General features: G+C 32.2%; 2 protein-coding genes across 3 annotated transcripts in view; both read right to left on the bottom strand.

Moving 5' to 3' along the window:
* LOC131846952 (methylcytosine dioxygenase TET-like) overlaps window positions 1–5,846 on the bottom strand; it is an 8,816-nt gene extending 2,970 nt beyond the window's left edge. The window contains exon 1 of the mRNA XM_059196369.1: window positions 4,707–5,846. Coding sequence (XP_059052352.1) covers window positions 4,707–5,846 — 1,140 coding nt within the window. The remainder of the gene's footprint in view (window positions 1–4,706) is intronic.
* Window positions 5,847–27,429: 21,583 nt separating this feature from the next.
* On the bottom strand, window positions 27,430–68,585 carry LOC131847019 (protein spaetzle 5). 2 transcript variants are annotated; one of them, XM_059196457.1, is made up of 8 exons: window positions 68,413–68,585; window positions 56,953–57,029; window positions 33,193–33,338; window positions 31,430–31,644; window positions 30,039–30,372; window positions 29,419–29,589; window positions 28,705–28,878; window positions 27,430–28,316 (listed from the first exon to the last, which is right to left on the bottom strand). In XM_059196457.1, the coding sequence occupies exons 2-8, from the start codon at window positions 57,001–57,003 to the stop codon at window positions 28,145–28,147; spliced, it is 1,263 nt and encodes a 420-aa protein (XP_059052440.1). In that variant the 5' UTR covers window positions 57,004–57,029; window positions 68,413–68,585; the 3' UTR covers window positions 27,430–28,144. The 2 variants fall into 2 exon arrangements, with proteins under 2 accessions (XP_059052440.1, XP_059052441.1); XM_059196458.1 differs by having other exon boundaries at window positions 28,225–28,316; window positions 28,705–28,873.
* Window positions 68,586–72,089: the final 3,504 nt, after the last annotated feature.

Genomic DNA, 72,089 nt, shown 5'->3' with positions numbered 1-72,089 from the left:
TATAATGAATGTAAATAATATTGAATTCTAATTAAAAAGGATACAATTATGTATGTATATATTTCAATACAACTTTTTTATTACAATTCTATTTAAATACATAATTGAACTGTTATATCGTATACATAACACGAATCCTAACGTACCCAGTGCCGCGTAAAAAAGGGTTTATTACATGCAAGCTTTTATATTTATGCATTATTTCATGGAATTCGAATTAGTTTCCGACTGCAAAAAGTGTAACAGCTGTGACGCAGCAAGAGAAGTGTTGTACCGCCATTTTCTGGTATAATTTCATTCGTGCATGGCTCGGTTATCTTCGGTTGCAATCGGAACCAACCGATTGTATTCCCGGCCAACAGCTGACGAAAATTTAAAAACAGAACATAAACCTTTTTTGTTTAGAAAAAAAGGATAGAAACATTTTTTTAACGTTGGACTTGTTTTTTTTTGTGTACGCTAGCCTATTGACTCTAATGAACATCGTATACGTTTAACATGAGCTGGTGTTAATGTTAGATATTTAATCTGCGTCTTTTAACTACTACGTATCGTGTTTGTAAATGAAACGTTTAACTAAAAGTATAATATTAAAATAGTTATATTATGTAGTTATTTATTGTATATTACATTAGTTTTTGTTCGATTTCTTACACTGTTATTTTTTTTAATTTCACAGTTCGCACCGCTTTAGATTCCTGTGTTTACGCCGTGGCGTGAAAAACTATTTATTAGACTTTTCTTTGTTTTTTTAAATGTATTGTTTTTTAATATAAAAAAATATTTATATTTTTTTATTTAATTTTAATTTAATTATGGTAAATGGGACGACTCAAGATATCCGTAGTTAAGACTGCACAGTAAAGAACCTCCTGACAATACAATATTATCAATTGTTATTAAATCATTATTGACGGCCTCGTTGATAAAGCGGTTTGCTAAAATTGTTTTGCTACCGATGGTCGCGGGTTTGATACCTCGCACGAAACAAACAGTTGTAATTATGAGTATGATTGTTTGTATTGGTGGTAGGTGTTTTCTATATATATTATGTACTTTTCAAAAGAGAGTATATTAATGTTTCTTAAAGGCCGGCAATGCGCACATGACACCACTGGTGTTTCAGGCATACATAGGCTACTGTAACCGTTTGTCATCAGATTGGCCGTAAGCTTGTTTGGTACCCTTGTAGTATAAAAAAAAATCTCTAAGCCTCGCAGATGTCGTTAATTACTACTACTGACTGTACAACTAATGAGAATGACATTATAACAGTTATTAAATAGAACACTTGATAACCTAGCTTTCTGTAAAGGTGTATTCCTAGCATCTGTACAGTTTATTCAATAAACATAATGAAGGAATGAATCAATTAGACTAAAAATAGTATTATCGTCGCATTTCCTGATAAGTAGATAATAATAATAAAAATCTTCATCAACATAATTTCTTTTATAGTTGTCATTGTTTGGTGATTTTCACCCGTAATGACAAATCTATTACCCCATCAAAGGAAAATATATAAAGAACAATAATACTAATCTCAGGACAATTCATACAACGTCTTCTAGACGCAAGTTAAGCTAGCTAAAGCTTTTGTTATGGGTGGTAGATAACTGATACAAAGACATGAATATTTTTTTTCGTAAATACATATACATTATATATGCACAGGGAATACCCAGACCGATACAAACATTCATACTCATGAATACAAATGTTTATGCCGTGCAAGGAATCGAACCCGCGACGAAGTAAGGTGGTGTGCTAAACCGCTTGACCACCGAGGCCGTCAATAAATCGATAATAATTATGTAAAAAAAATGTACAATAAAATGTAAAAAAAAACTCGTGATGAAGACTGGGCGATAGGGGTGGAGCAGATTGCCGTTGTCAGTGCCGTGGCCACAGAGACAATTTATATTTATGTTATTAATTCATATGTATTTTAGCCTATAAGGTATTTATAATATGGACCATTAGCAGCTTAAATAAATGAAATCATACATTTAGGTAAACATTTAAAAGTGGTAAACAGAGGCAAAGCTCGTAATAACTTTTTACAACCACCAAAATGTGGATGTCTAACATTTTAGTGCGGCTAAAATATTTGTCTACTGAACTATGTTTAATCCACTTTCCCTTGTTACATTGTTCTAGGAATTTCCATGGTTTTCCCAAACGCTGACTCATTCGTATGAGTAGCTAGTATTATTATGACCATTAATCAATGACAATCAGCATAGCTTAAACTTCAATGACTATTACGTAAGATGTAAAAGGAATGAATAATTACCGTTTTACCAAAGTAATTACCAAATAAAATACACGCCACCACCCTGATAGAAATCCAAGTATCCTACTAATATTATAAACGCAAAAGTTATTGAGTATGGATGGATGTTTGTTACTTTTTCACGCAAAAAATGCTGAACGGATTTTAATGAAACTTTACAGTAATATAGGTTATATATCAGAATAATATATAGGCTATGAGTTAAAGAAATATAATGTAAATTAGGCGAATTATAATAAGAAATGTGATGCAGACGAAGTTGCTCGGGGCAGCTAGTATTTCTATGATAGTTAAAAAGTACTCTGGGAATAATTTTATTTTACAATGATTTTCTCTGTGTAGTTAATGGATTAAGATGGTTCTTTTTGCAATTGATATATATGATTATTGATGATAGGTTTTCTTATGTCTGTGTATGTTTCCTCACTATGGACATCATGTTATCACGTGTATATCAATATCACTCATATTTTAATTCCAGAGGACTAAGATGTCATGCTTCTATATGTATGTGTACAAAACAAAAGCAAAGTTCAACTTGCTTTTCACATTAAATCCTTTTATAATTTATATAAAAGATACTTATAACTATAAAACTTATTAAACAGTTATTATATATTCAGGGTCGCAACAATTATTCCATATTGAAATAATTACTCCATTTTCCGTGCAGTAATATGCATTAAAAGCTATAAATAATCATCTATTTATTATTTAATTATCTTTGATGAGTTATAAGATCAGTCAATTGACTGAATTGGAGAATAATAATACAGTTTATAAAACTATAACGGTTTTTGTTAAAAATATAATGGAAGAAAATTATTATTTAATTAAATCGATTGGCAATTAATGAGGATTGATTATGAACCCTATGATTTCAGGAGTAAATAACTTTTTTATCTTGATTATTTTCTATTTAATTTCACTTGGGTATAGAAAGTTTGTTTAGTAATCTGAGTACTTACTACAATTATAACAATGACAGATCGTTTTAAGTTTCTCTAATACATATTCATTATTACTCATATTTAGGGATCTTTTATCAATAATCTATGAAATATTTTATATATGTAACTGCATGACACCAAAAACATAAACTTTAATTGTGATTGTAAACGACGCTGTACTGTTAAAAACTTAAAAGTTATTGAGATGTGAAATTACAGTTACATAACATATAACATATTTGAATATTACTTTACTTGACATGTCCTTGACTTGTGGCCTTAACTTTTGCTCTTTTATAACTAGCTGCTAAAGGTCTGTATCTAAACAATAGTAAAAATAACGTTGAACTACGATAATTAGAGAGGCGCGCATAGACACATCGCGAACAGCTTGCCAGCTGCCCGCAAAGGTGTTCGTTCGTGTTATTAGACTAGGAAACGTTGACATTTATTGTGCAAGAATGCTGTCCCAGTATGGACCTTTCCCGGTCTTAGATGGCTTTTTTATCACAACTCGCTTGCAATTATAAAGAATAGCATGATAAACGCCACAAATAAACAACTTGGCTGCGCAAAATAGAGTATTAAAGTTTAACCTTGTTTTTATAATTTAGTTTCAATACAATAACTGGAATAGAAAAGTAAAAAATAACACCGGTAAATTATATTTTAATACTGAAGAATATGTTCATTAATTAAATGGGAATAAACGATAATGTTGAAGACTTCAAAACTGCCGCCTAATTGCACTCGCTGTTAAATTTGAATGAAAGTCATAAAATTTTCTAAGCAGGACACGCGTAAATCGCCCGACTTTAATTTGTGTTTTAAACGAGAGAGGAAGTTAATTTATTGGTGGAGCAAGAGAATCGGCTAACTATTAAATTTATAGCCGCGAAGACAGAGAGTTCGGCCATTTCGAAACTCGGGAGCGGGAATAAAAACTGCTCCCCGAATAATAAAAGGTGGAATTACGGCGAAAGTTTCTCTTTTTCGGGATTTCTCGTATATCCACTTTCTACGGGCTGTAGTCGGATGAAATTCTGAGAATTCTCATATCTTTCGTCGAATATTCAGTCAGCTTTTCACGATTCCCCGGAGTCTTGTTTACGCAATTCGCCAATTCGCAGAAAGGGAGATTAGTTGTTGTGTCTGATTTTATTGTGTTGCTTTTGAACGTGCTCCATTATATCCTATTTTATTTCAAAGTTAATTTCATTTACGAAGTTATAGTACAACATTTAAATGGACACATCGGTGGACAAGAAAATCATTTACATGATTCATCGCTAGAAGTCGAGTCGAATTAGTAAAATGCAAAATATTTAGATGTTACTGAACATTTCGACAATAATTCAATTTGAAAATTTTAAATACGATACTGGCTTAAATTTTGTTTACTGTTCAATGATATCTAAATATTTTACCACAATTGTTTAGATAAAATAGAGAAATCTCACCTGTTTTTCACTGGATATGTCGTCGAGTTCCATGGGGCCGGTTGTCATGGGTGGTGCTCCGTGCATTGGCGATTTGAACCCTGCAGTTGATGATATCGCCGCTACTTGCCCACTACTTTCCGAACCTACTTCCATATTTGACCCATCTGACTCAGAACTATTTGCACGCATTTTCCGTCGTTCTTTCTTCCTAAAGTCGGATCTCGTCGGCGAAGACCCACTGCCGAAACCATTTTTCTTTTCATATCCATTATCTATTAACATTGGATTCTGGAAATTGCTATGATGTAGCCCATTAGGAGTATACTTATCTTGTAGAGCTTTAACATCAAACGGTTCATTTTTCAACACGTGCACAACGGTTGGACTTTGTATATTTTGTAATAAACTTCCGTTTTGATGAATAATTGTACCGTTTTGGTGTAAAATACCATTTTGCGTTGGAAAAGCGTTTATTGTAGCGATATTTGGCTGGTAGAGTTGTATATGTCTATCATCGATGTACGTCTGACCGGCTGGTGCTAGTTCCCTCGCTTGTAGTGGCGCGGGAACGATTGGATAAGTTCTAGCATTTACAGCGGTTAGAGTATGGAATGTGGTTGCGTTGACAGGTGATAAAGTTGTGAGTGTTGTTGACAAAGGCGTTACTTGAGCCAACGTTGTCAGATGGGCTGGTGACGCCGGCGTCGTTAGTTGCGTGAGTTGGGTTAACTGACTAGGACTCGCGCTGGGCGTCGGACTGGCTGTAACTGGTACTGGGGTTACGCTTGGCAAACCCGTTTCAGGGATCACAGTTGTTTCTGGAAATGTTTGGAATTGGCTTTGGAAGGACGGCAGCTTATTGGGTATCGGCTGCAATGTGACCGGTTGGTAGTCGAGTGACGCGGAGAATCCAGCTCTTAGGATAGCGTCTTTTGAGTTGACGGTTAGTGGCATCGACTCCCAAGGTCTATATTGTGGTTGGCTCGCTATAACGGAGACAGTGTCGCCTGTCCGCTCGTAGTACTCCCAGCCGGGATCGAGGAGGCGGCCATCGGCCGTGAGTATGCGTTGTTCGTTGTCTGCCATCTCGCCGAATGTAGAAAACGGCGGCAGGTGAGCGCTATCCGCGCCCGCCTCACTGCTGAGCGCTTCGCTCATGACGTTTTTCCGCGACGATGCCTCATCGCGGTCATCTCTTATTATCCTTATACAAAAATAAGCTCTACTAAGTCTATTGTTGTATTGAACACTCGGAACTGCACGGGAACTTATTAATTTGTACTATGATCTGGCTCCGATAATTTGTTATAGTCCTCGATACTCTATTATAGCACTTAATATATGATTATACGGCACACTGGTTTACACTACACTAATCACAATATCTTCGTTTACTCACTAAGAAATAAATAATGTAAAAAATCCTTTATAACAGGCAGTTAAACTTACACAAGTCTCACAAATTACAGGTTTATAAAAATCTTTGGCTGACTTTTTACAAAACTCTCGAGGAATTGTCTCGTTATCAATTTATATAACGATCGATAAAATATATTGTGCACTCGTTTAACGATATCTATTATTTTGGAACGTTTAAATACTGGTCGTTGATAGTTTTCTTAATCTTTTGCTTTCTTGAAGGCTTCTTTTTATTGTAAATACCGATCACTCAGACTTAAATTAATTTGTACTGTTTGGGAGTAGCGTATACTATTTAGTTTTAGCTTTATTATCGTTAAAAGGTTAAAAAAATAGTGCTTATATTTAGATTTTTGAAACAAAAGATATGACTGGAGGCTTTGGTTTGAGGATTTTGTGGCTTTTGGTTTCTTGTTTTCTTCTTCAGTTGCGATGACTTTTGTGAAGGTCTCAGTGGATGTTATCCGTATGGCCTGGACCAATCTGCAAAAGAAAAGTTTAATAAGTAAACGTATTATGGTGTGCTGCAAATCATCAATAGGAGATATCATCGCTTAGATTAATACTAAGAAATATTTATAACAAATATGGTTACAGACACAGTACTAGCTGTTACCAACGTTTTAGTCTGTTTTTTTGTGATAAAAGATAGCTATGTTCGTTCTTGCGATACAATCAATCTTAATATACAATTTCATTTTCAAATTTATAGTATTAGTATGGAAAACAATTAAAGATAACAAATATACTTTTAATTTCATTACTATATACGCAATGTTATATATGTATCTATAAACATACATTCTCTTAAGAATTCAATGTGTATTTATTTCCTTAAGCTGTAGTATAGTTTCTGTTAAGAAGAAAGGTGGAAGGGAAAGTGTAAGGAAATTGCAGAGTTATGGGTAAGCTTGGACATGTTTACGGCGGCGCGGGCGGCGCATGCGTGCGCCAGTGTTTTGAATCGAGCCGAATCGATGGCGCGAATAATCGACCATTACGAATTATTCACATTGTTTGTTATTGTTTGTATTCACATCGTTTTCTATATTCAAATTACAATTATAATGATAATCCTGAACAATTCAAACAGTGCCATCTAGTTCCAAGCAAAACAGAGCTTTCGTTACAGTAACTAAACAACTGATAGAAATACTTTTTTATTAAATACATAATATAATCAGATCAGTACAAACAATCATACTCGTAAAAAAAAATGTTTGCACCCTGCAAAGAATCGAACCCACGTGCTAAACCACCAGAATACAATATTGTACAAAAATACTTGCATTATTGCATATAAATTTCTCATTAGTAACGTGCAACAAAAATACAAACAAGTACCTAATATAAAAGTGAATTACACAAATCAAATCATGCAAAAAAGAAATATTTGTGTCACTTTATTTTAAAATATTTTTTTCTTCATATAAGATTTTCTAGTAAGTATATTTACTACATATTTATCAGTAGACTGATATACTTAAAAATACTAAACTTATTTCCTAAGTTATTATTATTATGTATATATAATTATTACAAAAATATTTCCTCTCTTTGCTCTCAAAACCTATATTTACTGTTAAAATGAAACGAACAGAGTTTCTGAAAATCATTGTGGTTTCAAAATACATTATCGCTTGATGCGACATCCAATGCCAGTCGAGTAGGCAATCGCAAATCGTTCGTGTCATTACAGGCAGTAGATAAAAAAATGCAGACGATAATCACGTTGTTCATAATGTTGTGACGTCACGGCCTATCTCGACCTGACCCGATTATCCCGTGCGTAGCCTGTCTAGTCGGTTGGTTGCTTAAACTTGCTTTTATGCTTCTGTAGATTGTGATAAAGTGCTTATACCCTTATTTGAATAAGATATTTATAGTATAAACGTAAAGGTATTGTAACATTAGGGTACAACCACAAATTTATAAAAGCAGGATTTGAATTTGGAGAAACCAGAATAATTTAAATTTTGTAGTAAAAATAGGTGAAATAAATTTCATGAAATTAAAATAATCATATTTTTTAATAAATTATTCTAAAAATATAATATATTTATTGTGTAATGTAGGTGCCAGTAGTTCTTTCAACTACCGTCACAAGATTATACAACGAAAGATCGCAACACACAACACTCGCAATATCCAAGGCAAAGTTGGTTTTCTATCCACCCGCTTAATTGAGTAACATAAGTGAGTTATACATTTTCTCACAGATTATTAGTATCTTAATCCTAATTTCCAATAATGAGATTTCCTTATATGCCGCGTATATCTTATCTTCTGGATACAATGAAACACTACAATGACAAGGAGATTCACTGCTAGGGATGAGGGAACGCTTTCAGTTTGTAATAAAACGAATTAAGCCAAAAAAATTACAAACTACATACTGTATAATGGTCAGAAAGAAAATGTTTTAAAATCTTATGGGAAACTGAAAAACTTGGCTTTTAAAAATTACACACGCATAAAAAAATATTATACTACTTGGTCTTTGTTAATACACCTGCGCGAAACCAGGAAGGGTATGCGACATGTTGTAGTTATATACGCAATATACAATACAATAACTTCTTCAACACAAATAGAGCACTGATGATTTATTAAACCCAAATTACATATAAACCAGCCAAATTTAAAAGTTCCAAGGTTTAATAGCTTTTCTAGAGTTCCGAGTACATTGTAACTTGGTAGCTAGCGGATCATACACGAGAGTAAACAAGCTCTATTATTAGAAAGGTACGCTAATAGTAAAGCTACGCTCTATTTCGGTTGTACTATTTTAAGGGTAACTATTTTTGAAATGTTTCAATTTGAAACTGTGTCTTTTCCCATTGATTGATATGCGATAAGACAGTCATTATTTATAGCTGTATTATATAATAAATATTCTATAGGTAAGTATTGTTTTGCGTCGTTTTATTTTTTAATAAGCACCTAACAATCTATAAAAATGTAATTTGTCATAAATTATATAATATTCTATTAATTCTTGATAATGTATCAACAGCTAAGAAATTATTATTTAAGCAAAACTTTGATAATCAGTTTACTGTCCATGTGTTTTATTTTTATTAGAAGAGACTCGTAAAAATAAAACTCTATGAAAGTACAAACTAAATCTTTAGCCGGAAGTTAAGATATAAATTAGGAATTACTAGGTTTTTTTAAGAACACAATGTATGATACTAGTCCAATGTAAATAGAATTTATCAAAAATGTAAAATAGCAACTGTGAAATTTTTACTTGATTTCTGAATATATGATATTTAGAGAAAACAATAGCAGATATACTAGACGTATATAATATGTAAAAAACATATAAGAATAATTAAATGAAAAATACTGATTACGGAACAGAGTATTCCGAGTTTATGTCTAAGTAAAGTAGATACAGCAATTGTTCGTTTTTTTATTATTAGATTACGTTTAAAGACAATCACTGTCTACTTAAATGGGGGAACAAAACGTCAAAGGAAGAAAAAATATTCTATATTTAAATATTATTCATGAATGAACCACGTGTTTCTAGAAATCTAAATACGATGCCATTATTGAATTGACAGTTTGTACCTGTCGTGTTCCAGTCACGTTTTTAACTATAATTATAAATGTTTTATTTATATCTAATCTGCTTATATCGTCTGCAGGACTCGTGACGTCAAGACAGCTTTATTAATAAATGCTTTGTAATATTTTCTTTATGTAATTGGTATGGCAAACACGTGATAGAAGTGAAATAGAAACATTGATGAAAAAATTTTACCTATCTATGATAGAACATTTTGTTAGTGTATTTGTTACTAAATAGATAAGAACTTTACTGACATTAGTTTAGAAAGAAAATATACTAACAAATGGGCTATTGATGTCATAATAAATATATTATCGTCATTATAAAATATATTGTAAAATGGAGTAAACTTAATAAACCTAACCTAAGCAATATATAATGTACAACTGAATATAAATATGCCTACTTTAATTATCGTTTACACAAGTCGACTTTTAAATTTTCTGCATCGATACCTCTGTCTATCTATCTATCTATTATAGCCGCAAAGCAGCCGTTGTAAGTACAGTGTGTTTCAGTTTAAGACAAAAAATTATACAACAAGAGGCATCACATTCTAGTCCTTCGGAATGGGAACGTATGAGTGGTATCGCGAATATCACATGATAAAGTGATGTAGTGCTGTTTATGTATATTGACGACAGTTGCCATTTAACATTCGATTCCTCGTACAGCACAAACATTTGTATTCATGAGTGTATCATTTTTTGTATCAGTCTAGGTGTTTTCTATGTATAATATATTTACAAAAAAATCTGTGTATTTGTATCAGTAATTTAGTACCCATAAGACAAGCTTTAGCTAGATTAATTTGGGTCTACATGGTGTGTGAATTGTCCTGAGACTATTCAGATATTATATTATTCGAATTACAAGAAGAAAATCTAAAATTTATGTTAAAGTAGATAGTTATTTTATATTCCAGTGATACAATATATGCTATACAAGCATACGGCCCATCTGATATTAAATGGTTACTGTAGTGTATATATAAATAAATACATGAAGAAAGATATAAAAAATCTTTATTCATATCATCTGAGATGCATGGGTTCATTTGGCAAGTTTAAGGTTGTATAGCATAGTCTTTATTGATATAGGTACACCGTCTGGCTCCACATCAAAAGCCGCCTTTTGTTTGGAGTACAAGCAGGGACTAAATTGCTACACACTTGTTTCGTGTTTTTCCTTTCCCCTTGAGTACTTGTGCAGATTTTCGGGAGGGAAACGTATAAGAATGATGAAGTCTCTCTTCAATTTATATATGTGATGGTTCTTATTAGAAAACTATTTGGTATTTAAGTATAATAACTTTGGAATAAACTATAGTGGTGTAAATATAAATTTATACTAATTAGTTACATCTGGCGCATATGCAATTGCGCAAATTTAAGGATGGTGTTACATATGAATGTGGATGGTTATAAGAGCAGAGAAAGGCCGAAAAAGAGATGGATGGACTGTGGGAAATATGATATGGTAAGAAAGTAAATAACGAGATGAATGGAAGAGAAAAACAACAATTGAGCAAATTTTACACTATTTCCAAGCAACTATAATATATATATAGGGAATATGTAATTGTATAAACTATTATTATTTATATTAAAGTTAAAATAAATAGTATTTACTGCTATTACACTGAATATCTTCATCAATACAAATTATTATTGTAAAAAAAAATTTTTTTGTCTCATGTAGTCTGTAATATTCCAAGTAGATTTTCCTGTATAGCTAGTATTATAAATACGGACAGGGACGAATATATGAGTAGGGACAGAGAGAACGTGGAGTTCTGATACATCGTCATAAAATAATAACTTGGAAGATATTTATTTTAAGCTTTCTGAATTATTAAAGTATTCAACTTTGTTCATACGATAATTATACTATTTTGCTAAATTGAGAAATTACGTTATTCTTTATAATAAAACATATATAAACTTCACATCTTACAATCACGGCGTAAAGCTCTTTGTAGCGTCGCACAAAGAACGCTGGTAAAAAAAAATTAAAAAGCTCCGGAACGCAACGCAACTTTGGTTCGTGTGAGTGTGGCCCTACTTAGCGCTTTGCGTGCATGCAATGCAAGGATTCGTCTGAGCTGTCTATGTGTTGGTGCAGTTGCAGCTGTGTGCGGGGAACGCGATAGTATCTGGGTCTCGGTTGTCAAGGGCAACCGTACAACCGCTGCAGCGAAAGCATTGCGCTTTCAGCTCTGCGCTGTAATTATACGGCTTATTTTTAGAATCGGATGTTGTCGCTTTTTTGTGCAGAGACGCGCTGCTGTGCGTTCTGTTTAGATGACGTTTGGAAATCCTTGAATTTTGTAAACTTGAATGAGTTTACTGAATTCAGTTAACTTTCATTATTTTATTAATTGGAATAGAAACCGAAATAATAGTAATATAAAGACTTAAACTTAATGAAATTCTAGTAAACTTAATATCGAATTGTATTCATTTTAATTTTATGACCGATATGGATTGAAAATTCAGTTAAAAAAAATAAAGAAAAAACTTTTCTTAAGCTTTTTAACAATAGTTGTTCAACTTTATATTTTTAAGATTATGTGTGTATGCAAAGGCAAAAAAATGTATGTGTGTATGTGTGTGGCATATAGTAAGTAGGTACGAATTTATTAAAGTAAATAAAAATATAGTTTTTAATACAAGTATATACTAGTATAAGATGAGAGGTTTGTTTTAGTTTTTTTTGTAATTGGAACAGCTATCAAGCTGATGATGCTGCTACACATCACGTTTTCATATGACTCCCGCGATACGATACCACTTTAGTGTTGCCATTACGGAGTACTAAGATGTCAAGTTTTTTATCCTGTAATCTTATAATGTCTAATATAACTCTTCAACAGAATACCTTACAAATCAAGCTGCTTGGAGCGTGAAATATTTTTTACAAAGTCTATTCTATCTGTTTGAAATAATACATACTTTGTAGTTAACTTTAAAAATCGTATAAAAATATTATACTATACTGGATAATTAGGTTATAGAATAAGTACTTACTTAACAATAAAATATGTATAGACAATCCATACAGATCCACCTAGTTCCAAGCTAAGCAAATCATTACGGGTACGTACTAGACAACTAATATAAATATTTATTGTAAAAAAATACATTATATACATAGAAAATATTGAGACCGATACAAACAATCATGCTCATGAATACAAATGTTTGTAGCCTGCGAGGAATCAAACCTGCGACCATCGGATTAAGGCTGTGTGCTATACCGCTAGGCCAGTGAGGCCGTCTATTAGTATATTCAGGTTTATTGCTGTTCGATTATCTTTTTACTAGCTACAAGTATCACATCCGGCGTCCGGGTACAATACCTGCCGGAAGCTTGTATCTTTGTGTTGGTGATCATGCTGATAACAATCACTGATAAGGTATCGATCGCAATACGTTCAGAAGCTTTGGAGCATGACTTAATTTTTTTTTTCATATCAACAATGATAATATTTAAGATACACATAATATTTAAGATATACATTATCTGCATATATCTGTTGCCGTACGACGAATCAAACCCGCGACCATCAGAAGTAAGGTGGTGTACTAACCCGCTAGACCACCGAGGCCGTTAAGTATATGTCTATTTATTTTTTACACAACTAAACTGAGCAGATCTTAATAAAATTTGGCTGTTATAAGGAGAACAAACATAGGCTAATTTTATGACAATAATAATAGGGGAAGAGGGGATGTCAGTTTGTGGAGACCAAATGGTGGGTAACAGCAAGTAGTGTTAAATAAGCATTGTTTTGCATGAACAGTAAATACTCACGTATTACTAGTTAATACTAAATTATGGGATATTCAAATAAAATATATCATGAGGAGGAGGAAAAAGTCAGTACAATTTATATTAAATAATATAAATTGTACTGACTTTTTCCAGTATTCACTCAAATGAGGCAAATCATCTCGATCAAATAAATTCCAGACATGGTCAATAAGTTTGTATAGTTAACATTAATAAATCATCTAAATTATTAAAACACCTTTTTCATCTAAATTTATTCTAGAGATTTATTTTTAGTGTTACTAGATATGTCAGCTCCATTAATCACATAAAAATAAAAACCTAAACTAAAATTCTATTTGTGATCGGTACGAATTACACAGACTGAAAATTTTCCCTAATTTGATGTCAATATAGCAACATTAAATACAATGTACTTTTATTATTAAACACTTCGTCTTAAATATTCAATGTAGTATGAAATATATAAATATAAATTATAGTTTAAATGAAGTTCGTTTACCAAAACTTTATTCCACGAGTCAATTTCAATTGAAGAATTCGTTAACGATAATAATGTTTTTAAAGAAAAATTTTAAATCCATAGCACTGACAATATTATCTGATTACACTAATAATGAGTGCGTAGCGATTTCTATGTTGATTATTGCATGCCTCTTACTTGTTATACTGTAATTATTTATATAAAAAACATCTATTAAAAAGAGCAACACACAAGTTACTTGCTCATTCTTCTTGTGATGTTCTTCATTCCGAATGAGTGGTAGAATCAAAATATGACTATTCAAAAGTGCTTGTAATGAGTTTATTTGAATAAAGATTATTTCTATTTCTTTGGCAAATCTAGTACCTAATGCAAGGTACTAGTACTAGTAGATAAACTCAGGAGGAACTTGTCTTTTAGAAATATGCTCAATAGCGGACTGTATGGCTGTAATATTTGCTTATACATTTTCAAATCCTTCATTTTTTAAAATACGATATGCACTTCCACCGATCGATCAGTTTCTTCGCTCATTGTAAACTTAACCCGTGAACTCAAAACAGATTATCTGTAGGTTTCTACGGATTATAATATTATCACTTCCGATTAAAGTTTATATTATGATAGTTAAACATCTACTATCATGACCATTCTCGAGCTAGCTAGATTTCAATGTATTTATTTGTATACGAATGAATACTGTATAAACTTGTATTTATCAAATAGTACACACAACGTTTCTCACAGTAGTACGTTCTAGATGACTATAATGTTCAATTTAATGATAACGTGCACAGGATACGTGCATCAGCGTGATTGCCGGTAAAGCTACTGATGCCGGTTCAATTCCATGGCTATTATTTCATACACTGTCGGCCAATTGTTATATTATGTCGGTTATTTGTATTTCTGTGAAATTGCAGGATTTATTTCTTTTTTGTTTTTCAATACATCGAATTTTATTTTTATTTTTTAAGGTTAACAAACAAGAACACATTGTCATAAGGCTTAAAGCTATTTTATTATATTTTTTTTTTATTAAATGTGTCACCTACTACGTTTTCCACTAATTAATATAATATAATGTTGCTTAAGGTGCATTATAAAATTTCAAATAAGAAACACTACATTTGAAATAAAAATTTTAAATTAAAAAATGTAAAGAAAAAGGGTAAATGCATTTAATGATATCTAAAAGAAGGAAAGTAATAGGTTTCATAATTATAAGTTTTGAATATCTCACACTTGAAATTAAGAAAAATTGGACGAACCTAATATCAATCTACATTAGAATGATAAGGCCTCGCAAGTATCCCGATATAGAGTTACGTCCCATCCCATTCAAGCACTCGAACCGAGTTGAATAGCGCCGCAGATGTGGCGTTTTTTACAACCATCTTTCCCACACTACCACTTTTTCTGATGCCTTAATACCTCGGCACAGATTACGTTACACTTTCTCGAAAGAGTTGCTAGACAATTTTATAACTTATACCTTTGTTATAAGACATCTCTGTGTGGAGTTTAAGAGCAAGTTTAATGTGGTCGATACAGTTTTGTAAAGATTTTTTTTGTGTACACGTCTGCCTGTGCTATCGGATGCGACATCGGAAATTGAATATTTTTTCTACTTGCACCTATGAGATAGAATTGTTTGAAGGAAGTCACATGTGTATGTAGCTGATTGTATGATTTACTATTGTTTCCTCTTTCAATTGTCCCTTTGCTTAACCATCAATTTCACAGCACTCGAGTGCATCATTTATTCATTGACTTTCATTTCTTGAAGTGGGCACTATATGTATCATAATTGAGTATTATACATAACATACGCCATATTGTAGAACTGTTCTGTATACCGTGGATTAATAATATTTGTTATTGACAATAAAACATTTTTATATTTAATCCTCAGATAACTTTGGTATTAGAGATGAAATCAATCGATCGATTTTTTTAAGATATATATAAGATTCGAATATGTCCAAAGTAATTCTAAGTAGGAGGTGCATTGAAAAGCGTGCATTCACCGGCGCGACTGCGTTGAACTCAAATAAAGTATTCCCCACAATTGGATTTCTAGCAAACTTTATTCTTCTACAGTGTAGGTATTTACTTGACATTGCTTTAAACTTTTACCTAGACGAAAGTAAGAGTTTACACATACAGCTATTGACGTTATGAAAACTGTAAGCGTCTTTCGAGTTTGCTTTGAAGCAATAAGAACCGGATTATCCCACACAGAAAGTATGAATCAACTTAAGATATTACTGCGGCAATAATGGGGATATTAGGGAGTACAGACGGATTAAACGTTTGATCTCCAGTTTTAGAATCTGGCTACATAGAAAATAAAACACAGATAAAAGTAGAATTGGATTTAAAAACTAATCTAACTTCTTGAATATCTGGTACCTGCTCATAATTCGCAAAAAGTTTCACAAGCCAATTTAAAATTCTCGAATCCTGTCAAGAGTAAATTTCTATAACCAAATGAATAAAAATTGATTATTTAATTTAGTTGTGGCAAACAAATATAGTAATAGAATATATTTAAATTGTTACAGTAAGAGGAAACATAACTGGTGTGTTCAACTAAAAAGGAAGCGTATGCTATTGCACAATCCGTAGCGGTGCTCTCGTTATGTACCAGCAGTTAGCTGGGATGAAATTGGCCAATTTGTTTATTTGTTTTCATTGGCCTCACTGAACTTGACTCCCCATTATCGCATTCACGGGAGGAAGGCGTATTATTTATTCGATTATTCCGTGGGACCGCGCCGGCTCATCTTCGTCATCAACTTGTCGAGTGTTGATGTCAAATATTTGATTTCTGTCGACTTAGGGAAATAGGATATTGTGATAATTCATTATTTGAAAGTATATCCATATTTTCGTATAATAGAAAAGTTTTAACCTAAATAAAGTAACATTTAAGCACTTTTTAATAGTCATTTTACAAAAAGAACGAGAAATAAACTTGCGTATTGCTCTTTTAAATAATGTAGTTGTAAATTTATAATATTATTAGCTTCAAATTTATGTTATATGTAATAGCAAATATAGTTTAAATTACACTCCAATTATGTAATTACACTGCACATAATATACACGGCAGATCAGTCAAAACTATATATGAATAATAATGCAGGTATCTACTAAGTATTTTCACCTACGAATAATTTCTATAGACTAGCTACTAAAAAACAAAACTCACTTGTTAATTTGTTGTTTTTATTACAAAATTAACAATAACGATGCAAAATAATGACATACTTTTGATTCGCTTGCTTATATTAATACCAGACCATAATAAAGAAATCTATACAATTGTCTAGATTTCTTTATACTTACACAAGGCCATTTGCAAGATGGCTGAAGAATTAGCATAATGAATATGAAAGCTTCTTGACATGGATAAAGTTGAGTTTAGAGACTGTCGACGGGAAAATAAAATTATGATTAAAAGTGCCTATTTCTAATTATATTATATTGTACTCAATTATATGATCTAATTAACCTACGTGAGTATTTAGTATTTTTTCTAGATTAATAGCTCAATATTAATCTATATCTATCTACTAGTTTATGATAGACATATATAAGTACATTAAAATTGAGCTGTATAATCTTGAAAAAATAATGTTTTGTGGAATAAAATAATTTAATGTAAAATAATATCTATTTTACATTATATTATTTTATTCTTCGTAACATTGTTATACAATGCAATGGTTGCTTTTGAGGTATTATTTCTTTTTGTAAGTAATGTTACACAGATATATTCCTATATTATGAGTGTACAAACTTCTTGTAACATATAGTTTCAAGAAGTTTGTTCTTACAAGAGAAAACGGACTTAGTTATTCTAGTTATGTTTTGAATTATATGGTTGTACCCAGATCATATTGCCACAATATGTTCTCTATTGCATCCATATATAATGTAATATGTAGACTATAACATATTATAATGTATTACTGAGTATTTGATTGACATCGAAACTACTTGGTTATTTTTATATATAAGCGAAATGGCAAACAAGCTGATGGTCCACCTCATGGTAAGCGGTAACTTTATCATGTAATACCCGTGATACCACTCATGAACTGCTATTCTAAAGAAGAAGACCTTAACCTCTTATCCTACATCGTAATAAGTAAGTAAGTAACTTGATTGAGCAGTGAAATGCTTATCAAACAGCTTGGCGAGACTTAAGTATTCCTAAACGACTTGCAGTCTACCTCTGGTGATAGTCAGCTTACTAACTTCACCGTTTCAACTATGTTAATTGGGCACATGTAATACCAGGGTTGCCAAACTTAATACACTAAGCCTCGTAAAAAGAAATAAACAATCTAATAGAATTTCTGAATATTAGCTGAATTTGGCTCCCTTAAGTTGTACATTTGAGCGATTTTTAGGTCACATTTATTTATTTGCAATTACAAAATATAATTTAATAGCAAACAAAATTTAATTAATATTAATATGTCTGTGTCATATACTCATTAATTACATAAAATGGTATATTATCAGAAATATACTTTTAATGTTCTTTTAAATTTCTGAAGTTATTAGTTATTGGGTCGGCTATTTCTTTTGATAGTTGTCTAAAAACTTGTATTATAAACTTATACGATGATGAAAAGGTCCTAGTACCAAAACCCAAAAATCTCATACTTGTACGAGGATCCTAATACGCTTGGCATCCCTGTGTAATACAATGTTTATGACAAAACTGTACAGATGTTTACAAGCAGTATCAGTTTTTATAGAGGCAACACTATTTAGTTCAGTACGAATTCATATTCAGTAGTGATTCATAGTAATGAGAGAGACAATAATTTATACAATACAAGTACCTATAAACATGGCCTATAGAGGCACCGTCTACAGTATAATAAAGTCAATCAAAGTTTCAATAAAAAAAACACGGAAAGAAGCATAAAATAGGTATAAATACGATAATAACTTCGTTCTTCCCGCTCTAAAGTCTCTCATATAATTAATATGTTAAATTACGTGACATCATGCACATCAGCGTGTCAATAGCAGGCCGCTGCGTCATCGCAAAATACCATTTCTTTGACGCTATCCCCTATTTCCCGCTCCACTTTGACAGACTGAAACACAGTGTCATCATCAAGAACAACATTTGTAAACCGCGATCCCCTACTAGTAACTCTCGAACTATTTCCTGTAACAGTTTCGTAAGCTTATATATTTCATACTCTGCACATATATGTATGTATATGGACTCATTGTCAACACGAAGTAGTTGTCAAATGCGTAGCAGGAAAACGGGGATCGATTCGCGAAAGCTGCACACAACGAAAGCTCTAGCGGAAGCACGCGAACACACCGGACTCGCTTCACGGTCTACTGCCATCGCTCTATATACCTCTAACAAAACAATCCACAAAAACCAGAAGCTCCCACTATAACTGCACACTTCCACTGTCGAAAGCTCGCACGAAACTTTTGAATTGAGTCGCGAACTTGTACCTTCTCTGGTTGCTCGATCCATCCGCGCCTCCTTTTTTTCTTCGTCTCGCTGCCTCGGAAACACAAAACGGTTCGAAGGACGCAAGCGAAAAATAAACAAAAAGGGAATAAGAGTTCGCGATCGCGTCAAATGTGCGCGTGTCGCGTCGCGCAATTCTAAAAGCGCGCGCGTAAATACGCGACGGCGGTCGGCGGCTGACTGGCGCGCGCGTCGGCGACGCAGCTGCTGCGGGAACCAATGGCGGCCGGTCACGTGACGCTCCCCGCGCCCCGCCACCCGCGCCCCGCGCCCCGCGCCCGCACACGCTTGTTTACAAATAATAATAATAGAGCCGGTGCGCGGTGGCGCCGCCTCTACACCGCGGCCGGCCGCCGCGCGGCTACGCGCTACGAGCTACGCACAGCTGTCGTTGCATTTGGCGGGATTCGATTCGAAGCACATTCGCTCAAAGCTTCGATCTGTTTTTGGAGCTTTCGCGTCGGCGTTCTGTCGATCGACACGCAAACCTTGCAGCCGTCCGTTAGATTCTTTCGCTTTTATTATAATTATCGTAAGCGTAATTGAATTCCTCTTTCCCATCTTCCCTCATAATTTTGTCTTTTCATGTAACATTTATTTAGAATTAACTAAACTTGAATATTAGGTGTTGCTAATTACTTTGAAAGTAAATTAACCTTTGGGTTGTTAATAAACAATAACTAAATTATTTCCCAATTTTTGCGGAGGGTGCGACATTCCCCATTTGGCGACAGGTTGATGTTTCCGATTGTTTTGCGTTCAGGATGTAAGGTGTAAGAGGGTTTGAACCCCAGTGCATGTAGTACACCATAGCACACTCCCCTCGTCCTAAATCTGTGATCTGAGGAGCCCCGTGGACTCAATATAGGCCGGGACACTTGACAGTCAACTTTAATTGATCCCTTTACCTATTAACTGCACACCTGAATATTACCCTACTTACAAGAAAGGTTAACTACGGGAAGATGCATTATTTGACGACATTAGAGTGTCCATATGTTTTAGGTACTGTCGTAAACTGTTTTTGAGTGAATTCTTAATTACTTCAATTACTGGCTAAGCAGTTTCCGAATTTGCGAGACGTGTTTATGCTCAGTTTTATAATTCGTGATTCTGCTCTTGTTTTGTAATTTCTGAGTAGAATTACTCATTAGTGGTAAACGTAAAAAACACTTCAATACGCGAGGCAAAATGTAAGCAAATAGAGCCGAGTAGTTGGCTATATTTCGCCGATGGCATTTCAACACAAAACAGCAGGGGCAAGGGTATTAAAGGTGTAAATAATATTTAAGAACGTTGTTGACCATCATAACTTAATGGTTGTTATTTATCTTAACAACAGATATTATTATAATTTATCTTAAGAACAGATTCTTATACCAAAAGTGTTCGTAATTTAAATATAATTTATTGTATGACATAATTTATTTTTAGTCTTTGCCTAATATTTGTTTCTTCTGTTTTTCAACTGATTTAATTTCCGTCTACATTCAATGGTCTTTTAAACTTAATCTGCTCAATTATTCTCTCATTTTATTTATATATATACATATTTATAAATATAATTCTATAATACCTGCTCTACTTTTCTCTATCATTATATTTTCAAAGGATCAAACATATTCCTTCATTTTGTACTAGTGTTTACGCCTCAAAGATATACTAACCTATCTTTGAATCTATGCTTCTAATGAGTTGTTTACAAGAGTGCTTTGCCTGATCGTACCAACCACTTTTGTAAGTTAATTTATATACTAATCTATGTCTTCCTAGTCTTTGGTTGTTTTTACAACCAAAGACTAGGAACTTTAGGACTTTTTTTAGTTTTGTTGAGTTCTCGATATTTCGGCAGTGTTTCAACGGCCATGATCACGGGTAAACTGAACTCGACAAAAATAAAACGTGGTAAGATCCCGTGATTTACTAATTATACTTATAAATAATGACCGCATCAAACTTAAAACAGTATATAATATGTGTCTACATATTTACAAAAAATATTCATATCAGTTGCCTAGTACCTGTGCTTACCGTGGGACTAGATGTCGCTGCATTAATTGTCCAAGGTACTCGTATATAATATATTTGTCTGTTTGTGTATTCTTGCGAATCTCTGGATAAGATCCCGTGATTTACTAATTATACTTATATGTATATATTATCCATAGAAAACAACCAAAGCTATCAAACAAACCTACGCATGATTACAACTGATTGCATCGAACCCGCGATCATCGGAAGCAAAGGTGTGCTAAACCGCTAGACCACTAAGGTTGTCTATCTTATATAAAATATAGATATTATAAATGCAACATTTAGGCCGACTGCCAAGATAATATTATTATTGTTAGAGCGAGACCGATGCGCGAATGTGAAATAGAATGCTTCGCGGTTTTGTGAAATAGAAAAACCAATTCTGAGAAAAACGAATATTTCATCCCGATCGTACCCCTTACCACTGTGACTCATCAAAATTTCACCGCCAACACCCAGATATTACTCACTTTCTGTTCAGTTGTAACGTCATTATTTATCAAATTCATTACAACCGACCATCTGGCCTCCACTACTATTATTATATTAATTATACTTTCAAACCTAAACAACGATTTATTATAATTATTTAAAGTTATTAGTGTGTTAATAATTTATCGATTGTATATGATAATAATAATCTAGCCAATTCACGCAACGACTTATAGTCCCATACTTAGGAGAGCAAAATAATTTATAATATTTGTATATAAATAAACAATATATAACGCATAGATAACATCATGTTACAGAAAAATAAACAGACAGACCAATTAAAATAATCATATATAATTATAATTGTTTCTATCGTATGAGAATTGAATCGCGATCAACGGAAATAAGGTAGTATGCTAAATCGACCACATAAAGAATCAAATGAAATAATTTCATTACGCGATAAACACAGGACATATATTTTATATATAAAATATAATATCCCATTAGATTTTGTCCTTAAAATTATTTAAAAATTAATTCATTCCAAAACATATCTTGTCAGATCATAGATACATTATCGCATTATTAGGTACTTAAAATTTCGTTTAAGAAGTGGAATCATTTGTGTAACCAATTATTTATATTTATTCATAAATTAGCTTCGAGAAACCTCCTTTACATCGTCAGGTATTTCATATAAAAAATTTATTATATATATAACAAAATTAAATATATATATATATTTAATTTTGTTCCATGTAAGTACAATTTCTTTCCTAATCTTCGACTTCTTTAACTCATTATTATTTTTAGGAAATATATTTGGATTCTGAGTTACAAATATCACTTACCTACTATACTTATATATTATATTTTTTAAGATTTTTAATTTTTGGTTTCTTTGTTGTATAATTAAGTTACTTATGTATATTTATGTATACATTAACAGATTCTTACATTATATTTAATGTACATAAATACATAAGAAAAAAATTCTTTGAGACATTAAGAATGAAAAAGATTGCAGTGCGTGCAAAACTGCAAAAAGCGTTCTTGCATCGTACCGCGCCAATTTCATTGCTACAAAAGTGCGTAATATCGATTACTGACTCCCTTACCCCATCCTCCGTCTCGCTCGCGCGACGCACACTGCCATCGCGGAAATGAGAAAAGCGTAAACGGGAACGAACCGCGGATGTTACGACTTTACGCGGGAACACTAGACGCCATTTTAATGTTTTAGTTCGACATAGGCCATTTCGGTCGCGGCGCGCGCGACCCCCGCTGTCGTCGTCATGACAACCGATCTGTCACACGCACAGAACATAAAACGCAAGCATTGATTTTTTCCCTGTTTCCTCTTTTACTTTTACGCGTGTCGAGCGACTTTTGCCTCAATTTTTATTTTTAAAGGCGCGAGTTTCGACGCTTCGCCGTAAGTGCTCTCTCCTTTTTATTGACGACACTTTCAATTGACAAAATGGATTTTTTTTATTTATTAAATAGTGATGTACTATTAAACATTTGTTACTGTTATTTTTATTAGGTATAATTGTTCTGAGAAAGAACTATGTTATTAATAAACTGTCAGGTATAATTAGATAGCAGTTAATTTAAGTTTTCTTTAAGTCGTTAAATTTCAGTAGATATTATTATTTTTATAAATATCAGTAAATTTGAAATATATTTAGAATATTAAAAAATTGAATATGTTTAATTACATTATATATTTTTAATTTAGTTATTTAAAAGAAAAAAACAATAATAGTATAAATATTGGTTAACGCGGAAAAGATCAAGTTTCAAGCCTAAGGGAAAATTTGTTAAGGTAGGCCCAGTAACCCCAAGGGTGCGAGCCTAAGGGTTGAATTTTCTATCCCTCACAGATGTGGCGATTTTCACCCTCTCACTCTCTCGTTAACTCAATAAGATGAAAATATGTTGTCTCGGAGGGCGCGATCGAGACAAATCGCAATTTAACCAAGATTTATACCTTTTCTTAAAAATTACATCAATTATTTACCTAATTGTGTACAGAAACACTTATTTAAATTAAAATTAAATTTCTAATTATATTCGTGGTAATTTACTCATTTATATACCTATACGTATAATTATAAAAAAGATGACACTGATCGCTCTCTGCATGTAACATGGAAATTTTTACCTTTTTGGGGATAATAGAACTTAAAAATACAGTTAATTTGTCTGTGTGTTTGTACGCACTGTTCTCCTAAACGTCTTAAGCTGATTTCGTTGTGGTTTTCATTACTGTATCGTGATAAGCTTCATTAAAAATTTTACGTTTGTTTCGCTCTAATCTTTATAATAACTGTGTTGTTATTCTATAAGTTATAAACTTACTACCATTTCTCACCCTACATCCGAAACAGCGTACAATCAAGCTGCTTGACGGCTGACTGCAATGGGCGATACAGAGGTACCCGAGCAAACGACTTTGTACAAATCTCTATCCTAACCTGTACCTCTACCTCTGATATATACCAATATATTAAATATTTACTAAAAATATATCTTAGAACTGTTAAAAATAAAACGATTATTCGACGTCTATAATTTATTATTTAAAATCTAATATACACATATCAACTTATATTGAGAACATACTTTATTATATAAATTATAAAAAATTACAAAGGAATACAATAATTTTCTTCAATACATTATTTTGAGGTAAAATGTAGGTACCTCACAGTAAGATTATAGATTGGAAATTATTAAAAGTTAAGTAAATTTAAATATTGCAAATTTTTATATAATATTTTGAGGAGAAATATATTGGTATCTAATTATGAATATGTATGAGACTTTTTTCATTTACCATTTAATATCTTATATACCTACTTTTATAAGAAAATATAGTGTAAATTACACAAATAAAAAAGACAATAATTACCTTTACTACATTAATTTTAAATGAAATGTATTCACAGCGAGAATTAGATTGCAAATTATAAATTTTATGTCAGATAAAAATAATATATCAGCATTAGTTTTCTTCAATTCAATATTTAAAATAGCTTTATTTTATAAAAATCAAATCTTTGAATGTATCGGATTGTTCTATACTATAACACGCGTGTATTGTACATATAAACCTTCCTCTTGAATCACTCTATTTCCGAAAACTATATTAATTTTTTTTGCGTAATTTAAAAGCAAAGAAACAGCAGCAACGACTTGTTTTATACTATGTAAAAATAAAAATAAAAACGAGTACAGTGGTTTTATTCAACAGATTATTTTTAGGTATATATATACTTACAGTAAGAACATAGCTATGAAATATAAAAAAAAAACTACATCCCTTTAATATGTTACGAGGTCAATTATCCTTACATAGACAATATAGTGTCAAATATACTTCAAAGTATTACATTTACAGTACATTGGTATAATAAATAACTCTGAAAAATAATTATGGTTACTAGACAAATAACATAAATACTTAGATACTTATTTTTGTCAATACATACCTACATAGTAAACATAGAAAACACCCAAATCGATACGAACAATCATACTCATGAATATAAATGTTTGCACCGAGCGAGAAATCGAACCCGCGAACATCGGAAGTAAAGCGGTGTGCTAAACCGCTAGACCACCGACGCTGTCGAAATGACGATATGACCATAGAGTTCAAGCTCTATGTAAGAAGATAACTGTAAAAAGATATATGAATACAATAGTTTTTTTTCTATTTATTATATTAGGAATAACCGTTACAAATATTATTAAATAACTAATAACCACTTGTAACTAATATTTACAATGTTGTAACTATTCTAGTATTAATACTTGGTTAAATGTTTAATGCCGATATTAAATTGTAAAAATATAATACTCTGCCTTAGGATAATTGCGTTTAGCCTAATTAAAAAGAAATTAATGGAGACACAGTGTCATCACTGTTTCTTAATAAAATCATACAATAGTGACATAAATGTATTATTATTATGTATGACAACGTGTCTCTAACCTCGTTAGACAAACATATAATAATTCTTTTGATTCGTCTAATTTGCATTCTAGGTCTCAAATAAAGAATTGATACCACAGAATAAACTTCTTATTTTGTTGAAATTATATGACTCGCTATATTTTTTTGTTAATAGCGAAGGCAAAGAAACTATTCCAATGCAGCTATTCTTGTTGCTATGCTATGTTATGAAAATGACCAAATCATTTTCGTTTTTCTTAATATTCGCTATTTTTTTTGTTAATAGCGAAAGCAAAGAAACTAGGCCCGTACAGCTCTTCCTGTTGCTGTTTTTGGACATTTTCTTCTTTTTGTTAAGTAGCAAAAAACATTCTTTTATTTCGTAATGATTACTAAATAGCCATGTGTAATGAAATTTACAACGGTAGGCTATTCGGTACTCAATTAATAATATGACATTTGTCAGATCAGTAAAAAATATATACATTTATATTTTTATATAATTTCAATGACCGTTTAATTTCAAAATAAAATACATTGCACTCTGAATAACAAACTGTATGTTAAAAAATTTGAAAGATTAATATTAAAATTTTAAGGTCTAAAAACTTTTTCGGAGAAATCTGTTTATTATTTACATATTCATGTTGCAAGCATAACAATGTGGCTATATGATAATTTTCTAATAAAGAACAATGATTTAATAAGCACGAAATGTCACCACAAATGTTAATAATTAAACAATAATATTACTCCATCACGACTATAATCGCAGTTGGGATAATCAGAGATACGTACTACAAAACATTACGCAGTGTTAAACTATTTAAGCGTCTAAATTATATTATTAAATGTACTATTATAGCCTATACCTAGAGTGAGTGAACGATGTGAGCGATCTTAGTCCAAAATACGAGATCTTTGTAAATTCTTAGCCTCGGTATAGGTAAACTGTTTACAATGGGATTAGGACTATAAACCTTAAAAGGTAGGCATAAGGTGGAGAATCCAAAAGATAAACACTTAATAGGTAAACAATAAAATGTCTAAAACTATAATGAATAGAATAGAATGATGATTTTTCTACTTAATGTAATTGGATTTGTTCATTCATCAGATATATAAATAGACTCAAAATCTTACTAATGTTGTAAGCGAAAGTATGTTAGTGAGTATGGATGGATTTAAAAAAAAAATGTATGGTTGTCTGTTACTATTTCACGCAAATACTACTAAAAGGATTTCGATGAAACTTTATTGTAATATCGCTTATACATCAGAATAACATATAGGCTATAAATTTCATACGGGTGAAACCGCGGAACCAGCTGTGTTTATAATTTTTGTTAAGTATGAATTTCTTGGTTTGACTATCCCACTTGTACTGTACAGTTTATGAAGTTGAATGATGAATATAAAATCTTATTTTGACTAAGCATAAGATTTTAGGATATATAAAATTATAAAATGTATTGTATATATTAGTGAACCACTGTCGTAACATACAGTAGCGCCATCTCTTGTTATAAAATGGTATTATTTTGAAGATCATCCAAATAGTCGGCATTTTCTTTTAAGAATAAGATTATATATTTAAGTAGATGTAATATCTATAAATGTGAAAATTGCACCCACTTCGGTATTAATTAAACCACATATTCTAAATTATAATAATAATATAATATTTATAAAATTACGTGTATTGTTCACTTTCAAATCCTTCTTAATCGTCTCCATTTTGTATAGTTTGTATCCACTTCAAGAAGAAAGAATTGTCAAAAGCGGACCGGTCAGTTAAAAGTTCGTATATATGGGTACTGATGGATGTATGGATCTTCATTGTTAGACTTTTTTAGCATTTAGACTAAAGATAACAATATAATACAGCAATAACTAACTGTTACATATCGACAATAAAATGAAAGAATTTAATTTGTAGAGTCATAAGCCTCTGCAAATTAGACAAAAGAAAATTATGCAATAAATAATTAGAAGAAAAAGTGTGACTTCATGACAATAGTATTATCTTAGAACTAATAAGGCAGTGTTACAGGGGATAATGCTGGCAAAATACAGTAGATATGTTTTTAATATCGAGTAGTCAGTTTTTGTAAAATATAGTGCCATCTAGTGTACAATAGCACAAATAAATGTAGTTTCATTATCTTTTAATACCATAGAATTCTATCACATATTGAACTATATTTATTCGTATCTAGTTATTGGCTATAATAGTACATTGGCAACAACTGGGTATCCAAAATATATCAGTATAGAGATTTTGTCCGCTTGCTTCTAACGCTACCAAACGTTTTTGAATATACTTTTGCTCGCACCTAGAACTGTATCCGGAAGGTAGCGAGCATAATCCACTGCATTCTGTTGATCTGAAAAAATATTTTAAAAAATTGGATTGATTTTAAAACAAAATAAAAAATTCAAACAAACAAATTAATTGTTCATAGTACTACTATTTGCCGCTAGATGGCGCAAAACACATAGAATAGTTTTGTATTGTTTCTTTTTTTGTTTTTGTTTGTTTTCAATTTCTTCTTCGGTTTATTCTAATGCTGTTGGCCACAGCTGGCCTTTACAGATTCACGCGAGGGGCGAGCACAGATGGTACTCCAACCCCGCAGAAGAAGTTATGGAACTGCTGAAAGCCAACTTCTGCCTGACGGATACAACTTTAGTCCGAAGACACCGTTAATCCCCGTTTGAATTGGCCGGGAGATGGACGGGACGGGAATTCTAATATAAAAAAATATTGCTTACGTGCAGATCTCTGCCCGCACCAGTTGTGTCATGTTATCAGGCATGTTGACGACGTATCGCCAGTTTCCCTTGTTGTTGAGCGCTGCCCGTGGAGTGATGTATTCGGTCCTCACTCGACACAGGTCTTGTGTATTCGCCGCTTGTCGCCGGGGGCGCTCTGCTGTTGTCTCTGCACTAATGTAAGTTGGTAATGGACATTTCAACGAAGTTACAACTTGTGAAAGCTGAAACTTATAGTATATCAGCATTCATGGATAATTATGTACTATTTCTTATATATAATGTTTCTGGATGAGAATTACATAAGTTTTTTTAATGATTCGAATTTCTAAGGATTTCGTTTCAACAGTACCTAGTTTGAGATACACCAAATCCACAATTGCATTAATAAAAATAAGGCATAGTTACTACAGTTTTGTTTATATAAATATAATAAAGTAAAATATAATAAATCTTTGTAAATAATTAACCTTAAACAACGGCAATGTCACAAGGATCACTCTGTTACGTTAAGACTAAATTTAATTACGCCTGAGACTAAAGCGTTCCCTAGGCAACATTATCAACCAATGATTTAGCATAATTTTGATACATTTCAAAAATAATTATGAATATCACGTTTTCTGTTAAATAAGATTTAAAAATGCCTAACTTGCTTAGGTTCGAGATAGCCTTTTATAAGATAATAAAAAATATGAGAATTGTACAATATACCTAGCTAAACCCAAAGCTATTCTGAGTGCTTCGGCGCCGCTGAGAGTTCTCTTCGCAGACTCGCTGACCAGCTCCGCGTTGCGTCGCCGTCGTGAGCGGTGGACGGTTGAACGCGTCGGGAACGTCACGGAACGTTGTACTGTCACGTCGGAGCGGGATGGAGATATGTATCTGTATGGAAACAGGACAAAAATGAAATTTATGTTATCAATACGTAAAACAAAAACTTTGTACTCCAGTTAGCGAAAATTGCGCGGATGGAGGAGTACAAGGTACATTAATCCAGATTGAGATAGACTATATTATATATTTATTGCTCTATTTTAAATTTTCGTACAATTGGAGACCTTAAGCCGATATTGCAAGCTCTACCAAAAACAGAAAGCGGTTGAAGGGCAATGATGAGAAAAGGCACAATTTTGATATTTACTTCACTTAGGTAAATATGTCAATATTAATATGCATACAGAAGAATAATATATACGTACTTAAATACTTACTATAATGAATACTATATATATATGTACATAATATAAAAAGCTCATGAAGTTGTGAGCACGAGTGCAGCCGAGGCGGGCCATAGTTTTGCATAAATCCAAATTAAATAACCAAGTACTTACTTCCACCATTCGCTAGGATTATAGTGCGTAACACCGCTAGAAGCCTGTCGAAACCAATCTGTCGAGTCGTAATTCGGGTATACATTATTATTTGGTGTATTATAATTGTTTTGATTATATCCGAAATGGCCGTTAATACCCGTCTGTCTATACACTTTCTTATCGTAGTTGTTCTCGAACTGGTTGCGTGCTGGGTTCCAGAAACCTGGCGAAGAGGTATGGTAACCATGGAAGCCGAATTTGGTGAAGTTCGATGATTGGAAAGTGTTGATGTTGTATGGTGACGGATCTGCCGCTGAGGGTGGTTGCAGAGGTGTTTTCTGTGAGAAAATATCTGAAAAAATACATAAAACATACTAAGATTATAAATATAAATACTTTCAGGAGTAATTGCATAAACTAGAACGTAAATAAAGGTTGCACTAGCCGTGGTCACAAACTGATTCGTGTTGTGTTAAGACCCGACTATCTTATAGTATAATGAAAATACCAATGTTTCTCTAAACAATCAGAGGATTACTTCAGTTTTATATTCTTTTTACATTATCTGACTCTCCGCAGACATATAAAACAACCTTTTGTGGTTGAAATGTCAGGGTAGTTTTTACTACCCTATAATAACCTACCAATGTTTTCATTACTAGGCTGCAGGTGCTACAGGGCTCTTATTCTGATTACAAATATTATAAATGAGAATTTGCGTAAATTAATTTTATTGTATTAATTATTTAAACACTGACTTTTTAAATGATAACGGGATCTCTATGGGTAAAAGATAATTATTGTTCACATTTTTCTCAATTTTATATCTTTATATGACTTTATTGTTTATAATTTAAAAGTACATATAGCGGACTTAATAGCTATAGACATTATCTACCAGTCAACTATGCAGATAATTGCCGGATATCTGTTATATCCGGAGTACTTCCGTCGCCTTCCGGTTGCTTCATTACATCAATTGGACAAATCAACAGTTTATACAACATTCCAGTAGTTTAAAGAAAAACTTCAATAGTCGTAATAATCAAAATAAATTTCTTAATTACTTTTTATTAATAAAATTATCTCATTGCATACTAGAAAACCAAATATTCCGATGGCCTCGGTAGTCTAGCGGTTTAACAAAGGCCTTACTTCCGACGGTCGCGGGTTGGACTCTCGAACGGCAGAAACATTTTTTATTATTCATTACTATAATTGTTTGTGTCGGTCTGAGTGTGTTCTATGTATGTATGTATGTTTTTATAAAAAAAATCGATTTATTTGCATCAATTATCTAGCACCCGTTACACATGCTTCAGCTAGCTTTACTTGAGTCTAGATGGTGCTGTGTAAATTGTCCTGAGATTATTCTTATTATTATTAAATAGTAAATTAGATGTCTTTACCGTGATTAAATCTTGTATGGTATTTAGTGTTGAAATTCTTCTGGAATATTCCATCGTTGACCAATGAGATCTGGTCCACATGAGGGAGCGAATTCGGTCCGTAGCCATATGGATAATCAACTTTTTTATTGGAGTTGAAATCATCACGACTCTCATCTGATAGAAGAGTGCGGATGTCGTATTGTCCTGCTTCTATTAGTTGCCGGATCACGTGCCTGAAATATATATGAAATTGCACGTGTTAAAAAAACCTCTCCGATCGGTCCCCCATTCACTTCAAACGGGGATCGAAATTACGACGGCCTGAGCCCAGGTTCCAATTCCTAGCGGTGCCCTCAGACTAAAGTCGTATCCGTCAGGCGGAAGTTGAACTTCAGCCGTTCCATAAGTCCTTCCGCGGGTTTGGAGTGCCATCTGCACTCGCCCCCTATCGTTCGGTGAAACAGTAAAGGCCAGCTGTGGCCAACAGCCTTAGAGTAGTGAGAAAAAAAAAGTAAAAAAATAAATATTAAGAATTGGTATACATCTAGATATTGCTAAAGTAGACTACAAATACAATCATAGAAGAATCCTTGGCGCCCTTCAGGACTGAAGGAGACATTTATACATGTTTATACTACTTTTTAACCTACGACAATAATACGATATAAATTATCCAGTATGAGGTTAGAGAGATGTGGAGAGAGTACCTACGAGATTTTATCAGATTTTTATATCCTCGTACGAGCTTTAAGTGTTTCAAAGTAGACAAACATGCTAAGCAGTTTGCATTGCAAGTAATCCAGTTCGAAAATTGAGATAAGACAGTGAAATTACAGGATATGTCCGGTAAAACCGACGATGCTAGTTCTGTGGACGATCTTTAGAGGTTTTCTATAAATTAGGTTTCAGGAAACCTAACTTTGCAGCCCAGTAGTAGGAAAAGTCGATTGGTTAAAGACAATTTCAAATACACAAATTTATATATTACATATATACGGTTTAGCACCCCGCTTTACTTCCGAGGGTCGCGGGTTAGATTCCTCGCACGGTACGGCACATTTGTATTCATGAGTATTATTGTTTATATCAATCAGTTATTATTGTTTGTATTAATCAGGGTATTAGTTGTGTATATTATGAATATACCTATTTATAAAAAAGTATATCTATGCATTTATATCAGTTGTCTAGTACCCACAACACAATCTCGGTTTAGATTGGGACTAGATGGCGCTGTGTGAATTGTCCTGAGATATAATTGTTATTATTATTATTGCAAAATACAGGATGATTGGAAATTACGCGGAATAAACATAGTAAGCTAGCCAAGATTATATTTACTCGAGATAAAAACTTCATGTGAAATTTCATCATTCGTTTTGAAGGACACACTTTTATATTTCGTATCCGTAACACACTTTTGTATTTATAATATTACAGCTTTACACGGGTGTATTACTCGGCTTTTCTATATCATAATGCGCATATATTATACATATACAAGAACATAGGTTTCATCAAATATATACAGGTAAGCTTATTTGAAAAGAATACAAGCTTAGATTCTTGTACTGATGGTAGATTTGATATATCATAAGAGACTGTAATAAACATGAATAAATATATTTTTTATTTTGATATACACTTTTCTCTTGAATGACTCTATCTTTTGTTGTAAGTCGCATTAAAATCAGTTGTGTAATTCAAAAGTCTAAGCGTACAATTTTGACGGACGACTTTGTTTTGTCCTATGTAAATATAAAAAAATAAGTATAACTTACTCTGGATACGGGTCAGGATATAAGCAGTATGTGAGTCCTGGTTGCGCGCACGCGGGGGCCCGCCCTGGTGGTGCAGGTTCAAATCCACAATTCTGTCCGTATGGGCAGCTGTATCCGTCTCCACCACGGGCACTCGTCCATATTAACTGTAAATAAAATACCATAATTGTTATTAATGCATATTTTATGTAAACAATATTAGTAATATTTAGTACGTCATAAATAATGTAATGGGTTTAGGATATTGTTGTGGCTCTCTCAGATCTGTAACGCATTAGAGATCTCTGTAGTCGCGCGAATGCCATGATATCATGAAGTCGTCTAGACTTTCAAGTCATAATACAGAACAGAACTTCATCACAGATGTGTAGAATTCAGGGGGACCCAAACAGCCTCCAACCTCGTCGGTCGTACTTTCGAACATCATTGGACTCAGTGCCAGATGCGGACTAAGATATTTTGTTTCCATACACCCAATTTTACTATCATTAAGCATTTACCACTCACCATTACCCACCCACCCTGACACTATTATCTGACTGCATAAAGAATGAGTGCGTAGTGGTGTCTATTGATAGTTGATTGCATACCTCCTTCTTGTCAATGGTGTATATATATAAATCGAAATTTCCTTAAAAGGGAACACGTAAGTTTCTTGCTCATTCTTCTTGTAACTAATCTGCGTTCCGAATGAGTGGTAGAAAAAAAAAATAGGACTATACAAAAGTGCTTACGAAGTTTATTTGAGTAAAGAATATTTCTATTTCGATTTCGCACTGTTTGCAAAGCAAGCTGTCAGTCGGCTGAAATAGGCGACAGTTAATCTCGCAATTACCAATCGTATTTTATTTAAATTTATTAAGATGGGAACTAGTGATGTGATAACTCTTAAGAAACATGACTCGAGTTAACTTGAGTTGAAATTCAGGTAACTCGAGTTATCTCGGGTTAACTCGCGTTGACACATCTCTAGTGGTAACAGTTTATCTAGCATTTACCAATCTTATTTTATTCAAATCCATTTCGAAATAAGTACCAAGCTACTTAGATTCTCTATATTTATTGCAGGACAAAATGCATTAAGATGTTAAATGTTGCTACATCTAATGAATAGTAGGATTTATAACCATTCATTCACACTGTAACTGTGTTACTTAACATCAAGTTTAGCATCAGGCTTAATTTGTATAGTGGTAACACTTATGTGAGAATTTACTGGTGACATAGTTTGAACTCTAAATTTGTGATCCACAAGAGACCACCCTAAAAATAGCATGAAATCAATATTCAAGCAATGTCTCATACACAATAACATAAAAATTGATATCTGTCAGGTATGAGTTGGCTTTCAGCCGCTTCATAACTCCTTTCGAATGCTAGGAGTGACCCACACCAATCCCCATATCGTTCGACGAAGCTGGAAAGACCAGTTGTGAACAGTATTATAGAATAGTTCAGAATTATAATAGAATTTGTGAACTTTATTGTCGTCATTATCGCTATATAATAGAAATCTCTTATACTATAATATATATATATATAATGTACTATATATATAATGGAAAGAAAAAATATATAAAAAAATATACATACATATATACAAATAGTATTTAATTAAAATATTGGTAGGTGTAAAATATAAAGAAAAAAATATAAAAACTTAATATATATCACAATGCAATCTAGTCCCAAACTAAAGCAATCTTGCATTATGGGTGCTAAACTATTCATAGAATAAAATTTTTAACGCATTCATAACGTACATATATGTCATACATCCAGATGTAAAGTCATATTTACAAATATTGGGATTATCCCAGACTCGAACTTGTGAACTCGACCATCGGAAATTGAAGCAGTGTGTTAATCCGCTACACCAAGGTCGACAGATAACAACCTTCTAAATGAAGATCTTGACACGAAATCATGTAATGTCGAGTATTAGTGATCATTGTGCTCATAATCACTTGTATATCAAAGTAACAGGCCTCTGCGAATTGTCAATGTGTCAATTGTGACTAGTCAACACCTCCTCATCAACTATCATTGCTCTGACCTTGCACCATATTGATCTGACACAGATTGACGATGGCCTAACTCAATTGAGAACCTTCATTGTTTTGAAGATGATCAGCTGATTGATCAAGTATATTTAGAGTACCAGTCTAAACTTAATGATTTTAAAAGAGTTATAGTATACTTTATATAACTTTAATAATAATAACATTATTTTTCATAGCGCCATCTAGTCACAAGCTATGTCCATGTCCCTAAAAAGCGTTGTGGTTATTTCCTGCCGAAGCCGCCACGACTTGCTGACAGGCCTGACTATATCTTCATCTTATCATCCTGTGCGAGTGCTACTTATGGGGACTTGTCTGTTCGGATTACGAACACTGATTGTCTAATCAGTTCGTAACCCGAATATACCGTATTTTTATAGCTTTTGACAAAATTGTTATATCATATGCATGGTCACTGCATTCTCTCAAATTTGAATTTAAATATCAATCTTTATTATTGTAAACATGTACAACCATATTTGGAAAAAATATGAGCTGAGTTTCTTGTCAGTTTTTCTCATCTCAAAGCATTCCGAACTGACGGAAGATTTGACATATTATAAGAGTCTGTAACAGACCTACATGTATAAATATGTTTTGATTTGATTTGTACTGGAATCCCGTAATCGAATACCCTAATCGTGAGCATACCCATATCATAATAAGCCAAAAACAATTCCTTGAGGTGCTGTAAAGATTTCAATGAAAATTGGTACACTGATAGATCTAATTAAATTAATACAAAATACAATCAATGATAACAAGTCAGAGAATACTTTATAATAAAATAAAGTTATCAAAATAACGTTTCCGTCATTTTTATAAATGTTTACTATGTCTTATATCTTTGTTTTATTGTTACGTAAAGAGATAATCGTATAACATCCAAGTCATAGGTCAGATGAATCTAACCGCTTCACTTGTACGCAGAGCACGTAATGGAAAGTAGCGCGGACGTTAATCTGAATCACTCGTAGAATTGAATACTCAGTGAGTACAGTGGGAACATTGTTTCTTCTCATATTATGTAATGGAAGGAAGTTTAGAATGGAATTGTTGGACGAAAAGGAACGGAAATGTATGTCTCTTCTAAATAGAAATAATCTTTAATCAAATATACTTAACATAAACATTTTTGAAACATTATTTGAAGAATGAACAAACTTTGTGTTTTGTACTTTTAAACAGATGTCTTTTGTACTTTAAACAATATGTTGTTAAGATTTTGTGTGAATATAAACTACTAAACTTAAGTATGCAAGTAATTTCAGTAATAAATGAGTCTCAACTTACATAGAGCAATTGTTTTTGTACTGCAATAACTAATATATTGTATACATAGTTGGATAACAAAAATATGATATAATACCATCTACCATCGCAGCATAAAATACGTGAAAACTGCAAAAGATTACACCTATCACAATTTCAAATCGAATTTGTACTTAACTCGCAAATGTTTACCGAGCGATGATCAGAACTACTTAGGTATATATAATAGTAGAAACCATATATTATAACGAGAAAGTCAATTAATAGTAACGAACAAAAAAGATTTAACATTTCCACATTGCGTCACATCTCGTAACGACAACGCAACCACTTACTCAGTACTTCCGATTTTTTCGAATGATTTGATAATAATCTTGTTCCTTGCATTGTAATTGTCTATTGTAAAGGGTATTACATTATCAAATATTGGATGCAATCCACGGGTAATGTTGTTATATTAACCATAGAGTATATGCTTAACTTTGGCGATAAAGCCTTGCTCATGTACCACTTTTTTCCCTCTAAATTGTTCTCTATTATCCATTCCATGTCCCTTTTCTTTATTCGCCGAAATTACATAACTATAATAAAAATATGCAGTCCCTATCTTTCCTATGTACTTTTCTTACTTCGCTGAAAGTACTTATCAATAAAAAATGCAGAACGTAATTCGCAATATATTCGTATTCGAAACATAACAATGATGTCATACAAAAATAATTTTGAATGGTATTTAAATTTTATTAAACGTTACCCATTTGTTTATTTTCTCAAACAGAACGATTTTCCTATGTCATTACCAGGACTTTGAACAAAGTCATTGGCGTGGGTAACTCTGCTTCATCTCATTCTATGTTCCTATTTGAAAGCGGAGAACTATAGGCAGTAAAATAACAAGCTAGGGGAGCTATAATACCTATAATAAAATTGATATGAAAAATAACTTTATTACTCGGTTTGAACGCTTGAGAGATACTGTCTGTCTGTCTGTTAGCTTGTTATTTTTTATACTACAATGGTGGCACACTAGCATACAGCCCATTTAATGGTAAACAGTTACCGTAACCTACGGACACCTGAAACATCAGGAGTGTCAAGAGCGCGTTGCCGCCCCTTAAGAAACCTTATTGAAAATCCCCATGCTGTAGTCTCTAGACTAATGAAATTGGATGGCATTTTAAACCACGAAGAAGAAAATAGGTTATCTTCTATTCCATTTAAAAAACAGAAGATCCCGCATGGGTAAGGTTGAAAGTGAATAATAATGTAATAATAATAATATACATTTATAACAACTCAGATGACAATTGTTTTAATAATTAAATAATATATCATATAATATTTATATATTTTGCAGGCCTAATGAGGCAAAACATAATGGGACATTATATTACAGTAACAAATAATCTAATTTGATTCGATTTGATTTGAATGATAAGAGACTTTTATCTAATTTCAACAACTGGTTGGATAGTTCATTTGGCATTCCAGATACATAAGAAAAAGAGTCCTTTATTAAATAGCTACACAAATTGTAGTATATAATAGAAAAAGTTAAAATTAAATTATCATTACACAATGATGCCACCTTCATGATAAGAGACTTTTATCTAATTTCAACAACTGGTTGGATAGTTCTTTTGGCATTCCAGATACATAAGAAAAAGAGTCCTTTATTAAATAGCTACACAAATTGTAGTATATAATAGAAAAAGTTAAAATTAAATTATCATTACACAATGATGCCATTCTTCATTACATAGAATGAGTGAGACAGCATGGCGAAATATGTAATTGTTTAGAGAAGCGAAACACTCATATTATGTGGTTCAAGGGTACCGTGCAACTATTCTTTTTGTTGTTATATAACAGTTAAGTCTGTCTGTCCGCTCTAGTTTTGTTTGATCGACGCCCGTTAAGAAAATACAGCACTTGTCTCGTCTTCATACACTTACATTTTCTACGACCTCGGTGGTTTAGCGGTTTAGCATACCGCTTTACTTCCAATGGGTCGCGGGTTCGATCTTCGCACGGTACAGATATTTGTATTCACATTTCATTCGCTGTAGGTACAGTGAACAGAATATTTTTTTTTTATTCAATGTACCATGTCTTTCTTACGAGATATATTTACAATTATAAGGACAGAAACGAATTAAAATAAAATAAATAGACACATTAAAATTATATAAAAGATCTGTCCCTGCAAAAGTTGTTTTGCCATATAAATTAATATAGCTATTAAAAAATAAGGGTTGATGGTAGAAGCATGAAAATTTTGCGTTCAAATGCTAATCATAAGAAGATAAAAATAAAAAATGTTGACAAAAGTAAAGGAAAAAATAAGGGTGGGTCACCCTTATCATGGGGTATGAAAAACAGATGTTGACCGATTCTCAGACCTACCTGATATGCAGATAAACTTTCATAAATATCGGTAACGCCGTTTCGGAGGAGTTTGGTAACAATCACCGCGACACAAGAATTTTATATATTAGATAAAAGTATGTTTAAAAAAATGCAGAGAAAATATTATGTCACTATTTATCACCCGGAGTTCATTCCACATTCAACGAGTAACAACTTTTTCACTATTTCCTTAAATGGATAACACTCTTGTCAAACTAGTTGCGATTCTATTTTGTTACGAATATAGAAAGTGCCGAAAATGTGCAATAAACACAGATCTAAGTGAAATCTGGAGATAACGTTGTGGCATAATCGGCATGCTAAGTGTATCCTTGCTGCATGTTATGCATGCTTAAATTCGTCAAGTTTATATATGAGCATGCTATGATTGTGCTTCTAAGTAATTATTTTAATATATGCTTTTTTAAGGTTAAGTCATAATAATAAGCCTGAAAAACTGGGATTTCACTTGGGACTAGACGACGCTGTGTGAATAGCGTGGTCTAGTCCCAAGCTAAGCAGAGCTTCTAATCAGGATGATAATGAATAAGTGTCTATGTTCCGAGCCTACGTTTCGAGTGGTAGTATCAAAAAATATTTATTCAAAATCGCTTATATTAAGTTTATTTAAATAAAATGAATTCTATTTCTATTTCTTAATCAGTGTTGAGAATTACATTTTATATCATTAAATAAATACTTATATTTTTACTGATTTTTTGTGACAATTCACATAAATAAATAAATTTAATTAGTTATTTAAAATTTATTCAGAGAGATAGCGCAAATTTTGTTATCATCAGCAAATTTAGTAATACACACCGAATTATTAAATGGAATATGCTAGCAGGTACAATAAAGGATTTTAGTCTTTATTTTTACTGTATATTTGAGTCGATTCAATTAATTTTGTCATGATTAAAAATGTTTTTTTCATGCAATAAAGCTTTAATAGACGTCTATTACTCAAATTATACTCATATCACCGTCACTATAGAATTAAAAATGTAAACTCAAACAAAAAATATTTATCAGCTATTTTGAATAGTGTTTTTTTTTTGTATACTGACATAAAACAAATGAATGGAGTGCTCTGTGTGGGCAGGCAGCGATAATATGAGGGCTGCTACTTGTATTACATACCGGTTGGCCAAGATGATAAAATGAAATAATAGATGGGCTATTTTTGAACCATGACGTACCTACTTGCTATTAAATAAAACTTTTTATGTAATTATATGAAGTTAATGTACAATTCACGAAATATAATAGTGAAAATTATGTACATAACTATAGAAAGTGTCTAGATAAAGTAAAGCACCATAGCATATTGTAAAAAGAAATAATATTTAATCAAATAAACTCAATACTGAGTATTGAGTTTATTTGATCGACAGCCAAGACAAACGTCTTGGTCATTGGTCAACTAAACCGATGACCGAAAATCTCGTTTATATAAAAATATTTTTATCCATTACTATATAAATAATCTACAAATTGTATAAAGCATAGTCGCAGTTTTAGTTTATCTGTTTCTACCTTTCCATTAAACCATGCATATGATATTGAAACGATATTTACTATTACTATATAATATTATGTTATCTGTGCTATTACAAAGAGAATTTCTTGTACATATAAATGTACAATGCATACATTTGTTATAAGAGTTCCGTGACATACGTAGATACGAGCGAAGTCGCGGTTAACTAGTTAATTGTTATTAAAATCATATATTTTTTTATAAAACCTGAATATTAATAAAGGTTAAGTTTCTTGATTTATTTAATTAATAAATAACTTAATGTTTAATGTCAAATAACTATTTAATTAGTCATTAATTAATTTAGTTTAATATCAAAATATGTTGTTCAATTATATGTAAAATGCTTTACGCGGAAAATATGTAATTTAATATTTAATGTCAAATTCATAAAAAAGAACACAGTCAATTTTTATTTTATTTATTTACTAGCTACCTGCTTCAGCTTCGCATGGGTGTACATGTATTATATAATACATATAATCCTTACTCTTGAATCACTCTATCTATTTCTAAAAAATCCATTAAAATCCCTTGCAGACTTCATTTTATACCATATAAAGATGTATGAGGCACCTTTGCGGTTACCTCTTTTTAATCTATGAACTTAATCATTTGGGCGTGCCTGAAACATTTCCGAGTCACTATATGTCTTTTAAACAGTCTATATATTAAAACATGGCCTCGTCTGTCAATCCACATCTCGACACTTGTATTTAAATGTAAGGTTATTGCTTCTAATTTAATTGGAGCGACTGTATTTATTATAGACAATAAAAAACACACAATAACGTTTTTTGTTGTCGGTTCATTGATTTGTGAGAGTCATCATTTATCAAACGAATATGTAAATTACACAATATAAAACATGGTTGTGATTATATGTGTATATATTCTTTGTTATTTAGAAAATAATACGTCTATACTATAATAAAAAGAGTGCCGAGTTTTTCTCGCGAAGACTACAGCGATGTATATAAAGGTTTTTTAAGGGTCGGTACGTGACACCCCGGGTGTTTCAGATGTCCATAGGCTACGGTAATCGTTTACCATCAGTTGGCCGTAAGCATTATTGCCACCAATGTATTATTATTATGTTTAACCAATGTATAGAGTCATACAATTACTTGCTAATTGTTGATTTAAGATTAGGTATTGTTGTCTCAATGTTAACTGCATTATATGTTATGTGAGTCATATTTAACTGTAATTCAAATACAATAGATGTTATATCGAGTCACGAGTGCCGAATGCAGTGAGTGTACTATTTAATAAACAGGATAGTGGTACGACAAAGTTTTGTTACAAGGCTCTAAGAATAGTCATAGGCATTGACCTATATATAGGTCAATGCCTATGACTATTCTTAGAGAGAAGTTCCTCTAGAGTATTCTCTTTATCCTTACCATTCCTCCTTAATGAAAAGGCGATCGAAATTACTACGGCCTGAGCCGAGATTCAAATGCCGGTGCCCTCAGACTAAAATCGTGTACGTCAGACGGAAGTTAGCTTTCAACCATTTGCACTCGCCCCCTATCGTCCGCGGTGAAGATTTAAAGGCTAGCTGCGACCAACAGCATTATAGTAGTCCGAAAAAAAATCCCCACCTCTTCTCGTTACTCGAGGTCGGTTTTCCTAATCTTGAGGCACCATAATACATTCGAATGACAATATTAGTCAAACACATAACCTATTTTTGTTGGGCAGTTGGGTAATAACGTTATCATTTTTTAAACTCAATTTATAAATCAAATTAAGATATAAAAATAATAAATATTAAATAAAAATATGCCTACAATAAAGTTTTATTTCTTCAGTTCATTGATTTCTTGGTTATCTTTCTTCCAATGAATAAGTTAATAAGTACATACAAGACTAGCCTAATCCGCACAGCATTCTATGTGCTATATATTTAGTTACTCGCTAAATAATGTATCATACTTATAATCGGTGATTTTTTTAATTGGGCTAAGTTTTTTTTTAAATAAACCCTAAAAATAAAATATCATCTTTATAGAAAAAATCATGTGGAATACAATATGTTACTAGCTTATAACGTATTTTTATAACTTTAGTTCAGATTAAATTGATTTATTAACCATCAAGGTACAAATAATGTTAAAATCTATAATGTATATATGTCCACGCAACCTTCACCCTGATCTATCCCTTATCAAATTGAAAAAAAATGAAATTACCAAAGCCTGAGGCAAGGTTTTAAGCGATGCCCTCACACTGAAGGTGTATCCTTAAGTCCTTCCACGGATTTGGAGTGCCCTCTGCACTCCTCCTCATTTTCATCCAATGAAACTGTAAAGGCCACACGGCCAGACAACAACAGTATCAGAATAGTTTGAAAAAAACCCACAAAACTGAAAATCATTACATTTCTTTCCTATGCGATTTAAATACAAAGCGATTTACCTGGCACTCGAAACCTTATGCACTTACTTTCGCTCTCAGTGATACAACCTCGATCCGAATGCATCTCATTAGATGACAATAGGCCGTTTGGTCATTAATTGTTTGTACAATCCACGGACAAGTGTGACATTCTTCGTTTACGTTTACCCGACATCGTAAAAGATGAACCTTGTTTCGAATACGCCATTTGCGCAACATACATCGCGACGTGAGTATTTTTGGTGAACTTTCGTCACCTTTTTAGGCATTGCAATGTACTCGAACGGACAAATTGTTTGAAATATTTTCACATTTCTCAAACAATCCGCCGTCATGTTTACCTACACACGTGCTTATGTTTTAAGTGGATTATTAGTACGCTATTTACACATGTTTTTGCAATTTAATGAAGATTTTTTTTATTACTAACCCATGACTTTATTCGAGCGGAATTTGAAATAACAATGGTTTATAACTTTTTTGTATTTAATCCGATATAAAATGTTTTATGAAGCTTACCACACGTGAAAATAACACGCACAACAGCGAAAATAACACTGAAATCGATTAAGGCGTTTCTGAGATTAACACACATTCAAATAGACAAAAATTCTCACAATCATTGTTTTGAGTTCTACTACGTTGATAAATGCCCCAATAACAGTTTTAACTATAATATGGAAGTATTGAAAATAATTGATTAAAGCATCTATTATTATTGCATCAATTGGATATTTACTAATTTCTAAAATATTATTGAACATAATAAATAAGCTTATATAAGACAATTTGAAGTTAACTATAATCGCTAAATTTCATATATAAATATAAAACAATGATTAATTAATTCGTTCTTAATTAATGCTTACTTATAGTTACATCTCACGTGTACTAGTAGTGATTAATTACTTTATTTTAAGTTCATAGAACATAAACACACACACACTCTTTTCTTTAAGTAGGGAAGTAGTAAGTAGTAAGTGAAGCAACTGCTACTATCGAGTATCGACTGAAAACTCTACTATGTCCTTCGCTTGCATTAGTACTAAGGTCGCAGGAATACAGTAGAAGTCTTCCACGGGGTAATAGTCAACTAGCGTAAACTAATGTTCATAGTTTTATTGACGTAGACTATATAGCATATCGGACCTTTTTAAAACCTATTTCATCCGCCTGCTTTGTAAAATATGTATCTGTTGAAGGTTGAAATAAGGCAGTGAAATTACAGAGTACGAAGGCAAGACAATTTTGTCCTCCGGAATAATGCCTGAGTGATGCCAGGGAAGGCGACGTCGTAATCTCCCTTCATGTATTCAGCAATGAATATGTCACACACCTGGAGTATCAGGCCTTCATAGGCTACGGCAACCATTTACAATCAAATAGGCCGTATGCTTGTTTGTCGCTATCGTAATATAAAAAAGTGTAGAGGCAACGGTTACCGCTTATCAGATGGGCCATTAGCTTGCCTTTCGATTTACATAAAAAAAAGTGGGAAGGAAGTTCGCAATAGTACCAGGGACGCATGAACACTATAGCAGTCTTGCGCGAACTAATGAACTAGTAAGCCTCAAATGTTGAAAGTATTCGACATATCGGCCCAATCAAATCGTGTCATGCGTAAACACTATGAGATTTAAATATTATGTGATGTTGATTAATTCCATTAACGATTTTATTTTTTGTCTTGTCATTACACAAACAATGCCACCCAGTTGATTTATTTTATATTCTAATATAATGTTGACATGTTGATTAATAAATTCGCTGTAGATATGTCAACAAGCAGTGTAGGTACTTGTTTCATCCGGGTATAATTAGACGAGGTCAATGTCTCTTTGTATTATTACACAACGTTTCAATTTGTGATACATAACTGTATGACATGATCTCTAGGCCTAAAAAAATTGAAAAAAAAATGCATCAGTATAAAACTAATTCCGGATGCTTACATTTATAAAAGTAATCTGACTATTTGAGAAAATGTTTTTTTAATTTTTGTTCTGTCTGGGCCCTAGGGGTTTAGTGCTCAATAGTACTTTATATTTCATATACTCTAAATTAATAAAGTCGGATGGAAGAAACAGTCTTAAAAAAATATGAAACATATAATTACGACTTAATTCTAGATATAATAATAATAAATAGACATATAATATTATTATAAAATCAATAATACATTTTTATTATATACGGAACTCTAAGTGCTTAGTTCTAAATCACAATTGACCATTAATTTAAGCTAACTAATTCATCATATCAAGACACCGTTCACGATTATGACAGATCATTCCATTGTGTCGTTATAATCAAATATTTATAATTCACTGATTGTATGTCTGTTGATTGGAATGCCGTGTTAGAGCAATGACCACAAGGAAATCCGGCTGTAACGCTGCTATTTATGATAATATTTGTCACTTTTATGAATTACCATATTATCATATTGACGCGCCCGTCTATTTTTGCAGTATTCAATTATAATAGTAGTCGCCCAGTGGTCGAAATTCGATCATAATTAATGTAACATTCAATAAGACTATAGACAAATAATATTAAACACAAACAATATTAATCTATTGTCAATTTAACCACAGAGTTAAATTCATGATAATGTGTGCAATGTTTTTTTATTGTATTAATATATTTTTATGCATAATTTTAATAAAATATTATCATTCTACATTCCTTCTATATATACTAGAAGTGTGCGAAATTACATACTCTATCGTCCGTGCAATTTTCGTAAAAAGAAGTATGGTTAGAAATTTGTAACTGTAATACTTTAGAAGGACCACCTGCTGCAATGTGAGAATCATAAGACTTACAAGGCAACACTCTTTTTTCTCACTATACTATGATGGTGGCAAACAAACATGGTCCATCTGATGGTAAACGGTTACCGTAGCCTATAAGCTTCTGAAACACCAGGGGTGTCACGTATGCGTTACCACCCCGTAAGAAATCCTCTTGAAAATTCCATAATGTGGACTACATTATGGAAAACCTCGGCAGGTAGTTCATTCCACGTGATGCTCGTCGGCGAAGATATAGATATAGAAGTAGTTATAGCTAGGTAATGAAAAACCGTATAAAATGCAAATATAATACTCATCACTGTCCATTGACCAAAATAACAACATACAAATAATATAGTCCAAAACAATAACAATAAACTAAATCCATCCGAGAGCTGTCGGCTTACCAATGACAATGCGTCTGCTCACCCCATCTATCAATATAGTCATAATAATATTCGAATTAAGAACCTCTTTTTGAAGTCGAATGATATGGCATAATATTATTAATTCACAATTAATTACGCGTCTCATTTGAATAAAATGTGTTAATCACTTATAATTGAATATAGCTATAACTTGATATAAGAACAGGTTTCACGGGGTACGTCTTACAATCTAATAATATAGTAAATTACAATTAATTTTCTAGCCTTTAGTGGGTCAGTGAGTATATCTCTAATTTATATAAGTTTTATGATACCGAATTGTAAAAGAATGTTGACGTTAAAACCGTTAGCAGAGACAAGAGAAAGATACCATTTTCAAAAAATAAAAAGATGGCGATAAAAATAAACAGAAGCGAAAGATGTTAGAAAAGATATATCAATCGATAAATATAAGGGATTATTTCTCACAACATTAATGCCAGATGGAACGGCGGGGGGCGAGCCTACCGCCGCGTCTTCTCTCGAAATAATGTTGTTCATTATCGGTATTCCATCACCTTTAAAATACGTATATTCATAATAAGTTATGTAAAGTAACAACCAACAAGAACCCGTTTTAAATTATTCACAAAATTTGCATTATTTTTTTCTGCCTATTTTTCTACATACCTACTTTGATACAATTAATTCGAAGGAGGTTCATTAAGACTCATATTAAAAAAAAAAGTAATTATGATTTCTTACTTATTATTAATTTTAGTAATTAGAAATATTAGAATTAGTAAAATTAGTCGAATTTATGTTCTGTAAGATCATACTATATTTTTTAATTAATTAACTGCTTAATAATATTTATAGAGTCACTGTAATAAATCTATACACAGTTTGTTGCGGAAATTCTTAACAATCCATTTACAACATAACAATCAATAATTTATTTTAACAGGTTAAGTTGTTTAATTTTAGAATACATTTATTTAATTAACATGAATCGATAGTAATTCCCCTAGCAATGGTTCTAATCTTTCGAGATAAATTACTCTGATTCTTCTATGAAGGTGCTAAATTAAATAATATCCTTTTATATATGGCTAAGGTTACCTTATTTTGTTAATATATTACAGCCTTATGATATTTTATTGCATAATATAATAATAGTTTTATCCGTGTTATACAATTATATGAATGCAGTCTAGACAGAAATTATGTTAAGACGGTATTATGAATATTAAGCAATTTCATAGAAACCATTCTATAGTCATCGTCGTTATTATTTTAATTCTTCATTGTACACAGCGGAACTTAGATAACTTATTATAATTCGTAAAAAAATCGCACGTTTTAATTCTCTAATGCAAAAAACAGTTTACGATATTATTTATTATTAAAAAATGTAGTAGATACTGGCAGCTAAGATTTTTTTTTATCAAATGTCGAATTTTACAAAATTGTAATTCTATTTACGAATAAATAAATTTTGGCGGGATATGATTTGTCGAAATGTCAATACGGACTTTATTTACTCAAATGAATTCCTATTTCGTAATTAACTAAAATTGTGGTGCTTTTTTTAGTTTACTTTCTTCTCTGTTACAATATAAAACACCTACTTACGAACAAAAAGAATGAATGTTGATTATTGCTCTAGCTTCATATTGAGATTTATTAAGGTCCATCTTCAACCACGTTCACAGAAGAAAAAATAGATACTTGTATGGGTTATGAGAAGATTTAAAGGTATAAAATATATTATTAGACACTTACTGATATCAATTTACATATGATAGTAAGCCGGCGCCGCTGTTACGACACTTTCCATTTGTCATCCATTCTGGGTTAAATACTGTCATAAAGTCAACTCGTGGTTTAGCTAGCATATGTAGATACGACCTTTTGATTTGAGTTTGATTCGAATGTTCTATTCTAACTTATTTGTTATCCTGAATATTTTCAACAGCTGTTTTCGCGACTTTGTCTGCTTTTTTACAAATATGATAGCCATAGGGTGTATGAAGAAGCATACAAAATCAAAAAGAAAAAAAATAACGAGATGCCGCAGATGTGTCTAGTTGAAAAACTGTTTTTTATTAATATAAATTTTTATAAAAAACATTTAATTGTAATACAAATTAAAAATCATTTTTAGAGTATATTCTCCTCAATTATTTATTTATACTAATAAATAAATCATTGGGATTATTAATATGGAATCTGCATTATTTTAAACTTTTTAATAAACTCCTTTTTATAGCATAGGGGCAAGTAAATCTACGTTACTATTGATCATAAATTACTAACTTGTTTTTGAACTCACGGAGGACGCTATTTAGACAGAATCTAAATGATATTTTAATTTCTAATGTGCGATGTTGTAAGTATCCAACTTACAACAGTTGGTATTAATTCAAATAATTTCTTTTTATGACATTTTTTATGTACCTAACTGAAATGGCACACAAACTGATGGCTCACCTGATAACATCACTCATGCGTCGCCATTCCGGAGGATTAAATGCCATACCTACATATCTTGTATGTAATTTGACTACCTTATTCTCTTCATATAATTAACTTGCATAGTAATCTGCTTAGCATCGAAAATAGGTAATGACGATTATTTACGACTCCAATCCTTCCTTTACCACCATTTCACACAACCACACGACATCGTCCTCCCCAGCGAAGAAGACGACCTCAATCATACCATACCGGGTATTCAACCGGGCGCCTGCGTGTGCCCGGCGTTCCACACCGGCATCCGGATCGATCCCCCGTCAAATTCAAATTATGACTGTCTGAGTCGAGGTTCGAACTCCAAGGAGTGCCATTGTCAGGCGGATGTTGGTCTTCAGCTACTCCATTAGGCCTTCAGCGGGTTCGGAGTGCCACTCGCCCCCTATCGTTCGGTGAAGCTGTAAAGGCCAGCTGCGGCCAACAGTATTAGGGTAGTACGAAAAAAAGTAATCTATTTTTTGTACTACTCTAATGCTGTTGGCCTTACAAAGCATACCTCGATAACGATACGATTAATTCTTTAGAAATTTCGACAACTAAAAAAAAGATTAAGTAAATATAATCATATTTGCAGACGGCTGTCGCGTAGTTACGTAAATGTAGTCGGCAGTAGGCATTGGTCCCAGACGAAAGTAATTAATCTAATATAGCAGATTTATTGTTATTCTGATAATATATTTTGGTTTTGTGAAATTATTTAAATTTATTTTGTTTCATAACACATTTAGAACTTCGAGGTATTACAATGTATTGAAACACTTATAAATAATCTCACGAAGAAAATAATATAAATCTGATATTGGTAGAGTAACTTATTACTCACTATCTTCTGCTTGCTACTTTTTCGTTTTATTAAGTAATGGTAATTTATGTAAGTTGATAATAGTATATCATAGACATCACGTTATCATATGAAGCATGAGTAGTACTTCTCACAAGTTGCTCCTATTGAGAACTAAGATGTAATAGCTCAATGATAGTTACATACAATGACAATTGCTAAGTAATTTCGAGGTGCTTAGGAGTTGAAATAGCTATTCCAGTTAAGAAAAAAGTGTTTTATATATATTACTTATTTCTTTATTAATTCATATGGGTGTCTGATAATTTTTACTGTATAACAATGTTCTAGAGATACTATACCTCAGTCTCATTTATGCAATTGCGAAGCAGCTTGCTTTGTAAGCGTCTTCGACTGAAGAGTGTGATTATTGATTAATATCAGATAGGCCGTTAGCTTTTTAGCCGTCCTAATTAGGTACACGAAAAAGGCACATGTCATCTAGAGTTATCTTGCTTGTGTAAAGTGTAGTATAGCTTCTAGGATGTGGCTCATCTGAATAGTGTAAAATTTAATTCAAATCCATTCAATCGCTTATGCATTTATGTGTAAAAAAAACATCCAACATCTTGAGAAACTTTCACATTTATGATAAGTACCTACTTATTAGGAAGATACTAAGAAGATTTTATGATGCTGTTCAAATATAAGCAAATATTTCCAACACGGATCGCCAGTTTGTTTGTTATTCCTATTATACAAAAAAAGATTATTTGGAGAATTTTTGTCAGAATATTGTACATTACAAATAATGTATTTTATTAACTAATTATAATATATAACTAATATCTATGTTTAAATTCCTACTTTTTATAATATATCATGTAATATTATAATACGTAAAGATTTCAAATTCTACTTTTGCATTAAAATCAACTGTGGTTATTAGAACAAACCTTTAGAATTGAGGATGAATTACTTATTATAATAAATATATACTGTTTGATTTATTATATTGGTTGCTTGTAATCTCCACAATATTATATAGAATATAGATACATAATTTCATAAATAATATTGTGGAGAGCAGTAAGATTAAATTTAATATACATATATAACTTATTGTAACCTGATGTTGCTAAACAAATTATTATTTTATACTAATTTGGTTTACAGTTAAATATTTTTGTCAAACAAAATCTCAAATTTGTGTTTATTATCGGCGTTTGGTATTTAAATTTCAAGGTTCGAATGAAAGAATAAAATGCCAAAAAATGACAATTGAAAAAAAAATATTTGTTCAATAAAACAAATATTATAAAATGTATGAAACATTTCATACTCTTACGAGCCTACTTGTGCAACAAACGAGTCAATGAGCATCGAATATTGAAGTGTACGTATGTTGAAATAAACGTAATTGAAATGTTTGTAGATTCTTGAAGTCGAAAAGTTTATTTTTCGTATATTTAACCTTGCAATAGTAGCTATGCACTTTTTACCCCACTATAGCAAAAAAAGAAGGTTGTGTTGACATCAAACATTAATGTGCACTCATCTATTTGTGATGGACTAAAGGCTATAATAGAATATAACATATTACGGGAGAAGGGGATTGTGAGTGATATTATCCCATGGCTAGCAATGTAAGAACAATCTGACATGCAGATTGTTCTCGACGCGGTTCCCCCTGGAAACCATCAAGGTAAAATGGCATTTGCTAACATGGGCTAACTGACGTGACTTCATGCTCATTTTATCATCCTCCACCGCTGTTCTGCGTAAACCGTTAGCGTAGGTGGTGCATTATACTATTATCATTCATAAAAATAATTTAATAGGACAGAGGGGAAAAGAGCAAAAAGATTATTAGTACTGTGGTCTGTTAACTCCATTGCTAGCATTAGCCCACGCGGTTCTCCCTGGATACCATAGTTATAAATACCTGGTGGAATTGCCACGATGGGCCAATTGCCCAGATCTCAGATAAGCAGTATCGTGATAAGATTATCATCTTCCACTGATGGCCCGCCAGCGTAAACCTTTACAAGAGGCGGCTACACCATTCCATCCATAAAATAAAATGGAATATGACAAGCAAAATAGGTAGCTACCACAAATATATAATTAATTATATATCACATTTCATTCCAATGGATCCAGCCATTCAAGCTTAACTGAGTAATAAATATTAAAATATCTTCTTCAATTTTTATATTTACAACATTACTAAAGTAGTTTGATGTCCATGTAAAATAACTACGTAAAGAGAGCTAATATTCTTGCAAATTTATTCTACTTGTTTATAACAATAGCGTGAGAATAGTACCTATGTATCATATTTATATTTATCACAATATCATTTTTATTTAGATACAGTACAATGCCACTAAAACTGTATAAATATTATTTAAAAAAAATGTGCTACTAGTAGTAGATGTAAAGAATACCTATTTATTTTAAAGTTTTAAGGAAGTTGAATGAGAATATTTACCGCCAAAATTCAAGAATGCGAAATCTTACTAATATTATAAACTCGAAAGTTTGTGAGTATGAATGGATAGATGGATGGATGTTTATTACTCTTTCACGCAAAAACTACTTAACTCTTTTAGACGATTTTTACAGCAATATAGCTTTGGATAAATAGTATAGCATTGGAAAACAGACTACTTTTAATAGGACTATTTATTTACTGCTTCTATAGTGATTGTTTGCATCGTATTGCAACCATCGCCAATGAAAGAGACCGATCCGTTTGTTGACTTATCGTAAGACTTTATATATTACCACAGATAATATAATATTATTACTGTCAGACTATATTATGTTACAAGAATCAAGATTTAATTATAAGATAATTCTTTTTTAGCATTGTCTTAATATTACTCACTTACACATATTCCTCTTTAGACATTATTATACGCAGAATATTCGTACTTCTGAATAATTTTTCTGAATAAGAATAATGATAATAATATAATAAAATCTCAGGACAGTTCACACAGCGCCATCTAGTACCAAACTAAACCACTTGTGTTATACTATGATACATCATTTTTCTAAATAAATACATAAAATATTTACACCACACCGATATAAAGAATTATACTCATGAATACAAATGTTTAAACCGTGTTGAAATCAAACCCGCGACCATCGGAAGTAAGGCGGCGTGCTAAACTGCTAGACTACCGAGGCCGAATATTCGTTATATCTCTCTAAACTGGCGATGTAGAGGATTGATGGCTGGTATAGAGGTCTGGGTGACAAGTCACTTGCTATTTCCGTGACGTGTCACGACTGAAACAGTGTCAAGGGTACACGTGAAGATTTACAAGCGAACTTATGAAACAATGTATGTGTGCTGTTTGAATCGTATTATTGTAATATAGTAATTTAATCTATAGATTTTATATGTGTGAAACAAAGTATAAGGCCCTGTGGTGCGAATTATTCAAAAGTCAAACGTTTGACAAGTATTAAAGATATTAAATATACTTAAATTGATGAAATATAATTTTTAATAGTCAAATTAATTAATGATCAGCAAAAAGCTAATAATTAATTTCACTTATTAATATGAGAAATAAATAAATTTTGATACGACGACTTAGATGATCTAGCCGTAGAGAACACTGCTGTACTTCCGATATTCGCGGGTTCGATTCCTCAAACGGTACAAATATTTGTATTCAGGAGTATGTGTATGTTTATTACATGTACGTTTGTATCGGTCTGGGTGTTTTCTATGTATATTAGTACCCATAACAGGAGCTATGTTTAGCTTGGTGCTAAATGTCAGTATGAGAATTATCCAGAGATTTTATTATTATTTAAGTATATAAGAAACTCACAGTAAAATATACACCACTATAAACAGACTACACTGATATTATTAAAAAAAAATATTGAAGTCTTCAGACGCGAGGTGTTGGCAATAATAATAGATTATAACTTTTTAGCTATGCAATTTTATAAATATGCTAAAATATCATTCAAATTGAATAAGTTGTTTCTGACATTACTTTGCACAAGTTTTTAATATAACATGTTTACGATTTCATTATATATATATACAATATTTACAGTACATAATATTGAATTAAATACTTTTTACGAATGTGCTTTTTTATGTTATTATATAACGCTTGAAACGTTACCAATTATTACAGTAGAGTTACCAAAATATTAATATGTGAAACAAAAACATTGTACCTCTTTTTACGAAAATTGCGAGGACGGAGCAGAATGAAATTTTGTTAGAGACAATAGTACAAAAGTTTGGATATTTTTTAAATTATGCATAAAAAATATTAAGTCAATAAAAACACATAGCACGGTATTTATTTGCATGGTAGTAAATACCGTGTATTTGATACATATACGCATATTTACTCTCTGTGGTCAAATTGAGAACAGACTGAATGTTAAATTAATTATGGTCCAATTTCGACCACTGTGCGACCGCTAGTAGTATACTAAATTACTTGTTTACTTGTATGTTTCGAAACAATATTCGCGAAATGGCGACCCTCGCATTTAGATTGCTAGAGCCGGATGCACCTTCTCTCGGGTCCATACATAGGTGCTACTGTTGTCTAGAGAAACTACACGGTTCACTGACCTTTACACTAAACTGATCGCTTATAAATACTTAATAACAGAATGCAGTCTCGCCAAATATATCGCGATGGAAATTTCAAGCGCGGATGTCTGTTACCAATGAAACAAATAAAACCTACAATTAGCGATTGTTACACATACATTGCTCGGTTGAATAGACTTTGTAGTTCGATGTTTCATAATTTTGCCGAAATGGTTACCGTGATATGCGTAAATTGTGTGTTTATGAATGAATTCCCTCGTGGGTGGCACTTGCATAATGGGTACGCACGCGACGTTTTTGGAAGCGACGCGACGCTGTTTGTTATAGTTGATCGGCTAATATTGTTTATAACATTCCAATCAACAAATATATTATTGAGTGATTCAACTCAACAGCCAGCAGCGACAGCAGTCTTAATATAGCTGTATATTTTACTTCATTTTCTACAGAACTCCACAGACATTTTCGTCTATGTTCGTTTGTATAATTAAATCATATTCTCTTTAAATATATTAGGACAAAAAATACAATAGAAAATTCTTTATTCAAATAAACTTAAGTTTAAGCACTTTTGAGCAGTCATACTTTTTTAATCTACTGCTCATTCTGAACGCGGTCACTTCACAAGAAGAACGAGCAAGAAACTTGCGGGTTGCTCTCTTAAACAATTGTTGTAACATTAAATATCAACCCAATTATTTATTAAACGATTCTACGAATCAATTGTAACTATCAAGATTTAATCTTTTTTTTCAAATTAAGAGAATGTCGTGAAATTATATTTCCTACTGATTTCTAATTTTTATGATATCAATAGGAAATAGAATAAAGTAACACCTATTTCAGCCGCCAAGCAATTTGCTTTGTCAGTTATGTTTCGGTGAGTATGAGAATAAAAGTGTAAAAAGAATAAAGTGAGTATAAGTACAAAGTGTAAAGTAGTATACAGTGAATTTCATACACTGTACTATCTTATACTTCACCCATCGAAATGAGGTATGGCATGTCTGATGGGGCGTCAAATAATAACGTAATGTCAATCTATAATTATTTCTATGTATATACCTACCTTTATTTGTAACTCCTTAAAAGATTAATAATGTAATCAAAGCTCCTGCGTCTGCGCAGTCTCCTAACATTTCTAAATTTGTATTTTGACATTACATTGAATAACAAGAAATGATGAGTAACACAAATGAATCCATAATCACGTTAAAGAATGTTTCATAGTGCACAAACCTTGCTAATTGCTGTATACTTTGACCTGTGTTCTTTTGCAGCACTGTGTGTCAATAGTGTCATAGTGGTGTCAAGTGCGCTTGTATTTCTGACTGACGCAACAGCCCCGAAATACAGAACGAATCAGTTAACCGTTATATTATGAGTTACTAGCGACCCAAATCTGCTTCTTATGGGAGACATACCAGATAAGCCTGCGAATTCACTCGTGTCAAATTTATAGGCTACGTGTTATTCAGATGTATAAGCTATATTACAGACATCAAGACTAGCTCTGCACACTGTTTCACCAGCATGAAATTTATGGCCTGTTGGTGACCGACCGATGCAAACTCTTGACATAGTTTTATTGCTTTGAAATTTATATTTTTAGAACTATTATTTTTATGTCATGTTATTTGATATTTAAAAGCTGTTGGAGAATTCGGTTAAAGGCAGTGAAATTACAGGATAAGACATGACATCCTCTGGAATTTACTACGTGACGATATCACAGACGTCATAGGACAAGGCAGTGTCCTTTTGACAGCTGATCCTTACAGCTTCACCGGACTATGGGAGGCAAGTGCAGATGACATTCCAAACACGCGGTAGGTCTTATGGTGCGGTTAAATTCCAGCTCCCGCCATGATGTCCATAGTTCTGATCGTATATATTGGCGACGGTAACCACTTACCATCAGCTTGTTTTCATAAAGACAATATTCCTCATTTTGAATCTATTTGACGCATCAATGAAGCGTTCTATGGCAATTATTAAGCAACATGCACAGTTTACTTAGACCCGATGACAATATTTAAATCTTTGCTTAATAGATATTTGGTCGTGTACATAATGGAGATAAACAAGTTTCCTAAATGCTAATGCGGGTAATGTATATTAAACGGCGGAGCGTTTGTAATAATGTATTACAAGCAATTTGTCTGTAATTCGTCATGCACCCCTGCAGTGTGAACTTCGACCTATGTGTCTTTTTTCTTTGAGCCAAGTAGCAATACTTGATAAACTGTTTAGATTTTAAATTAATTTTAATATTACCAAATTGCCATAAGTCTATATTAATTGCTAGTACCATATTATTTGATATATTGTGTTGTGTTCTTTTTGTATTGTTATAACAATATTAGTTATCGAATTTAATTCGCAAAATTGTTATATTTTCTTTAGAATTGGAAACTTATGTATAAAATTACTCCACATGCTGTGGACATCATTAACGACTATTATGGATCCTACACATTCACAATCTTTAATTTAAATAAAATCATGAAAAAATGTAACGCAGAATCAATATTATTTTATTAAAATATCCTTTAAATAATGATATGCAGTTTGAGAAACAAATCTTCCATACTGTTTTCCTAATTTAAAAGAATGTGTCAAACTATTTCTTTAATTAAAATGAGTTTGTAGAACGAATTATTTGTTCCGAATAGGGAGGTAAGCATTTTTTTATTTGTACAGATGGATAGATAATACAGATAACAGCAGAAGGAAACAATTTATAGTGACTTATTATCTATTTATATATTATATATTTTATACTGATTGATATATACATATGTTAACTGCAAATTTAACCAAAATTACAAGCTGTAGTTTCCGTCACAAATCATAACCTCCCATAAATGGAGCCGCTATTTTCTGCGGAATTATATAGAAACAATGATCGTGTAACGGACAAGCATGGTTGCACGTTCTAATATTATACATTTAGTTACATTAGCAGACTGTACTCACCAATAAGAACGTCCTAAAATGAATACTGTATCGTTTCATTTTACTGGCCATTTGACTGTCAGATCGCGCCTATGTGTCTGAAAAATAAAAAGAATTAATGCAATACTTGCATATAATAAATAGCTGACACCACAAACGTTGTTTTGCCATATAAATTAAAATGACTGGTGACAGAACGGTGAAAATTTAGGGCTGTGTGTATTTTTTAATGGCACATTGTAAAAAATAAAAAGCAATAGTCCAGAAAATAAAATGTTAGGAATGGACAACCATTATCACTTATGGGTAAAAATAGATATTAGCCGTTTCGGAATTATTATTTCAATCAACATATAGAGTAGACATGTACACAGTATATAGTACAAAGTCATTGTTAAATTTTATCGTAATCAGTCGATATAATTGACAGCCTCGGTGGTCTAGTGGTTTAGCACACCACTTTACTATCCGATGGTCGTGGGTTCGATTCCTCGCACGGTACAATCATTTGTATTCATGAGTATGATTGTTTGTGTCGGTCTGGGTGTTTTCTATGTATAATATGTATTTATTTACAAAAAAAAAATGTATCCATGTATTTATATCAGTTGTCTAGTACCCATAACACAAGCTCTGCTTAGCTTGGGACTAAATGGCGCTGTGTGAATTGTCCTGAAATATTAATATTATTATAATTGCGCTTTAAGGGCTATCAGGGGCGAGAATATGGCTGTAGATATAGAGGGCATGGAAACATGACACCTTAATCCTCAAAAATTGCAACGCATGAGGGGTCCCAATGAACACACGTAATGTCTATGGTCGATGTATATAGACGATGGTTACCATTTCCGTCATCCGGATGTTAGTAGGTTTGCCGTTCCAGTTAGATAATAAAATATTATTAATTTACAATACGACATCATAGTTTTAAGGTCAAGAATAGTTCTTATGATAGTCATAATGTCAATAATAGTGCTTTTTGTGATTTATTCCGATTTCATAATGAAAAAATCTTTTAATTGGATGAAATTTGTTATATTATATTTTGACTAATATTCAATGGATTCTTATAAACTTTTCAAATCAAAATAACTATAAAATCATTGCAAGTTTTGTTGTATCAACTTATTTATTAACTCCATCCGCATTCAGTTACTTAGGAACATACGTGGGACCGTGAACTATTTCTTATGTGGTAATATCTACTTTAATGAACATGACAAATTCAAGTTAAGGGCGTAGTAAAAACTTTTGACATTGTTACAAAACCATACTGCGACCTTTAGGACTAATTTGCTGTACTATATGTGGTACACGTAATTCTACGTAACAGTTAAACAGTAAAACATAACTTACTAAACCGACAATACCGTGTGAAGGTTAAATTTCACATCCTCTACAGACAGGATAATAATTGTAAAGGGTTTGTAAGTCTTCTTATAAGGCGACTAACGAATTACTTGACCAAAGAAATCGTGACTAGGAGAGCCAATACCAAATGAAAAGGGAAAAGGTTAGCTAGAGTTCTCTCTAGCTAATAACCTAACCTTTCCTGTGATGTTTTTTTAATGCAATTGAAATGATAATGAAGCAGATGATCTGATTGTAAGCAAAGACTTACACCCAAACGCAAAGACTTACTCATAAGTCTGTGATACCTAATACGCCATATAATAATCTAGAACATTCGAACATTCACATCATTCAATACTGCTATTACCATATCTAACGCTTTAGCGTGATAGCAATCAATGAAGCTGTTTGGGGAACACAGAGATATATACATATATATTTCTGTGTAAGTAGGTACTCTGATACATATCAGAGTACCTACTTGCGTACTCAAACTCATATTAAACCTTCTTTTAAGTGCTTTAAAATATAGTTTCCAATACCAAGTTTATTGAATAGATTTATATATAACATAATGAAATTTAGGCAACTGTTACAATTGTTTGTTACGCATGAGTTTATGTACAGTCAGGGGAAAACACGGTGGGAATATACTGACGTCAATCAGTATTCGTGCCGTCAAACACCACATAGATTGTTATCAAAATGTTTGGTATAAATTGAAGAGAGCTATTCTTACCCAAGAAGGTCATCTTTACCATATTCTACATTAAAAAACAGTTATCCCGACACAAACTAAGAGATTCTTTTTAATGAATTTTAGAAGTCCAAAGGTTTGGAAACGTATTACTATCAAAAGGTGCGTAGCGTTGTTTACAAAATTTATATAATTTCACAAAAAATCTACTTCAAACTCTTCATCTCCTTCTTAGGACTAATATGGTATATACAAAAAAAACAAGGTAAATGCGCAATAGAAATTTTATTAATTTATACTATTTCCTGATCGGATACTAATATTACCAATACTAGACTATTATTACAGCTATCATTGAACAATGAAGGTAATCGTATTAATATTATGAACGCGAGATTTTGTAAGTATTTTTTCATGAAAGAGTAACAAACATCCATCCGATGTTTGTTACTCTTTCATGAAAAACTATTGAACGGATTTTGATGAAACTTTACAGTAATATAGCTTATACATCAGAATAACATATAGGTCATAAATTTCCGCGGGGACCGCTGGCACAGCTTGTGTTTAATGTTTAATATAAATGATCGATATTAGACAAAGATATAACGAGCGAACTGATAAAATTTGTTCTTATTGAACCTTGACCCTTGAAATCTGGGTTCCGTTCATTGCATAACGGAATCTATTGATAATGTCGATTTAGTGAACTTTGGCTCACGGCCGAAAGCTATATGGTGTTAGTTTTGCCGGAAATATCATCGAGACATTTGCAAAATGTTTAATATTGTTAATGATATCGAAAATTTAATATAAGTATTAATATTGTATCTTTTATCTTAATGAATATGGTTGAACATGAAACACTCGCGTGCGCTGACGATAAATGCTGGTAGATGAGGACGTGTATGTGAGTGGAGGATGAAGGCATCATGTTCATCCTGGCTTCATCATGGGCATGAATGAAGGCAGGCATGAGCCAGGCAGTTAGCCCGTAGCAGGTCAGATTTCACCAGGAATGCCCTAAAATGGTTTCTAGGAAGGCACTTGTGGAAATCAATCTGACATGGTATATTGCCTAACTGTTTCAGACACCACTGCTTCCTATTACTAACAATCCCATCCTCTGTTCTATTTTTTATCACATTAGTCAGGCAGTTAAAAAAAAAGCTAATAGCGCTGTCCTTAGATATATATGTTCTTTCATCGACGATCTCGGTGGTCCACCGATCTAGCACACCGCTTTAGGACTGATGGTCGCGTATTCGATTCCTCGCACGGCACAAACATTTGTATTCATGAGTATAATTGTTTGTATCGGTCTGGGTGTTTTCTATGTATATTATGTATATATTTACAAAAAAAAATCTATGTATATGTATCAGTTATCAAGTAACCCATAACACAAGCTTTAGCTAGCTTAACTTGGGTGTAAATGGCGCTGTGTGAATTGAATCTGTTGAAGCTTTGATAAATCTAAGGCAGTTTAAAATAATTCAGTTCTGTCATTTTAAAAATGCTTCAAAATATCAATAATCTCTCATATTTTATTCCTTACTTTATCTTACGGTACCTTGAAGAGAACCTTTAATAGTCATATAATTATGTCGTATTATTCCCGCTTAAATTAATTACTCTCGCTTAAGGATATCTTTCTGGCAAAGGTTAAATAGCTTAAACTTGCTGGGTTTCCTTGCAGAAATGAATTCCATGGTTTCATATCCTATATAATTTTATGTTAATTATCTACCATAAAATTGATTTAATGAATGATACCATTAACAAAATTTAAATACTGATAACGTCCAATTAAAAGATATTTTTTGTTAAATACAACCTGTTTATTTATAATTGTAAAAACACCATGAGAAGTACAATTGTGTATAATAAGAATGCATTCATTATTGAATAAACTGTGAAAAGTCGTGGTTTATTTTCGTTTAAGTCCGGTTCGACAAAGGCAACAGAGCGGAAACAATGGATTTAAACAATTTTTATTGCTCTAAACTTAGTAACCCCTACAATAATAATAATTAAAAATTATATTTTAAATCTCTTCTTAAAAATAGACTCAGTTGTCCTCGGTGGTCTAGTATTTAAGCATATTGCCTCACCTTCCGATGGTCAAAAATTGAGAGCCATAAATATAGCCTATAAAACGGAACTTATTTGCGCATAATATTATCTTATCTGTACCTACCCCAAACGATACATAAGATAAATTTCATTTATGTTGTTATACTTTTTAATTTTAAATTTGAATTTAATTCCATTTTTATTTGTCATCTTTTTAATATTCATTATAAGAAAAATATGGATCAATGATTTTAAGAACATTACAGTCCACCATTCGCTGCCATTAACTATTTAATGCAGTTTTCAGTAATAGATAGAGTGATCCAAGATGGAGGTTTATATGTATAATATATGCGTATTATAGCATAGAAAAAAAACAACAAAAATTTGTAATAGATCCGTCTGAAGCCGGGACGGGTCGCTAGTATAATAAATTGTATAAACATTATGATTAAATAAGTATAACAATATTATATAATGAATGTACAATACAATAGGCAAACTGTGAGAAATACGCGAACAATTGTAACCGCATGAAGCTGTTTAGCGTCTTCTTATTAGGAAACCTTGTGGGGAATTATAGCTATTGTCTAAGTTTTATAACCCAAATAAAAGTGGTTTTATCATATATGCCGATATTATACAATGATAAACGTTTTTGTCGGTTCTCCTAAGGTCATGGCTACATAAACTTCTTTATATCTAGTATATAATCTACACTAAAATGGTAAATGTGAAAGTTTGTTTGTCTATCGGTCTGATTGTTTTTCACGACTAAACGGATTAGACTAAATACCGTCTATTACGAGGGTGGACATATCGCAAAGAATTAATCTATATTTAAAATATAAATATATATATATATATATATACAATGCATACATTTTATAACCACATATAGCTCACTCGTGCTTCGAGAATTATTCCGAAAGATTAAAGAAAAAAATAAATAAGATGTATAATACTTTCGAACTGACACTCCGGTGAAGGAAATACTTTTATCAAACCAGAAATCGGTAGGCTCGCTCCCTGCCACTGTCGTGACGGTATGGTTTTTATTTTAATATTTATATCGCTTCACTTAAATCATTTTTTCTAAACTTCTTTTACTTGTAGTAGATAAATTTCAGATATTGTTAATAAGATATAAACTATTATTTTGCTATTTAGATAAATTTCTAGATCTGCAATAAATTATTACAGGATATATAATGCAATAATCGGAACAGTATATCGTAGAGCGATAGGAATGTTTGCAAATGCTTTGATTTATATTTTATGGTCTATTATCAGAATGTTGATTGGTACTCTAAAATTAAGTGTCAAATGTGATTTAAACCTGGCTATAACAACCATTTCATGATCGTGTCATGTCGTGTATCATGAGTAACGAATATCACAGCTACAATTTTGAGTGGGTAAAATTTATGATGTTGGTATGAGAAGTGTGTTCACACAAAATTACTATATAGGTATTCTTCAGTGTTCATTTATCACTATTCAGAGATCAGGTATCTTGTGTCTCCCATCACCCTAGCACGATAAATTTTTGATTCAAATCAAATTTATAATGCCGTAAATATTTACGTTTCGTTTTACTCGGCTCACTCTATTATTACAGTAAATATAAAAGATGTTATTACAAAAATTAATTAAAATACCTAAAAATTAAATAAAATATTACTTTTTTTCTTAATATTTTTGGAGAAAACGAGTTTTTCTGTTACGTATAATTCTAAAATTTAACTAGTGTAAAAGATTATATTAGTTGTCATGTTTTATAGATAAAATTTCATTTAGTTTATGTAATTTGTTACTGTATAATATTTTCATAGTAACACGATTATATAGAAAGAGGTCGGGACCATGCAGCCTTAAGTTAGAGACATAACTTGGGTGAGTACCATTCATGTTATATCAATATGTATCTTTGCTATATCAAGTGTAAAAGTATAAATTAGGTGAATAAGGATCTGCCACGTTCAGTTTGACAAAGATTTAAGCTAATTTTTGTAAAAAATGTAGTTCGCACCGATTTAGATTTTGTATTTATTACATAATATGCATTTTCAGTCACTTGTAGATTCGAATATTGATTTCCTCGATGCTCTCGTAGATTAGCACACAGCAGTATTTCCCTTGATTGCGGGTTCAACAGCCTGCGTAATTATCAATCCTTTTCAATCCAACCATTCATAACAATACTTGTTTTGGGACTGGATGATGCTGTGTAAATTGTCCTTGGTTAAGAACATTATATTGTTATTATAGATATTTAATAATAATAATATAATTGTGACATGATACAATATTGGCCCGTTGTAGTCATAATTGATTTGTAATAAAGACTTGATATGTGTGACCACAAAAAAAGATAATAATGTTCCGTTATTTTGTGTAATCATCATATTCATATCTGAGTCACATCGTGGAGCAATTACATTTTTTTATGTGTGACCGCGTTAAGTATAGAAATTATCCAATTTAGTCGAGTATTATTTATTTCAGGATAATAATGGTCCATATTATAAATACCTTGTGGACTAATAATATAAATATAGTCTAGTATAGTATATAAATAAGTCACTGGAGATGGCAATCTGCACCGGTAGCACTACAACAGCCTCTTAGGCCAATAATCCTCCATCATAAAGATGAGCAACTTGTTATTAGGGACCCGGGCCACAAATGTCTTGAAACTCGCTGTGTTTAGACTCCAGCTGCGTCACCCTCAATGACAGATTACTCCTGGTCCATATGTAGTCGATAATGCCCTGCTCCTTGGTAGCGTAGTGTAGGCGGAACATGTATAATGCCGTGGTTGGTGTTCCAGCATACAACAAGAAATTCGAGCCAGTTGTTGCAATACCATAATGGTTCCGATTGGGCCTCTTTGTGTCTTCTTCTGTATGAAGACGAAATATTTCTAATACCAACATTATTATTAGTATAAGCTTTTTCCCGTTTCTGGCGAGTCCTATTTTTTTTCTTGCCATGGAATTTCAGTATAGATTTTCTTAGTCAGAGTCGAGACAGAGATCTTAGTCTACATCATACTACGAAAAGACATATTATTCAAAATTTCAATATACTACATGTTTTTTCTCATCATCTAGAATTATTTGGTTTGACTTATTTAGGATATGGTTTTAGTTTTCTGAATTAGTATTGATACTGCTATTTTAATGAAGGAATTATTTAAGAATGGATGACGTAAGTAACAATATCAAATAAATTCTCGTTGTTAGACGACATAATGAGGTAGAAACCACGATCTTTCGCAGATCATTATCCGGCATAGACCTAACCTTTGAACTCTTAGCATTTCCTCTGTAAGAAGTCTGTTGACTAAATTCCTATTATAATACTTTATTTACGACTAAATAATAATATGTGTCTTTTATTATACGCATTGATAATAATAACATCCTCGGGTAATTCAAACAACGCCTTATAGGTATCAAGCTAAGCGGAGCTTGTGTTTTGAGTACTAGGTAATTGATATAAATATTTAGATAGATACAATTTTTGTAAATATATACATAAAATACATTTTAAAATACGCGGACCAATACAAACAATCAGACTCCTGAATACAAATGTTTATGCCGTGCAAAGAAAAGAACCTGCAACCAACGGACATAAAGCGATGTACCCCTTTATTTCCACCACCGTCATTAGCGAATTAGTACAATTTACAACCAAAAAATAACAAATAACATTTATTGTAATGAATAATGAGAATGTAAACATTATTTTACAAACTAAATTAATATATTCAATCAGTTATATTTTAATTTAAATTGGTTCAGCATATATGGATTAAGTAGAGTTAAAAGTATAATTCATAGTTAAATAGATGTATAGTGAGAACTACCAATAAATAACTTCAAAATTGTGTTTTTCAAACAAATTACTTAATAGACAATCTCGTTGACTGCTCGTAGAACGCGTTGAACTCTTTTGCTTGAATGCATGGTTTCTTTTAATTACCACGATACCATCAAAGCCAAATTAAATTCTTTTTAAAATGTCCCAATTTAACATTAATCTTTTATCTATTCTTATTGATATATAATTATACATAATATTGTTATATGATACATATTTCGGTTATACCTATTTTAAAAGAAGTTTAAAATTTATTGATATAACTTATATATCAATAAATTTAATTAACTTATATATTAATTTTACCTATTTACTATATGTGAATATGGATATAGGAATATCCATATTTTGTCCGTTTTGAATTTTATAGGTTCCATTTTAAATGTTTATAGTTTAAGTTGTTATTCATAAAAAAATCTTTAGATACAAGTAAGTTATGTTTGGATAAAATGGCAAGTTACAAGTGAAATAAAACTTATAACAGGTTATAATTTTTATTTTACACGCGTGGATTACTACTGGACTTGACTACGCATACAGTAGTCGCCAGTGCGTACAACCATCGCTCCACAATTCCGGGTTCCAACTCCATTTTTTTGTCGACTTTTAAACTGTTTCTAACAAGTCGTCCACAAAAAGAGTATCATAATAAATACGAGTTAAGTATGCGTGACCATATCAAATTTAACATTAAACAAATATATATTATATTAGAACTCGTATGTATAAACATCATGGAAACATGCGGATGCAGAGTCAGTACAAACTTAATTACCGTGCGATCTCTTATCATACGTAAAAACCGACAAAACGTCTATAAAATGTAATCTATGAGTTTTGCCACTGAACCTTATAGTTACTAAATGTTTATGGTTCAGGATATCCGATGGGTTAATGCAAGCGGTATAGAAGTTCCAGTTCCTTGAATATGAATTAATAATAATTAAGAAATAATAACTCAGATAGTATTGCCTACCGTTGCCGTAATGGTAAACGTGAAAACACAATTAAAAATACGTGACCACGACACTAGACAGGCGACGACGACACGAGACGCAACCGGGACACGAGACAAGTCGACTGCGACATGAAACAGTCGATCGCGACATGAGACAGTTGATGACGACACGAGAAAGGAGATTGCGACATAAGACAGGTGACCGCGACATGCGACAGGCGACCGGGACACGAGACAAGTTGACTGCGACATAAAATAGTCGATCGCGACATGAAACAAGCAATCGCGACATGTGATAGTTGATGACGACACGAGAAAGGTAATTGCGATATAAGACGGGTGATCACGACATTAGACAGGTCCACCCCGACCACACTTTTACACACACTCACGACACCGTCCTCGCCGGCGAAGACGACGACCTCAAACACACAATATCGCGCATTCAACCGGGTGCCTACGCGCGCTCCACACCGGCGCCCCCGGGCGTCCCTCCGATCGATCCCCCGTCCAATTCAAACGGGGATCGAAATTACGACGTTCTGAGCCGAGGTTCGAACCCCTAGTGGTGCCCTCAGACTAAAGTCGTATCCGTCAGGCAGGAGTTGGCCTTCAGCCACTCCATAAGTCCTTCCGCGGGTTTGGAGTGCCATCTGCACTCGCCCCCTAACGTCCGGTAAAGCTGTAAAGTCCAGCTGCGGCCAACAGCATTAGGGTAGTCCGAAAAAAAAAATTAGGAGACTGAGATTCGCAGTATCTTCTTGTCCCGTGTCGTTATCGCTTCAAGTATTCTACATACAAAGCTATTATGTATTAGCATTAGTTATGCCTTCGTGTGTACTAATATAATGTCAGCAATCATTATTACTATCTAATTGAATACTCAACAATCCTAAATTAATTCATATTTACGAGTAGCTGACTTTTTGTCAGTATTGAAATTACTAATATTGTTAAATTATGTAAACGATGAGGTAAATATACATCTGTTTATATGGTAAATAAATAGTCTGATTCTGAGGTAATAAGGTAAGGATGTAAATGTGATTACAACTGTTTTTTTTAATTACTTTCATTTCCGGGTGGCATAACAATCGACGAACAATTATAATACATACTGCTATATGAGTGAATTAATTTTCTAATATTCTGCTTTGTATATATATAAAAGCAGTAAGAACACGACTATAGCCATCTAACCAATGGCAATAGCGAGTATACACTCCCGTCTTTTACTGCATTTATATAGATATATATGTAGGTACCTACGACGCAGAATGTTAGAAAATTAATTAGCAGATCATGTAAGGTTCATTTAATTAATTAATTTGTATTATATACTCCTAATTGTTTGTAAATAAAATGTATTTTAAATTTGTAATTTACATAGATATACTAACGATAACATTTATTGGTAGTATATAATTGCGTTACTAATGACAAATGTATTGTAAGAAATATGTAAAAAAACTGTGGATATAATTTGTTTGGTTTGCGAAAGGAAACTATCATTACTGCTTTAGTAATCACGTTCATTTCCGGTTTAATTTGACATTTCACACACCTACCTCTTACCCAACTGATGGCGAGAAATTATATTTATTTAACTTATAAAGGGTACGCTTATGAGTATAGATACCATAAAAAGATATGTACATCTTATTTTATTAATAGTAGCGCGAAAGTTTGTGAGTATGGTTAGATGTTTGTTACTCTTTCACGCGAAAACTACTAAACAGATTTTGATGAAACTTTACAGTAATATAGCTATAAATCTCACGCGGGTGAAACCACGGGCTCAGCTAGTATGTATTTTATAAACAAATTAAATTTACAGACTGTTTTGAAAGGATCAAGAATCGAGTTTTTAATCGACTGCAACTATTAATTGAATGATAAAAATAAATAGATATAAAAACAAAATATTTAAGTAATTTTATTATTATGTGTTTTACTGTCCTTTAATATGTGTGAATACGTGCTACATACAAACTAAATTGGACTGAATATTTTAATTATTTTATTTCTTTAATTGAAGTTGGTAAGGAGAGAGAGGTAGTAATTATCGAGATGATTGGAATTAGAAATTCATGAAAGAAAGAATCTGTTCTTCCCCTCCAAATTTTGCAGGATAAGTTAGACAAGCTAAAGAAGAAAAGGCAATCTCAGTTGTAGGTAATAGAGTAATGGTGGATTTATATTTTTTGTTATGATGAATGATGGTTCAAATGTTATGACAGTGGTGTATTTTGGTTAGGTTTATATCGCGGTTTTTTATAATACACATATCGATAATAACGTTCGCAGTATGTCTTGGCGCAAATATAGACCTTATTTATTCTATTTCCGAATACTAAAATAATCATTTATAGATTTAGCACAAAATATATAAATTTCATATGGATGTTAAAACATTCGAAATCATAACCACTGTGTTTCTAGATCGCATTAATTTCCATAAAATTTAATGGCACGAAAAATATTAATTTAAAATTAAACCTACCGTAAAACACTGGCACTGAAGTTAAATACCCAAAATAAATTAAGAATAAAACAAATTATTTCAAAATTGGAACACTTCGTAAACGTCTCGCACGGACCTCACGAAATCAAACTTGTCGACGGTAAACGGTTTTCGTTGCATCGCTGCATGTAGTGTGGAGTGGCGACGCGTATGCGTGGCGTCGCGGCGCGTTCGATACTGAAGTCAGCTGGCCGGCCGGCCAAACATGTGCTAATCGCACCAACACACCACGCATAATCAATCGGGATTGATATTGAGCTGTTAAACAGAAAAAATACATTTTTTACATTGTTCATCGGGGTCACGAAAAATTTTACGGTGTATAAAGGTATTTATAAAGAAAAAAAATACTTTAAAAAAAGGACACAAGTTCACTTAAAGCCAAGAAAGGAAAGAAGAAGCCGAGAATAGTGTTCCATACTGTTCCTGGATTATTTAAAATTTTGCATAAAATTGCGTTAATAAAATTTCTGATAAGAATGCAACTCAGACAGAAAAATAAACATCTAATTACGTCATATATGTAAATAGGCTCTAACAGTAATTAGAAATAATTCGAACTCTATGGACTTGTTGAAGATGAGGAATGCAAAGAGAATAAGACGTCTAAAATAGGAGATGGTTTTATATCGAATGTTAAAGTATTGAATGGAATGAAGACAGAGCGACTGATGGAGTTAATACTATTTATTGAAATTATGATATTTAAATTTAAAACATATTAGGCCATGTAAGTTTTAATTTTTGTAATACGAATTAAGTTATTTCATGCAAGAAAAACAAACATTATTGTACGTAATAAATAATAATGTATCATCTATTTATTAATTTCATACATATAATGTGATATAATTTATAACATGTTTAGTCTAAACCCATACATAAAAATGTCATAAATTATATATCTATTATTAAATTTTGTGAGACACACTAAACTAATTGCTGTCATAGTGCTATAACTTTCACTGCGCCACCACTTGACATAACCGAATCAACCTACTTACAAGGCAAAGAAAGCAATGGCTTAGGTGACATATTGTTGTCCAAACATAGCTTATCTTTTTCTGACTCATTCGCACTTATATTAAAATCTATGTAAGGTGATGCGATAGATATATTTAGAGAAAAGTAGTCAGATCTGATGATCACCCAATAAATCGACAGTTAATCAAATTCTGAGGTTACTCTTCTCTAGAGTCTACAACGAAATTAAGCCTTTTTCTTATAGCAGTAAGATTTTATTTTCCTCAGTGTATTAATTTAGTAAACAACTATTCATGGTTCATAACACTGAAGGAGGTTATGATTTATGACCTGTTATGTCAGCATTTAAATCTGTTCGACGTATCATAAAATGGTAGTTCAGAAAATGTTAATTGACTTATTTATGTATTTCATAAATACAAAAGTTCATAAGTGTGTGAAAAATATTTGATATTCCATATTTATGACGACCTCGGTGGTCTAGCGGTCTAGCACACCGCTTTACAACCGATGGTCGCGGGTTCGTTCTTCGCACGGCACAAACATTTGTATTCATGAGTATGATTGAGTATCGGTCTGGGTGTTTTCTATGTATAATATGTATATATTTACAAAAAAAATATCTATGTATTTGTATCAGTTATCTAGTACCCATAACACAAGCTTTAGCTAGCTTAACTTAGGTCTAGATGGCGTTGTGTGAATTGTCCTGAGATTATTATTATATTATTATTATGAGTAAGAATACAATATACATATGATCACTCCTTTTTACTTCCAAGATGTGAGACTAGAAAATAAGTGAGTCTAGAAGAATAAAGTAGAAGTAGTCCGCGAGCCAGAGGCTTTTTTGTCAATTATACCCACTAAAACATCTATAATGGTGGTTAATCGAGTAAAAACAACATATGCATCTTGAAGAGGGTCCTCACTGGACACTAAATAAACACATATTAAAACTTCTACTCAACTACACAACTAATATAAATACTTAGATACATTCATATAAATATATACATAGATACATAGACAACACAAATACACATACACACAATCATACTTATATATTACGTGCTAAAAATCAAACCCGCGTTCATCGGAAGCAAGGCGGTGCAATTACTAGCTTTACCCCCTTTTTTATAATATTTTTTTGGTGCCAATGAAAACCAGCGGTATGTTCACTTAGAACATACAACAAAGCTTATTTTATGTTTATTTTAATTATCTACACGTTAAATTAAGTTTAATATACATTATATTTATTCTTTTTTTTCGTTTGGTTTTTATATTGTAACATTGTTGAAAAGCACTGAATATATATATTTCTTTATTTCTTTCAAATACATCTTACATAGCAAGCTGTTTGGAAGCTGAAATAGTTAAGACAGAAGTACCCACTTAAAGGACATTCGCAAAGTCTACCTGGCTTCCTGATCTTCTAAGAAGTCATGTCCATTAATTAATTAAATAAAATCATAAATCATTTATTCATGTCCATTAATGTACGTCAAATGTTGTATTATAATTCTTTTTTTAAGTCAGTTACAGATATTGAAAAGAAGTAGAAAGAAACTCAACTGAATTTCTTTTTTTTAAGTCAGTTTATTTACGTGGTTTACTTCTAAAGGTGTCTATTCTCACGCATGAAAAACGATTGCCATGCATGCTCGAATAAGTAATGATCACTCATTTATTTAGATTCCATTTCAGCTTGCCGATTGTTAGACTGAAAAGTTTAGTCAATCATTAAAAGCATTATGACTATCTAAGTTATATGCTTAGTACACTCTAGTACTGATATTCCTCTTTACGCTTCTACGCTTCTACTTCTTCATATAATCTTTTACCGTTAATATACTTATTTACCTAGCCTACACCAATTCTGCTTAATGTACATTTATGTATTTTTAGCACTATTACATAGTCGCACGTAATATTACGTAGAGATTCTACTGAGATAATCAAAAATATTCCTACACATATATTAATTATTCATATATTAATGGACCAATATACTTTATTGCACCAATATAGACAAATAATCATAAAAGAGAAAAGTTTGTGTCTAATCTGTTTTTGTTTTTAATTATAAGCCATTCAATTTATATTTATTTTGTCATTTCAGTTTTTTCTGTTCTAATTTGATGGAATTATTAACAATCACGTTAACACTTTGTCACTTTTTAAAAAGAAATAACTCTGTCCTGCTTACCCTCAAAGATCCGTAAGTTTTCCTATTTGTAATAGATGTTATTAAATATAATAGTAATTAGGTACTATTTAGTACCTGATCAAGATCGCTGGAAGGCATTGGATGCGAGCAGCGCAGGACCGATCGTCGTGGAGATCTTTGGGGGAACCAACTATTAATGATGATGATGATAACTATTCTAGGAGTCTACTTTGGTAAAAAACTTATCATAATAGCAGTAATTTAGTAAACTGAAAGTAAATGCTTGTTTTTTTGGATATTCAAGACTTTCTAGTCTTGTTTACCTACTAATAAAAATACCATACATAATGCGGGTTGTCCTTGTGAATTTCACCCGAAATACAGGAAAAATCGTTATTATTTAGTAATGTAGGTATATAAAGTTTTATCTGTCGATAAATTTCTTGCATGTCTTTTAATGTGATTGCTGCATATTTTTCTAGTAGTTTACTCTCGAACT

The sequence above is a fragment of the Achroia grisella genome, unplaced genomic scaffold, assembly GCF_030625045.1.
Source record: "Achroia grisella isolate CSIRO2021 unplaced genomic scaffold, CSIRO_AGI_Agris_v1 utg515, whole genome shotgun sequence".
Classification (NCBI taxonomy): Eukaryota; Metazoa; Arthropoda; class Insecta; order Lepidoptera; family Pyralidae; genus Achroia; species Achroia grisella.
The sequence above is the reverse complement of the archived record's forward strand: the minus strand, read 5'-3'. Positions and strand labels throughout refer to the sequence as shown.

Bases quoted from the DNA above. Each gene is read 5' to 3' on its own strand.
- LOC131847019 (XM_059196457.1), bottom strand. From the start codon at position 57,003: ATGGCCAGTAAAATGAAACGATACAGTATTCATTTTAGGACGTTCTTA. The intron at 31,645-33,192 runs GTAAGTTATACT...TATATATTTCAG, and splicing joins TATCCTGACCCGTATCCAGA to GCACGTGATCCGGCAACTAA. The intron at 28,317-28,704 runs GTAAGCAATATT...ATATTTTTTCAG, and splicing joins GTGCGGGCAGAGATCTGCAC to ATCAACAGAATGCAGTGGAT.